Below are 72089 nucleotides of genomic sequence, written 5' to 3'. Positions count from 1 at the left end.
AGTAGAATGAAACCTGCCACACTATGTGCCTATCAAGCAGTTTAAGAACAATGTGAGGAACAATAAGCTGGATCCTTAAAGAAAGTTAAGATACGTTTGCCAATACATATAAGGTATCATGTTTTAATATATTATATATAAGTTGCTTATTTCATTATATAAAAACCATTATATTTTTACATATTCATTTTGTTAATTCCACTGTAAAATGTTGATGCTGGTGGAAACTGACAAATGTGCATAATTTCTTTAAAGCAGAATCATATGTATTTAATACTGGATGCTTTTTAACAATACATAAACTACACTGATTCATAAAAACTGCCCTATGCCATGAATCTTCCATAAGCATTAAAATGTGAAACCATATATACAGGACATTTTAGCAGTTGTCAGTTATGGTAATATAACTTAAAGGTAGATTTTCTGGCATTGATGATTTTACCCACATAATTGCCAGTAAATGTCTGGTTTAATTATGCATCCTTTAGAGTACTGGCTACACACCAAACTACAATAAGTGATTTCATAATAGCCTCTCAACATTACGCAATCCAAATTGTCTTAAATATGAATCCCATTTTATATTACAGAAGAATGGGCTCCATTGTGTTTGGTTTCATTTTTTCTCCAATAACACCAATACAATAATACTTCCAAATAAATACTATATTTATATGAAATTGTATGAAAATAGCATAGGTAGTGTAAAAAGATCTCATGTCACTTTTTTCATATACATACAATGGGGGCATCCAGTAATGCAATCTCTAGCATGTGAGAAGATGTTGGTAACAGAGGCAATTGGTCCTAATCACTCCCCTAGACTACTCAAAACAAAGCACAAATTCAGTGCATACCCAGTGTATAACATTCAAAAAAACAATCTAAGGCATAAGCATTGGAGATTCAATCACAATATACGGCCATACATTGCTTAGCCTGCCACTACATCAAACTACCACAAGTTTGGTGAGTCCTATATAATCTTTCACGGCTGTATTGCTTATCAAGGAGATGAATCAGTGGGAATGTTTGGCATTTTAACCCAAAGAAAACTCACAAGAAATTTAAAGCCTTCATACACCTGTGCGGCAAGAGGGGGTGCTTAACCAAAGGTTTGGTCAGGACCTGCAAATAATATACAAAATAGGGGAGACCATCTAGGGTCCCAGGGCCCCTTAGTCATGCCCTACCATGACCATACCTCTTCCTGTTAAACGCATCCTTTGTGGTTACACCCCATATATCTATATTTTGGTATAAAAATGCCTCACCGTTCTCTGAAGGGGTGGGGTTTACTGTTGAAGTGGTCTGGCCTTCATGCAACACTGCATATAGTAATGCAGAAAAATGTGTACTTGTAACCTATGATTCTGTGAATGTTTGGCATACTGGGCACTTGATAACCTTGTTAGGTATTTAAGTGTTGATATTTGTATACAAACAATTGCATATTGCAAATCTCAGGTGCTACATGATTAGAAGGTAGAGGCAAAAGGAATAATAGAAAAATGAGACTATATGCCAACAAACGTCTCCCACTCCACTACTTAAATTGCCCCCGTTTCCCTCCCTAGATGCAGACATATCCAGGGCTTCAGGGCAAACGCAAACAGGTCCAATGTATGCATATGAATGCATACATCAATAAAAGATCTTATTATTATGCATCAATTCCAAGAGTGTTATAGGGACCACAGTGTTTGCATACTAAATAACATCAATGTTTTAGATGTTTTATCTGTCATGTTGTAATTTATTTTCTCGACTCAGTAGTGTTCATTTCAGTTAATCCATGGGAAAAAAAGACTGAAATTTCTATGCAGATTACAGGTTTACCTTGTGTAATACAAAGAAGGTCTATGTTGCACGTTTACTTAGTTTGTAAGCCTAGGACCCATGATGTTTTGCTATTGTTTGAAATCGTTATGTATGTTGACGTAAATTACAATAAGCTTGTGTTTGCATTCTCTGATTTTTATTTCATCAATCAATTTTCATTTTCTGCTTATGACACTTGACTTACCGTCAATAATAACTAAATTAAGTTCTTTGTATACAGTTTTTAAATTGTTTTTATTATATTTTCTGTCGTGTGTGGGCACTTGTTTTTAGAACAATGTTTCCTAAATGGAACTGGCCCTGGTCTTTTTCTCAGTGGTTTGTTGCTTGTCAAACTGGCTCTTTTTAGTAAAATAAAAATAAATACAATAAAAGTAAATTACAAGCTATAGTCATGACCGTTTTTACATTTAGTACCAAATTTAGACATTGAGTTCACAGAACAAAATGTGAATGTGTGTATGAGCTCAATAAATTACCTGATTTACCATATATATATATATATATATATATATATATATATATATATATATATAAAAACAATAAAAAAATGTACATCTAAAACAATAACAAGATGAATAATTAAGAACAAATACACAGCTGGAGAATAGGTAATAATGATACCAAACATATATGATATGATACCTAGTATACATTTCTTTCCTCTTTAAAAATAGTTCCCTATCGATACCCTCAATACTACCCCAGTTGTGCTGCCCCATGTTGGTGTGTATGTTATCCTCTTATTTGTCAAGTCCTAAATGTTTGTATATGTTTATATTTTCATAAATTAAAGAAAAAAAAAAAAAAAAAAAAAAATGCTTAGCCACCAATGACTTACAATTATTAGTACAGATGGCACTCTCATGTTTCCTAATTCGTATAACATGAACCACAAGGGCATTTTAAAAGATAGATAACATAACTGCTGTGACAACTCAGGTATTTACTTATATGAAATGTTGTTCCTTTTCAAAGATGCATAAAAAAGAAGAAACTATAAGAGGAGGCGCTTACCATTGAGTTGCATTATTAATCACACTATCTTATATATTAGGTCTGTTATCAACTTATAAATACCTAAGATTGTTTGCTCTCTTATGTCATTAATGGTTATTGTTGAAACATCGCCCAACCTTCTTATCAGATTGTAATACAAACTAAAATTTTATCTAAATAGTATGCGCTTGTTGATTTTGGCATATTGTTTTCATGTTGTTTTTTTATTGTGTGTATTGTTGCATATACATTATTTAATGTGTTGGAGGTTTGCATATTTCAGTTTTTATGTTTTGTTTGCATTTCAATTCTGGTTTTGATGGGATACTTATTAAGTGCTGTTAGCTCTCTAATTCCTGTTTTGAGATGTTGCAAGCCACGTCGGTGGCTGCCATTTCCAGAATTAGAGTAACAACTGAGGTAATTGTTTGCTAATTTTTTAGGCTATACTAAGATAGATGAATAGATAACTTGGCTCACCCTTGAGAAAGGCATAGAGCAGAAAAGTTGGGGGATCTTCAGGGAACAGCTCTTCTATCACTGCTTATTTTTCAGATTTTTTGGTACTTGTTTATTTATAACTTTTGTAAGTATATGTTTTCTTTGGGCTTTTAATATAACTTTTTTATAAGTATATTTTATTTAAATAATATACAGTATATATTATAAATACACACACACATGAATACACAAAATATACAGTTATTTTGACTAAATACAAAGCTACAACTAATACAAATGATTCAAAATCCATAATTCATCATTATGACATTGAAAAGGCTACCTTCATAATGCACGATGAACATTTACATTATGTAGTCTTTTACGTACAGCTCTTTCTCCATTGAATCTTCTGTTGACCTGTGTTGTATAACTTAATTGCTTTATGGAGAGAACAGATGCGACCTTGTCAAAGATCTGTACACATTTCCCTTCCAGAAAGCTAATTTATCATTGTTCTATCATGTCACAAGTGTCAGAAATTGTCACTAACTTCTGTTTTGCACATTAGCTTCATCTATTTTTCCCCCAAATGTTAGCAAAGATTTACGTTTGCAACAAGACAGATTGTTCTTTGCAAGTAAAAATATGTTTGTTTTTCTGCATAATAATCTAATAACAGCCAAATCTATCATGGTAATATCAGGAACAGGAGACATTGTTCACCCAAAAGAGTCAAAACTTTGTTACAAAACTGAAAAAGGTACTTCCAGTTATTGCATGTTTTGTAAATGTTTATTTCCATACCAGGTGTACATATTCACTAAAATGATTAGGTTTTGTGTAGATATTGTAGATTGAATTAATCTAGAATGCTTTTGTGGTGTATTATTTGTTATATTAGCATAATTGAGCTACTTTCTTTTGATCAGATAAAATGTTAGATTTCCAACTAATGTAATAAAATTTTTTTTCACTAAGCATAGCATTTCACTGCAGTGTCTAGTAACCAAAGGTTGAGTTAAACAGAGTTGTCAGATGTATTTATTTACAGAAAGAAGAGTTGGGAGAAGGTGGAAGTCAAATTCCAACTTCATCCAACACTGCTGATCTCCAAAATCTGGTCAGCTATACAAAACTCAAGGGAGATGACTCCGAAGTGATGAAATCCTCAATAAAATGGATTGAGACACCTGACTGCCAGACCTCCTACTGTCTATTTCAATAATGCAGGACATCTGTTGAGTGCGGCGCAACATAATGCAATAAGATACTGTTCAAGTTTGAAGCATTATCAGGTTATGTAGGTTAAGTAGAGTTAGACCGGTAACTGAATACTTAGAATTAAGTGAGTAACCCAGTCAGAGATGTTTTACTCTAAGCAAGCCTACAGGAGTGTACTGTAATGTATTTTAAGTATATGACTCCTGTGCCTGGTCATGACAGGGTTAATTAACTAAGTTTATCTATATAACTTGTAACTTAGGCGTCAGATGTCAACAAGTAAATACCACTGTGCCGAATAGATAAGGAAACGCCCAAGAACATAAGAACAACATGGTGAAGGACCTCTGTTTAAAGTGCCTGGCTAGTACCATAAGATAGAGGGCCAGCCTGCAACACAGAACAGAAGCCACCTAGAGATAACACTATGACACCCCTGGAAGATTCTGGAAAGTCCCCACAATGGCTATAAAAACCCACTGCTGCGACCACAAACTTTGAAGCCTCACCTGCGGTGTTTGCAAGAACATGCACAGGCAGCCCAGGACGGATCCAGGCATCCTTGCGTCCGAGACAAGTGGCTCTTCAAAAAGACTGTTCTGAGGGGTTTACCAGTCCCTGCTTACGAGTTATGAGTTAATCAGCTAGAGGAGTGACTGTGGAGGCCATTGAAGTAAAGTGAACTCATCGTCATGTTCAAAAAACCAGTTTGAGATGTGACATGGTGCATTATCCTGCTGGAAGTAGCCATCAGAAGATGGGGACACTGTGGTCATAAAGGGACATGGTCAGCAACAATACTCAGGTAAGCTGTTGTCACGGACTGGGTCCAAACAGATGACTGAAAGGACCCAGGGCGCCCGAAGATGGAGTTCAGGAGTTCAGTATGCAGTACCGGAGTCTCAGGACAGGGCCTGGTGCGGGACAAACGGCACTCACCCAGGAGTTGAGCATCTAGGGTTGTGCAGCCAGATACCAGCGCCCTAATATAGCAGCGGATGTAGACCAGAATGAAGGTAATTCCTGCAGGCATCCTGGAACAGGCATGAGACATAGCACAAGACTCATGTGCGGGATGCTGCAGGCTGGGAGTGTGGAAGCTAAGCAGAGAATATGGCTGAAACATAACAAGCAAGGGATAGGGAGACCAGGCAAGAAACATAAGAGACAGACAAACATGAATACAGGAACTAGCCTAGAACTATGAGATAACAATTGGAGATTCAGTCACATCATATGGCCATAGTATGCTTAGCCCACCACTACGCCAAAGTACTCCAATGACGGTGGGTCCTAACGCTAATCCCTGCTGACAGTGGTACGAAACAAACCAAACATGTAACCCAAACACATAGCACTGAGACATACCTTTAGACTGTAGACTGAGACAAACAGAACACACGGGAGGGGCACACCTTATAAAGGATACAAAGCAAAAGCAAAGAGCTGAAGCAGAAGCAAGGAATGGGAGATCAGAACAGAGCAAAAGGATATCCAGGAATGGATTCAAGCAAAACGGGGAAACTGAAACAAGAGTGAGATATGCAGCTCCGCAGCCTGGGTAGGATCATGACAGTATCCCCCTCCGAATGAGCGGCCTCCGGACGCAAACAGGAACATCAACAGAAGGAAGGCCCGCTCTCTAATGGAAGAGTTGACAAGGCAGCCCAGGAACCTGCATACTCAGGAATCGGAAATCACGAAGAAGTCCTTTAATGACCAGCACTGCTGCTTAGCAGACCAACCTCCTCCAAAACAGGAATCAGCATATCTGATCAGGAATGAGGAAGCCGCTTCTTGCGCACTCTCCTCCGAAACAGGAATCAGCATATCTGAACAGGAATGAGGAAGTTGTCTCTAGCGGACTTTTAGGTTCAGACGAAGGCAAGGCAGATAAGCCCACTTGACAGGGCCAACACGACAGGTAACCCACTTGCTGGGCAGACACGACAGGTAACCCACTTGCTGGGCAGACACGACAGGTAACCCACTTGCTAGGCAGACGACAGGAAACCCCTTTGGTGGGGCGCACACGACAGGAAACCCCTTTGGTGGGGCGCACACAACAGGAAACCCCTTTAGTGGGGCGCAGATGACAGGAAACCCCTTTGGTGGGGCGCACACGACAGGAAATCCCTTTGGTGGGGCGCACACGACAGGAAACCCCTTTGGTGGGGCGCACATGGCAGGAAACCCCTTGCTGGGCACGAATGCTGCAGACTCCACTCCGCAAACTCCTGGCCTTTTGCCTGCGGCCATATGTCACGGACTGGGTCCAAACAGATGACTGAAAGGACCCAGGGCGCCCGAAGATGGAGTTCAGGAGTTCAGTATGCAGTACCGGAGTCTCAGGACAGGGCCTGGTGCGGGACAAACGGCACTCACCCAGGAGTTGAGCATCTAGGGTTGTGCAGCCAGATACCAGTGCCCTAATATAGCAGCGGATATAGACCAGAATGAAGGTAATTCCTGCAGGCACCCTGGAACAGGCATGAGACATAGCACAAGACTCATGTGCGGGATGCTGCAGGCTGGGAGTGTGGAAGCTAAGCAGAGAATATGGCTGAAACATAACAAGCAAGGGATAGGGAGACCAGGCAAGAAACATAAGAGACAGACAAACATGAATACAGGAACTAGCCTAGAACTATGAGATAACAATTGGAGATTCCGTCACATCATATGGCCATAGTATGCTTAGCCCACCACTACGCCAAAGTACTCCAATGACGGTGGGTCCTAACGCTAATCCCTGCTGACAGTGGTACGAAACAAACCAACCATGTAACCCAAACACATAGCACTGAGACATACCTTTAGACTGCAGACTGAGACAAACAGAACACACGGGAGGGGCACACCTTATAAAGGATACAAAGCAAAAGCAAAGAGCTGAAGCAGAAGCAAGGAATGGGAGATCAGAACAGAGCAAAAGGATATCCAGGAATGGATTCAAGCAAAATGGGGAAACTGAAAAAAGAGTGAGATATGCAGCTCCGCAGCCTGGGTAGGATCATGACAGCTGTCAAGTTTAAACTATGCTCAATTGGTACTCAGGGGCCCAAGGTGTGCCAAGAAAATGTCCCCCACACCATTACACCACCACCATCCTGAACCGTTGATACAAGGCAGGATGGATCAATGCTTTCATGTTGTTTAGGCCAAAAGTCTGACCCTGTCATCTGAATGTTTCAGCTAGAATCAAGACTCGTCAGACAAGGCTACATTCTTCCAGTCTTCCATTGTCCAATTTTGGTGAGCCTGTGTGAATTGTAGCCTCAGTTTCCTGTTCATGGCTGATAGGCATGGCACCCAGTGTGGTCTGCTGCTGTAGCCCACCTGCTTCAAGGTTTGATGTGTTGTGCGTTCAGAGATGGTATTCTGCATACCTTGGTTGTAACAAGTGGTTATTTGAATTACTGTTGCCTTTCTGTCTTGAACCAGTGTGCCCATTCTCCTCTGACCTCTGACATCAACAACGGCATTTTCGTCCATACAACTGCCACTCACTGGATATTTTCTCTTTTTGGACCATTCTCTGTAACCCTAGAGATGGTTGTGCATGAAAATCCTAGTAGATCTGAAATAATCAGACCAGCCTGTCTGGCACCAACAACCATGCCCTGTTCAAAGTCACTTAAATCCCTTTTCTTCCCCATTCTGATGCTTGGTTTAAACTTCAGCAAATTGTCTTGACCATGTCTACATGCCTAAATGCATTGAGTTGCTGCCATGTGATTGGCTGATTAGCTATTTGTGTTAACAAGCAATTGAACAGGTGTACCTAATAAAGTGACCAGTGAGTGTATATATACATACACATACTATATGGACAAAATTATTGGGACCCCGGACAATTACACCAACAGGGACTTTGATTAAATTGCATTCTAAATACATAGACATTGTTATATAGTCCCCCCCCCTTTGCAGCTATTACAGCTTCCACTCTGGGAAGGGTTTCCATGAGATTTTGGAGTGTCTCTGTTAGAATTTTGTCTGTTCATCCAGTAGAGCATGTGTAAGGTCAGGCACTGATGTTGGGCTAGAAGACCTGGCTCGCAATCTCCATTTCACTTTATCCCAGAAGTGTTCAGTTGGGTTCAGGTCAGGGATCTGTGTGGGCCTGTCAAACTGTTCAACACTAAACTCATCCAACCATGTCTTTATAGACCTTGCTTTGTGCACTGGGGCAGAGTATGCTGCAATATAAAAAGATCTTCCCCAAGTTGTTCCCCAAAGCTGGAAGCATAGCATTGTTCAAAATGTCTTGGTATGTTGAAGCATTAAGATTTCTCTTCACTGGAAGTAGGGCCCCTAGCCCAACCCCTGAAAAACAGCCACAAAAGTTTACAGTTGACTCAATACAGTCAGGTGGCCAAAGAAAAGTGTGATTCATCACTCCACAGGAGTTTCAACTGCTCCATAGTCTAGTGGAGTTGTGGTTTACACCACTTGACACTTGGCATTGTACTTGGTGATATGAGGCTTGCATGCAGCTGCTTGGCCATGGAAACCCAATCCACAAAGCTCCCGATGCACATTTTTGTGTTGATATTAATGTCAGTGGAAGTTTGGAACTTTTCAGCTATAGAATTAGCAGAGCGTTGGCTACTTTTATGCACCATGCAACTCTTTATGTGGTCTTCTGTTTCATGGATGAGTTGCTGCTGTTCCTACATGCTTCCACTTTCCAATAATACCACTTACAGTTGACAGTGGAATATCTAGCAGGGAGGAAATGTCATGAACAAACCTATGCCAAAGGTGGCATCCTAGCACAGTACCACACTTGAATTCACAGAGCAATGTTATATTGCCTGAAAAGCATACAACTGTTTTAATGTGGTCTGTTGTTATGTAAAAAATCATTTCTGCCATGGTCTGGAGGTGGATTCGCATTGAATAGCCTCTTCAAGAGCATTTCTTTTGATATTTCTCATTGTTTTGTTTGTTCCATTGCTATAATAATATTTTTGTATTTAGTGCACCATCATAAATTTTTAATCTATTTTCAAGAAAAGAAGGACATATTCGCACATATAACATTTATATAAAAAGTTAAAAACTTGGCAGAACTAAAAAAAACAGATCCACTTAACAAAAAACTATATCTGACACATGAACTTCCTGCATTCACAACATAGGCTGTCGGGCTGTTCTCTTACATAGTCCTCTAACTGTTGGGTGTTATGGATGGAGTATTGTTAGGCTATCACTGCTATCTACATACTTCTACCCACTCTCTGCCAAACATTTCCACTCAACTGAAGATAGCCACTGGCTTTGCCCTGCAACTTATAGTCGCTATTCCTGTGACATTCCAATATAGGCATACTGATATACTCATCTTAGAACTTTACAGGATAGAGTATCATGAGGTGTCATGGCTAGCGAAGTGTGGGGGCATGTATGGAATAATAAAGAAAAAAGCCTCCCTCTGCGACATAGCTGAGGAATACTTTCCCCCGGCATGCAGCACCAGAAGGTGGGGAACTACATCGCATCTGACATCACCCTAGCGACACTAGCTCTAGTAACCCTTTTCCCTTGCTCTGCCACCAGAGTATTGCAGACTGTTGCAGCTACATCTTTCAGTGATGCTGACAGCCTCTGAGGTTACTGGGAGATCAGGACACCACCTTTTTTGCACAATGTCTCTATTCAATACATTAAACAGGGGATTCTACCCACTGAGAAATAGCCCCTTGCACACAAAATAATAAAACACACAAAATGAAGATGGAAAAAGGATAAAAAGTGTATTAGAATAACCATGTAACACATAAACTTATATTATAAAGTAAGGACCCTGCTGTTGCAGCTATGCAGTACAGTTTAAGATGAAAATGCACAGTCCTGAGATTATATGAATGGAAAACAGTAATAACTAATAGACTTGTGCACATCAGCTAAAACCAGTTGAAACAAACTTTTAATTTTGCTTTAGGTCCATATGTTTTCGGACAATTAATTTTAAAAAAGTTCCCCAGTAAAGGGAGAATATTTATGAAAGTTTTATTTTAAATTCCATCTTTCTAATGCCATTAATTATTTTGAAGATCTGGCTTAAGTAGCATGTTAAAATAATATTAACATATTAACAATATATCATATTATGTTCCCCATATTTGAATGAAAGATGAAATAGCAATAAAGGAACTACTGCAATATTTCAGTGTAATGTTTCTTGCGCAACAAATCCAACACCAGTAGTTTGGTTTAAAAAAGCTGAATGCATTAATCTTCATGTTACTTGATATAGAGTAATGTACAAGAAATATACTTGTATATATGGAATTTTGATGACTTGAGAAAATGATCAATGTGGAAAAATACTGGAATAAACCCAAACAGAAATGGCATTGCATGATGTAGATACATTGTTCATTTAACTGGGGAAATTAGTGAGACTTCTGTTGTGCATGTGAATATATTATCTGACATAGAAAACCTGTTGATTGTTCTAATTTTATGTTTTCAGATACTGCCAGATTACTGTTTGATCAATATGTTGCCTTCCCAATTTCATCATGTCTGTCAACTTGAATACAGTCTTTCAGCTTCAACACATGGAGTGCTTATTAGGGACTTTGTCTAGAAAAAAAATGGATTATAATTTTGGCAAGCAACTGATATCGGTGGAAAACAGTTTTAGCAAAACAAGTTTGTGCTTTATGAAGAAAAGTGAGGCAGGTTCTTCCATATGGAATGTCTCATTTTCAGCCTTGATTTTAAGGAGAGATGCCCAGAAGAGAAATACTGTCCAGAGTGAACTTATAATGACTCTCCTTAGCAATTCCGCTGTACCAAATGTTATATTCTTTGTGAGTGTTCCATATGGTTTGTTCATAGACATCGGAAGCAGATGCAACAGTGATTGACGGTGACAAAAATACTTTGTAAGAGTTCCTGAGTATCCAGATGATATATATTCTGCCTGGAGATTATTTCAAATGCCGATTAAGTATTGATGTAATATAATACACAATAAGCAATACAAACAAATTCATCAGCTTTAGGTATAATTATTAAACTGCAACATGCAATCATGAACTAATAAATATTACATTTTGTCACAGAGCAGTGTTCATAGAGCCCAAAGAGGTGTACCCAACCATCCCATGGAGCAGAGGTATGCCGGGCAGTCAGCTACTTTTTCTGACAATACAAGTGCTGTCAGTGTCCATAATGTACTGTTGGATCATCATGTCGAAAGTGAGAATCTGACAGTGGACATGGACACTGGCTGTAACTGTATGTCACGGAAAGAAAACAGACAGGAGGAAGTGAGCAGCAGTATGACAAGTAATACAGTTTTTTTTATTATTTACTCAAATGCTTAAGAGAACAATTGTGGTAACCTTATCATACAAGTAATGTTTGCCTAATCATTTTCTAAAGTTTGAAAACTAAACTGTATTGCCACTTTAAGAGGACCTATTACATATCTAGCACATGAAGGGATTGGTTCCCTCTACTTCAGTTTATCATTGCAACCACTGTTCAGAACAATCATTTGTTAGATATTAAAACAAATTATTGGTTAGAGAAAAAAATAATAATATAATAATGACTTAATTAATAATGAATTTTAGGAAAATGGATCCCTCTGCCCCCCTCCCCTAAAATTAGCACATATATAACACAAATAAGAATAAGTCCCTAACTATCCAGGTTAATGGGGAATTCCATTGTTATTGTGATGTGAATATTATAGTGAACCTTTTATGTGTAGGGTAACAATATTTGGGTGAGGAGATGACCCCCTTATCAGTATTAATGCACAATAGGTCCCATTTTTATTGGGGATTTCACACAACACTATCAAACTATTCAGACCAATGACACAAACCTCTTGCAAATCAACTTTTTTTTTTTACAAAAAAATACATTCCGCATACACTTATCTGGGTGGTTTTCATAGGATTTCCCTATAACAAAGATGAGACTAGTTGATGAGTTATTTCTTTCAATATGAGATGCAGTACATGATCAAATTCAATATCACTGGTTTAACAAATACTGAAAATATGTGAATCAGACTTAATTGAATTGAAGTGCTGTATATTCTCTAAGTTTGACATTGCAAGTTAAATTTGATCTTGGGAAAGGTGAAGACACTGACACATTTTTAAAGTTGGAATTCACAATTGATGTTGACGAAGAGATATAGAGAAGTTGAACATAGATTATTTTTCATATGCAATATGGTTTGCAAAGAGATTCCTAAATGATCCAGTATGCTGTATGTGCATTTAGAACACTGGTAAGCAGCAATTAGCATATTCACTCAACTGCAAAGCTGTTCTGCAATATGTTGGTTAATCAATACTGACTTCTTTTGCCAGCATCAGCAAAAGACAACAGACTAGTGACTAATGTAATGTGACGCTTTGCCTCCAAGAGATTTACAGTTAATTGAGAATTGTTTTTATTACTGAAGTAAGAATTAGCAGTGATAGCCTTTCCCAGGAACGCTTTTTGTACATTGGGAAATATATTGAGAATGTGAAGAAAACATTTTTTTCATTGCATTTTCGTAAAATATGCCTTGCCACAAAAATTTAGGAACATTCTCCTACTTCTCTTCCTTTATAGAATTACTACCGTTCTCGTCTTACAAGTTGACCCATCAACTGTGCTTTTAGATTGACATGTAATGATGGCAATGATCGTCAGAGGCAAAGGAGGACACACTATTTCATTTCAGTAACATTGGTGTATCTGTGTATTAGGGTATTAATACAAATATGAATACGTTGTTATTTTGTTTCATAACAAAAATATTTTCCACACCTTCCCTGCTACATCAGTCTAATATGACAAGATGTCTTCTTGGTGGGGGAAATATTTACTAGTCGGTCTACACAACAATTGTAGCTTGTGGTTTTTGTTTTTCAGTGGAATTGCTTTGGAGATTTATTCAAAAAATAAGGGTTTATTTTCAGTAAGCCATATATGTGACAAAAGGTAGCAAAAGTATTTCTTATCCTGAAGTTTTTCTTCTCCCATGCTCATAGAGGTACCAGGTCATCAAAGAGGATCGGTTCCTAAAAACAGGAAATGAAGGTGTCCATTGTATGTGTGACACATACAATAACTTAAATTTCATATTATCACTGCATATTAAAATCCAAATACTTAAAAACATGGATTCTGCCATCAACATTAATATCATAACTGCAAAGTTTGATGATATCCATACAAATAGCTGAAACCTCTTAGTGACTATTAGTTATTTAATGAGGCATGCAAACAACATCTAACTGAGCTTCTAAAGTACATGTACTTACAAAAAGTAGTGTCAATAATTATCGTAAAACTATTAAACTCAATTACCTTAAGAATCAAGTTTTATTATAAGCTATGAAGTAATAATAATTATAAATTCAGCAAATATGCATAATAATATGCATAACAGCATAAAATAAAAATACAATGTGATGATACCACATCTTTTTTATTACAAATATAAGCTATTGACCTGGAAAATACCTAGAAAGATTAAGCACTATTTTTCTTTTTGTTACTGTAACATAAAAGAAGAAAACTACAATGCCAAAAATATATTAACAAGTCTAGTAAGCTTTTAATTAATTGACTGCCTTTATATCAACATATTTATAGTGGTTATTACTGGTAGTTAATGATCACATAAATAATACCATATTTGCTCGATTATAAGACGACCCTGATTATAAGACGACCCCCCAAAATCTGAATATTAATTTAGGAAAAAAACAAAAAGCCTGAATATAAGACTACGCTATAGGAAAAAAAGTTTTACTAGTAAATATTAATTCATGTAAACAATTTTTTCATATTTAATAAAAGCTGTGATTGAGAAAAATATATATTTTTTTATTTCCTTTTATTTGCCAACCTGCCCCCCCAGTTATGCACATCTGCCCCCAGGGTTGCCACTCTGCCCCAGAAATGCCTTATACCCCCTATTTGCCACTCTGCCCCATGATGTGCCTTTTAACCCTCTATATGCCACTCTGCCTCCAGAAATGTCTTATACCCTCCTGTATGCCACTCTGCCCCATGAGATGCCTTTTAATCCCCTATATGCCAGAGTGGCATATAGGGGGTTAAAAGGCATCTCATGGGGCAGAGTGGCATATAGGGGGTTAAAGGGCATTTCTGGAGGTATATATATATATATATATATATATAACTGCTAACAGCAATCACACTCCTATCAAGCCAAGGCAGCCAGTACATGCTGGAACCTGGGGATGATAGGAGTCTGAGTACAGCCTCCCTATGCCATGCTACCACCACCACCCCCCTTAAACATCCATACTAACACGCATTCATTCACAAACATTTAAATACTCATTCATTCCATTAATCACACATACTCAGAAACCCTCCCCCACACCCTTACCTGAACTGCAGATCTCTCACTGGAAGACTTCTGCAGGGGCCTGGCTGTGCGAGCAACTTCTCTGGCCCCGCCCCCAGAGGAAGGAGGGGGAGGCAGAGTTATGTGACACTCTTCTAGCTTCCTGCTGCTCGCGACCAAAGCCCGGTAAGCAGCATGGCCCCATCGGACATTTTGAGGTCTGATTAGAAGACGACCTCGATTATAAGACGAGGGGTATTTTTCAGAGCATTTGCTCTGAAAAAAACCTCGTTTTATAATCGAGCAAATACGGTAGTTTAAGATTATTTTATTTTTTGGTAGTTAGGGGCTGTTGGCAGTTAATACAGCTTAGACTCTGGATATCTATCGTAGGAAATAAGTCCCAATTTCCTTTGTATTCTATAGATAAGATTAGATTTTTTTCCACTCCAGATTGTCTTGCTGGTATCTATAAATTGAAACTGATCTTACTGGTACACCTTCAAAAGTATTCATGCCTAACAAGATTTGGGAATGAATGCCTCTACTTTCTACCTGAGAAAAGTATCAAGATAATTGTTTGCAATCACATAGGCTTGCTGTTGCAGAGTTCCAGTGCAAGTAACATTCTAATTTTGTAATTGTGAACTGTAATTAAATGGGTTTATTCTGTTATAACATGATACCGTTCTAGTTGTGGAGTAAAGTATTTTTGCTTGTGTGTATTCTCTAGTCTTCTTCTAAAAGGTTATTTGTGGATGATCCTACTTCATAGTCTTTGACATAATCTAAGCCTTAGAAGGTTATAGGTTTCAGTTTTGAGTTTAAAGAGTAGGGTGTATATTTAGCTATGAAATATTGGAAAGTAACAATGTGCATTTTCAGTTTCACAGAGGCCACCTTTCATATAGCTGATTCGTCTGGCCTATCCATCCATTTTTATATAGGGCAGCCATCACTGCAAACATTGCGATTCAGTACCATATTAATTAGTGTAGTATTAGTGTTATGGCTTGATTTCATACAGAATGTATTGGCGTTGAAATGGTTAAACCAATAGTTTGGTTGTTTGTCCATGCATATGTTTGGTGTGTTAAATTTCCTTAGATGTGTTATGGACTCTTGATGAAGACCAGTGGCGACTCTAGAAACAATATATAGGGGGGGGCACACAAGATACCACAGTCAAACTGGGGGGGCATTAATAATTTCCACCATTAAATCATACCACTGAAAAAACATATATATATATATATATATATATATATATATATATATATATATATATATATATATATATATATATACACACTGGTATATATATATATATATATATTGCCAAAAGTAATGTGCTATGGAATGATAATTTTGTTATTGGACAATATAATACTTGATCATTCAACATGGGAAGCCTGAAGCCACAATTTAGTACGACTAATCCTTGAAATCCTTTAAACAACACAATACCTTAACTTTTGCACTAAATGATTTCAGGGCCTAATATTAGATCCTGCTGCTGATATATATATTAGCCCCTGCTGCCCATATATATTAATATTAGTCCCTGCTGCCGATATATATATAAATATATATATATATATAAATATTATATCCTGCTGCTGATAGGAGGTATAGATCAACACATTAACACACAAACCCAGCTTTGCATGTATAGATCAATTGAAATTCACTTGTGATCTCAGCACTGAAGGTATGTATCAAATAAACAGAATCAGACATACAAATCCTGTATTTGCAGGTATACAATAATAATATATGAAATGTAGCATTGCAGGTATAGATCAAATAAATACATGGAAACAGCATTGCAGGTATTAATCAACTGAACAAGACATACAAACCCTGTATTTGCAGTTATACATAAATAATGTATGGAAACATAGCATAGCAGATATGGATCTACAGAATAACACAGAAATCCAGCTTTGCAGGTATAGGTCAATTGGAATTCACATAAAAACACAGTATTAAAGGTATATTTTAAACCCCCTAAATTACAGGCATAGATCACAGGTCAAACATCCTGCTAGTGCCATCTTTGCCCTTCCACAATTATACATTTATGATACACACAAACACATTAACTCATGCTCTCCCTCATTTAGACAATTCATCCACATATTAACTCATGCTCTCCCTCATTCAGACAACTCATCCACATATTAACTCATGCTCTCCCTCATTCGGACAATTCATCCATTTTAAGAAACTACGCTCCTTGGAGCTTCAAATTAGGGGCTACATGTATTTCTAGGACAAAAGTTGACTGCACAAATAATGATGGAATATGTCGCTTTGGCTAGAAAATATGTTTTTTCTAACCATAGTGACATGTTCATTTGTGTCTTGCGCACTCCAGGTTTGCACTAGAAACACATACAGCCCCTCATTTGATGCGCCAAGGGGTGTAGTTCTTGCAAATGTGTACTTTTTGTACCATAATTTAACTTCCTACGTGAGCAATAATGCCACGTCAAGGCTTCAACCCTAATTACTGATCATTCACACGCCTTTCATATCTCCATTCACTCGCAGAAGCACACACCATACTTTCCATACATTCACTCACAGAAGCACATACCATTCTTTCCCCTTACAATCCTAAAGAAATGATGGTAAAGGGAGAAAAAAAATCACTTTTACAGCAAAAATAAGTTTTTGCAGTAAAAATGCAAGGCACTCCAGGGATAAGATGGTTATTCACGTACCACACAGGCTAAATGGCTGATTTTATTAATATTTGCAGTTCATCAGGATTTCAAAAATTGCCTCCCGTTGGCTAAATTTAACCCCATGATCGGCCATTTTTAAAAAGGGAATGTGACTTTTTATAGCTATATGATCACTGTGGTAACATTGGCTACCACAGTGGATCATTTAGCTAGAATACTTAAATTTTTTTTTTTTTTTAAGTTAAACTACTTTATGTTTAAATACATTTTTAAACTTTTTTTAAATTTTAATTTTTTTAACTTATTTTTTATTCTTTTTACAAGCTATATACCGTTGGAAAGGTGAAGTAATTACCTTTCCAACGGTATATGTTGGGGGTCTGTAGCTGCTTAGATGCCTGGGATACAGGCATCTAAGCAGCATGCCCCCATACCTCTTTAACTGACAATTGTCAGTTGTTAATAAAGTTGCGCGGTGACGTCATTTCTTGTACCACCTTTTTAGCATCTGCAGTTTACTATATTAGTCAGGAACTGCAAACCACCATTTATTCCAACAGGGTAAATGAATCAACTCCTTATCTTTAATATAGGAGAGGAGAGCATAACCAATTAACCAATTGACACATGTGTGGTTGCTGAATGCATGGGCATTGAATAAAAACTTTATTCAATAAACAAAAAATAACTGTATACAATGGTTACCCAATGTCAGATTGTAGATGAATCTTACAAAAGAAAAAAATGGAGTTTGTGCAATGTCCAACAGCCAGAAAAAATGTATAGCTGTTAGGCTCAGTCCTTCTGTAATAATTTTATCATATAGTTTTTTTTATATATATTATTGTATGAAGGACCATTCGATCAATAAACTTCAAAGAAGGCAATATATATTTGGGTAGGTCTTCCTCAGCATTGTCTGTGTCAATTTTTTGGGCAACTGAGGAGCCAAGAAATAACCTATATTCCGAAACACATTTACTCTATTTTTTTCAAATATGTATAAGATATAATTCAATTTCCCTCATGACTACAGAAAGTCCAGTTGATGAAACCAATATTTAGTTAGAAACATAAAAAAGGACCATTCGGACCATCTAATCTGCCATTTTTTTTCTGCTGTAGACTCAAACTGTAATCAGTCCTTAATCCTATGTTAGAATCAGGATAGTCATGTGTGCTAACCTCTACCACTCTTGCTTTGAAACTGTTTCACTTATCTACCACCTTCTCAGTATAAGAATATTTGATTGTCAAGCTTTAAAAACCTCTGAATTTAGATAATAAAGTGGTGATCCAATGAATCAGTTTTCTTTTAAAAGGTAAAATTGAGAATGTTTAATGCCTTTGATTTGACATCATTAATATACAATGGGTTATTAATTCAACAGACAGTATTGTGGGAAACACATATTATAAGCATACTATTGCCATAAAATGTGGATGAATCTCCAATCTTGTTATCTTAGAAAGGGTTTATATTTCTGTCCTTTTCTAGTCTGTCCTGTTCAGTCCTGTTATATCTGTATAGCCTTTTTAGTCATGTCATGTTTAACCTGGTCAGTCTTGTTAGCCCTGCACTCTGTTGTCTTGGGCCCCGGTAGAGGGGTGTCCTGTCTTGAACCCCGGTAGAGGGGTATCCTGTCTTGAGCCCCGGGAGAGGGGTGTCCTGTCATATCCCTGTTTGATCTTGTGTTTAGCCTGTCCCTGTAACCTGTATTCTTGATTCTGTAACCTGTTTCTACTTCTCTGGCTCAGCTCTGCCTTTCCTGTCCTTGCCTGCAGGATATCTCTAGATCCTTCTACCTGTACTGGATACCTCACACTGCTATTTCAGGGTCCTGGATTGTGACCGCACAATCCTGATGGCTCAACACTCGGGGGGGGGTGTTTACCCTGCACCAGGCCCTGTGTCTCCGGTTCTGAACTGTGACTCCTGAATGCCATCATTGGGCTCTCTGGGACCCCGTCCATGACACTCTCTCTCACACTACCTCTCTTTCCCTACCTTCTCTGCCACCCACTTATCCTTCTGCTGACCACTTCATCTTCTGCTCTCTGCATAACCGACATAACCCGACAGGAACTCCCCAATCGGGTGAGAGGACATCACCTTCATTTTGCCATAAAACTTGACCTGAGGGCAACATGGGGGTGTTGGTTTCGGTGACATCATCTCCCCATCTCCACCACAAACTAGTATATTTATCTATAGCAACATATGAGATAATGGAATCCGTAACATGTGCTGTCTGCAATTGTGAGTCTTTTTAATTGTATGATTTATTTGTTGTATGTTTTATCTATTGTTTTGTGGTTCCTTTTTTGTACTTTGTATAAAAAAAAAAGAGTGTGAGAGAGTAAGTGACACTGTGAGAGAGTGTGAGTAAATGAGCCCAAGAATTTCAGATAAAAATTCAGAGCTTTTTGCAGTAAATATGCAATTCATATGAAACCTAATCCACAAGTCTAGTAGTTTATACATTTATTTTTGTAAACCATGCAAACTGGCACACATTTAGGAGGGGAGTAGTGTCACTTCCCTTTTCCATCGTATCATGGGATAGAAGATTCCACCCTTTGCATGGGTGAACTGAATGCAGATTGGTGCGTTGCTATCTAGTACTCTGTGAACTGCATGGGCATGGTGCTCCCCTGATTTGGGCACCTGTCTGATATTAAGACCAGCCCTGCTTTAATTATTTTTTTTATGCAGCACGACATAAGAGTCTCAAGACCATTTCTACTTTATAATTTCTACCAAATTTCATCTCTACAAAAAAAAATCAACCATAAATAAATGTTATTTTTTTCTAAAGCTGACTAATTAGTGTTCAGTATCTCAAATCTGTCTGCTTCCTGCTGCTCAAATCAATGTGATGCCACACATTTAACGTGTTACCCTGTTGCTTTTTGTCTTGTAAACAAGCTCAAGTGATTGACTTGAATAGTTTTCAGAATTGTGTTCAGATGAAATTACATAAAATTTACTTGGATTCTTTGGAGTATTCACTCCATCTGTTTAAGTAACTTCAAAGATTTGTATGCGTAGTTAAAGTGGAAATTAGAAATAAAAAGACACAATAAATACTGTTGTTCAGCATGCTATTTATCAAATTGTTGTTGAGAGCTGAGAAGAAGCCTCAGAATTTGTAAGTGATATAAATTTGTTTTGTTTCATGTTATTGTTATTGAAGTGTTGATGCTTAAAGTTGCATGATAGAATTTAGTTATGATAGTATGGAAAAAAATGAATATTTCATTAAGATATTGTTGCTGCTTATGTTAAGCTGGGTGTCAAGTACATTTTTGCACTTAACATTTTTTCCATTCTACTTATTAAGTACCTACATGGACATAACTCTTGGGTGTCTATTTACTGCTGAAAATAGACTTTTTGTTCAGTCACAGAAGCATGTTCTTCAACTTCAAATTTCTCATAGGTCTGCTGTTGGTTACTTCTATTAAATTTTCTGAGAAATCTAACTGAGAACCCTAGTGACTTTTCTGACTATCTTCCATTGACCTAGGCACATGCACATATCTATGTGAACAATGTATTGTGCATAAATTTAATATCTTTCAAACCCTATCTCACTCAAAATTGGTTTCCATGGAAAACAAATTAATATTTTGTTTTTCTTGTGGTATTTTTGTTTTCAATTCTCCGTTTATTGAAGAGCAACATTACAGTACACAGCATCACAGCAAAAGTAAGGCACAAATGAGGTAGGTAGAGAGCAACACGATGAGAGCGACAATTGCCCGCGTAGGTACAGTCTGAGAGCGTATCACAACAAGATGCCGAATAACAGATGGTTACAGTTACAGACAATAGCAGGTAAATTTGTGTAACAGACATGTGGCAACAATATGAGCATACGGAGCAGCAGGTAAATATAGTACCCAGAAAGAGCAACGAGCTCCGAAATATGGCAATACCAAACAGCAGTGGAATCGAGTCATAAAACCCAGGTAAGGCGGGTACTTAGTATAAGAAAGTAAACCAAACTATAACATAACAAAAACCTGTGTGGCGCGCAGGTAAAAAGGAATAGAAAGGAAAAAGTTGAACAAATCAATTCAGAGACCAGGTGTGTAGTGATTAAGTGGTGAAAAATTCAGGTCGGAGAGGGATCCGAACGACCATCCAGGGAGGATATGAACGAACGCCAATAGAACCACTTGAGCTCCACCGTATGGTCCTGGCCCTTGGAGGCACTCGAAAGGACCTCCATCTGGTAGATAAATTCCACCCGGCGGAACCAGGCAGATATAGAAGGAGGAACAACGGATTTCCGGGAACGGGGAAGGGTAGTGAGCGCAGCATTGATCAAATGGAACGTAATCGAGCCCTTATAGGCCTGACACGGGACCGAGTTATAGTGGAGGAGGATAGCGGCCGGAGTAACCGTAAACGTAGGGTCCGACACCTCCCGAATAACCTCAGCTACCTTGTCCCAAAAGGGCCTAATAGCAGGACAATCCCACCAGATGTGAAAGAGGGAACCCGGATGGGAATCACAACGCCAGCACGTCGGGGGGATTTGAGGCAGAAACCTATGTAAATCAAGGGGCACCTTATACCACCGGGTAACTATTTTGAAGAGGGTTTCCTGCACCCTGCTAGACACGGTCCCCTTGTGAACAATCAGAAGCATCTTCTCCCAATCCTCCAGTGAAAAGGAAAGGCCCAGGTCATTTTCCCAAAGGCTGAAATAGTAGGGTTTAGTAACAACCGCTGGGGAAAGCAGGATAGCGTATAAGGCAGAGAGCAGGTGTGGAGGTTCCTGCGCTTCAAGGCATAGTTGTTCAAAAACAGTGGGTGGACGAGTGCCCCCACCCAGGGCCCCGGTGGAGGAGAGGACGTGTTTGAGCTGAGAGACAATGCTGGCATCGAGCGCTCGGGGGTCAAAGGGCTCACCCCTGGCAATAGCGTTGAAGTGAGTAACCAAATGTGTGCCTAAAAGCGGGAGGAACTTTTTATAATAAACGGCCGTGAAGCCATCTGGGCCCAGGCTCTTGCCCGGAGGGGAATTTTTGACCGCGAATTCAATTTCGGACAAAGTTATCGGTTGCTCTAAAGCCGCACTATCCTCCGCAGCAAGAACCCGGGTAAGGTGGGCGTTCAAAAATTCGGTGGTGGCAGTATGGGTATCCAGGCCAGGGCGGGATTCCGGGGGAAGGTTATAAAGGGAGGAATATTATAGTTGGAAACACTCAGCAATTTTATGAGAATGGAAATGCAGTTTGTTATGGTGGTCCCGGATCCTAGTTAGGTAAGTTTGAGCCCTTTTCGCCCTCAAAGCCCTAGCCAGCAACTTGCCCGGCTTGTCCCCAAACTCATAAAAAAGATGCCGCGTCAGCAAAAAGTTACGTTTGATATGGGTGTCTAGCATAGTCGCCAGTCGAGTGCGAAGAGTGGTAAGCTGAAGCGTCGGTAGGAGAGTGGCCTTGTGCCGCAATTCAAGTGACTCAATTTGTTTAATCAGAGAAAGGACAGCATCCGAATGCTGCCTGGTTTATTCAAGCCCCTTATATTGAGCTTCACAAAGTTTAGGTGGTTAGAGGACATAGTTGGAGCTGGTAGAGCACAAGAGTAGGATATTAAGCCACCACAGGTCAAATAACCCAAAAACGAAAAACACTAAAATACAACAAAAAAAACGTATGTGTGAGATGTAATGTGTGGAGTGTAAGTAGGTCTTGGAAGCACCTACCATGACGACACAAAGTGTCGACAACTAATGAGCTGAGGGACTACGGAGAGTCCCGAAATCGCTGTCCACAGGAGGACAGGAGAGCACGGGGGGGGAAGGCCCACCAAAGCGGGTAGGTAGGAAAAGCAAACGGGGAAGGGGAGAGAACGGGAGAGTAGGAAAGAGCAAGAAAAAGGAAAGGGCCTCTGCTACCGCACCACCGTCTGAGAGGGCATAAAATAAGGAAGGGAAAACCCCCGCCGGACACAGGGGACTAGGGAGAGGGACAAGCAATCCCTCGCAACCCCAGAATAGGGGTGCGTAAGGCGCCGTGTGGGGAAGAGGAGACACACACATGGTAGAAAAAGGACAAGAAGGACAGAAAAGAAACACACAGGACTAGAGTAACGAAAATGAGCGAAAGGAAAAGAGAACAGGGGAAGGAAGGAGACAGGTGAGACAGGTCAGGAACAGAATAAATGGGGTGATCCCCAAAATGAGGGGCACCACAGGCCTGCTGTCTAGGACAGGCGAACAGGGCAAACTGTAGAAAGCAAGCAGGCCAATAAACGCATATATGTGCGGATATCGAAAGCTTAGATGGCAATTGATGTCAGGCATAAGCGGCACGCAGTGAGGGAGCCGCTGGCAAATGTGTAGTGTGTGTGAAACTTAAAACGGACGCCGGAAAACCGAGACGGATCGAAAAATAGCGGAAAAACATAAAGGCCGATAAACAAAATACCCGAACGAGTGTGATAGTCCAGTCCATGACGACAGCCGGAGAGGAGCAAAGTTCAGTGGGAGAAGATCGCAAACACTCACGCGCCGAAAAGTGCCACGATGGAGGTGAGTCCATCAAAATGCAGCGGAAAGAAGAGGCTCAGCCGGCGTCCTCCGGAGTCGCAGGGTTGCGGCGGGACCTCTTCCGTCGGTTGGAGTGCAGGGTCCAGGAGGCAGCCGGGTCCGACAAAGGTGGCAAGGGCTCGGGAGCTTCTTCCCAATCGGGAGCCTCCACCGCCGGAAGACGCAGATCCTCCAAGAAAAATTTCAGCTCGCCCGGGTACCGCAGGGTGAAGGTGGCGCCATTCCGTCTGGCGATCAGCATAAATGGAATGCCCCACTGGTAGGGCACGCCAGCCTCCGGAAGCGCAGCTGTTACAGGCCGCATTGCTCTGCGCTTCTGGAGAGTGAGCAGTGAGAGGTCTTGATAGATGGAGAGCTTTTCCCCGTCATATTCCACAGCGCCGGCGGTTCGGCAAGCCTTCAACACCGCCTCCTTGACCGAGTATTCGTGGAAACAACACACCACATCCCTCGGTGGCGATGATGGGGAACCCTTCGGCCGTAGGGCACGGTGGGCCCTGTCAAATTGGATTGATGCATCCTCGGGCACTCCGAGGAGAGAGTTGAACACCAGCTGCAGCACCTGGCGAATTTGCTCAGGAGGAACCGACTCAGGTAAGCCGCGGATGCGGAGGTTGTTCCGTCTCCCCCGGTTGTCGAGATCCTCCAGCTGCCGTCTGAGTTGGTGGATAGTGTCTGTGTGTGCTTGTAGAGTGGTAGAGTCGATGCGGGCACAGGCGGTCGTATATGTCTCCTCGAGTGAAAGCACGCGGTCGCCCAGTTGCTTCAGGTCATGTTTGATGACCACGAGGTCGGCCCACACGCCCCGAAGGGCCTGGTCCAGCGAGGAGTCGATCACGGCTACTAAGTCTGCTTTTGTTGGAAGCGCCTTCAGAGCTTCTTGCCAGGATGGTCCAGCCGCCAACAGAGGGGGAGAGCCCGCTGCTCGGTCACGAAAGCCCTCTTCTGAGCACTCGCTCAGTTGGCTGGCGGGAGACGGCACCATCTTGGGCTCCGAGTCTCGGGAGTCTTGATCGGGCGGACCGTTGAAGTAGGATCGGACAGAGGGGTTAGACGGTCTGTCTCGCGCCCCAGAAGATCGTGGGGTGCTCCCCACACGGTTAGTTTTCCCCATTGGCCGGGGTAAGCGGACAAAGTAAGCTTAAAAATTGAACGGTGAACGGAGCTAGAGGCTTAAGCGGCCATCTTCTTCGAGCGCTAACTCCGCCCGTTCTTGTGGTATTTTTGAATAAAATAAAATGCAGGGTCTATTTTAATCAGCACGTAGAAATGGGTCAAGGGGCTGCAAGTGAGCAAGTGTGACAAGGAGCTGCAGGTCAGCAGAAGGCAAGTGTGGCAAGGGGCTGCAGGTCAGCACGGGGGCAAGTGTGGCAGCAGGGGCATGTGTGGTGAGGGACAGCTGCTGCTCTTGAGCTGCCTAGAAGCAGGCTAGTAGGAGGCACCTAAGTGCAGCAATCAGGTTATTTGGGGCTAAAATGCCACATTTGGGACATGGGCAATTCAGGTTTTCAATTTAGAATTTTGACATCTAGTCCTTCTGCCCCATGTCCTCTTTGGGACATCTTTGAGGCCAGTCAATTCAATATACCCCATCAAACCATATATTTTAGAAAACTAGACACATTGAGGTATTCCAAATGCTGGTATTTTAACCCTTTCCATGCACAAATTCTACCACCAGCCTTTGCCGAATTTGTGGTAGTAAATTATTTTGTATTTTTTTACACAGAATGTACTTCAGGTATAAATTTATAGCTCCTGGTATACGTTACTGTCAAACAACACCCCAATATGTGTTCCACAGCATCTCTCAAGTACAGTGACACCACCCATGGTTTATCGGATTGCTATCAAGGCATTTCAGAAGCACCATTTAAGCTTAGGACGCGATCAAGCTCTTTTAAATTAGGCGTCCGCCGCCATACAGTCCATTGTAGAAGTTGCCTGTCTTGGTGCTGCTGAATACCTTGACATTGAGACATTACAGCAACACTTTTTAAGCGAAGAAAGCGATCTTAACTAAGCTTGTTTAATGCCATGCCAGACACATTATCGGTCGTTAACTGATGTGCCTCGCATGTTATTGGTCGTTAAGGGGTTAAATCTACTTTGTTTTGTAAATGTATGGTGTTAGAATGTGTATGTGTGTGTGCATGTATTATTGCATGGTGTTAAAGTGTGTATATGCATGTGTAGATGTAAGGTGTTGGAGTGGCTGTGTTTATGTATCTGTAAGCCTTTGTGTGCATGTATGTATGTATGAGTATATGTGTGTGTGTATATATGTGGCGGCAAAGAAATACTGCACCCAAGTGCCACTAGCCCTAGGCTAACCCCTGCCACAACCCTCTTGGTAAAGTAAAACATCCTTCATTTACTTTTAATGAATGTAAGACTTATTAACATCACGTGCATGTATGTACTGCAAAGCAATAGCACACAAACAGAACAAACAGAAATTTAAATATAGGTAAATTAATTCATAATTTTATTAAATACAACAATTCAACTGGGAACGGCATCTGTGCGAATCATCACAAAAATCAAACACACACCAATTAAAGCTATATAAATTGCCTCATAAACATAATGATGACGTTTCAATAAATAAATATAAGTAACATAATAAATATATTAAATATGAATATAAATATAGTACTATCCCTGTACAAAAATATATCTCTCAATTAATATCATAAGACAAAGTGTATGGTGTTAAAATGGCTATGTAGACATGTATACATGTGTAAGTATATATAATGTTGGGCTATGTGTGTATGTATGTGTAAGTAAAACGTGTTAGAGAGGGTGTCTATTTAGTTACAGAGGGGAAGGCACCAAAGAAATGGTGGACCCAGGTGCCATTAACTCTAGGCTCACCCCTGCTACAACCCTTTTGGTAAAGTAAAACCTCCTTACATCCCTTTTAATGACCTAGTAACCGCTAAGAGCCATGAACAAGCCAATAAAAAAATAATCTAAAATTATTTATTTTTATTTATTTAATGATTAACTACTATAAATAATTTGATTACAATATATGCTTCTAACTCTCTAGTTTTAAATTATGACATTCTATAATTTATTTTAATTTGAAATAGGAAAATTCAAGTTCTCTTACAATATGTAAAATACAAGTTAAAACACTGTTGTCAAAACATAAAATAGTAATGAATACATTATTTTGGAACAAATAGATTTTTATATGTATATCAAAATGCTTAAAATGATCCCATTAGTGCATAACTGGGCTGGCTCCAAAAATGAATAAAATATTGGCTTGAAGGCTTATAAAAGCCACTGACAGAAAACACAAATAGACATAAGGTAACACCAAAATACACTTCAGTTTCATATACATCAACTAATAGCAACTAATAAACATTTTAGGGTGACTTAACTTTAGTAACAAATTTTAGCAGATAACTTCACCCTCACTTTTATAGAATGTTTACTTGAAGCTACTGGTGTTCCATTACTGCCCTCTACAGTATAATTGGAAGAATTGTTCATGGTTAACATTAGCTAATTTAACTAGATTAGTATAATTAGTCCTCAACTCATAATTGTCTGAAATGTTAACTATACACTTATGTGAGTAACAATGTTTATTACTCTTTACAATGCTGCATTATATTCTAATGTTATGTATACTATAGCATATATTATTGCTATACTATAGATTATTATCTTTAAAATACTCCTTCTTGTAGATTATTCACCATGTGTCGTGTATTTTGTACACAAAGGTCCAGTTACCACTAAGGTTATTTTAGTATTGGTTCAATAGGAATCACTGTATTATAATATGTAAACCAGGTTGAGGTTTTCACTATCTGTACAGTAGGTACAAATGTTTACATTTTCCTTGACAACCTAGCAGTTGGAGCTGGTTTTGTTCCATTGGACAAAACAGTATAGGTGATCCTGAAAGAAAATAGGTGTTAGGCAATTAAAATACCCAAAACCCAACTCAGTTCTCTCAATCAAGGAACAAAGCTCTGAAAAGCCTGAACAAATCATATGCCTATTGTTTGAATGTGGATAATTAAAATACAAATGCTCAAATGATGATCAGTCAAGTATACAGGTGATAGTTATAATGATTGGATTAGAGTAAAGAGAAAATAAGATAAGAGATGAGATGAGAGATAGTGAGAGATAGTGGAGAGAATATAAGAGAGTTGAGAAAAATTACCACCACAAATAAGTATCTTATTTGTGAGTTTAAGATGTATAAATGTATTGTGGCCTAGGTCATGACAGCTCTTTCCAATTTTAATTGGCATATTACATGATATACCTGCACTCTTTACAGAAGATGTGGTAGCTCTAAGGGGGCCTCTAGAAGCGCTGCTCTGGGTCAAGCCTAGGGCAAAGTCCTCCAAAAAGAAAATGTAATAAACATACTGTAAAGCTTAGCATTTTGCAAATAGTTATTATATATTTATATATTGAAAGATAAGCAAAGAAAAAAAAAAGTGATTTACATGGAGTTGTTTTTATGAAACGGGCAGATATTTTATTAACTCCTTCAAGCCCCAAGACGTACAATAAAAAAGGTGGTCTTGATTTTTGGAGCCCAAGTCTATATAATACTTTACCTTAACACCACTCTCCCCCTAAAAGCAACAGCGGCCACTTGTACCTGTACCTCCCTCACTGGCATTGCAAGTCTGGGAATTACATCATACTCAGCATGTCAGTGAAGGAGGAGTGCCTTAAAGGAAAAGATGTTGAGGACAGGATCAGACTGCTGTTTTATGGCAATCTGCCTCAGTTCCGGAAACCAGAATTCTTTGTGACAGACACTTGTATAGACACCTTGCCGACCACTGGTGAGTCTGAATCTCTATATCGGGAAAAGCATAAAAAACCATATATTTTGATAAACATTTAGTGGATTTTTCCACGTAACAATAGATGAAGCCAGCAGAAAATGTAAAATGCTGTGTCTTAATATGAGGATAAATAGCTTAAAATATAATTTCTGCATTGTAATAAAATAGTTATATCAAGATTTGTTTAAATTATCTTGTTATGGCTCAGCAAACAAGGAAACAACCAAATTGAATATTACATCATACAGTTAATTAAATGTAGCTGAAACTAATTGTTCATAATGTATATACAGTTTACATATCAACTATAAATTAATAATAATATACAACTATAATTACAGTTTCACATTTCAAAGACTCAGTGCAATATTAATTAAAGTGTTGCGATTAAATGCTTCATTGATTAGCTAGCCATTGGAAAGTAATACTTGTGGAAAATGCACAAATCTAACATAATGGTTTAATAATAATAATAAGCAAAAATATATATATTATTGACAAATTACATAATTAGTAATGCCCACACAGGCAAACACTTAAAAATGACATTATTTTGAGCCAAGATTGGCCAAGACATTTTGCTGCCTGGGTCCAAGGATGCTGCCCCCTCTCACAACCACACCCACCAAAACCATACCCACATCAATGATGTTATATAATAGTTAATACATTCACTTGCACACTTTCACTTATGTGTGCCTCCTTTTTCACAGCTCAGCTCACTTCTCATGCCTTCTTCATGAACCGGGTCTCCCAGATCCTATATTTTGGCCCCCCCCGTAACTTACATACACACTGGCACACATTTTTACACACACTCTCACATTTACACACTTATGCCAACACACATGCTCGCTCATACACACTTACAATGTCACGGAACCGGGTCCATACAGATGACTGTAAAGACCCAGAGCGCCCAAAGATTGTGTTCAGGAGTTACGGTGCAGTAGCGGAGTTGGACAGGGCCTGGTGCAGGGCGACAGCACTCTCATGGTGGGCATCTAGGGTTGTGCAGCCACATACCAGCGCCCTGACATAGCAGCGGATGATGACACAACAGAACTTGGAGGAATCCTGCAGGCATCCTGGAGCAGGCATGAGACATAGCACTGGAATCATGTGTAGGATGCTGCAGGCTGAGAATAGGGAAGCTAAGCAGAGTACAGGAGAAACATAGCAAGCAAGGGTGACAGAGCAAGGAACATAACCAGACAAGATATACATGATATAGGGCACAACAGGGAACAAGACAAGGAATACTCAAGATCTAACATGAACAGGACAGGACACCCCTCTACCGGTGTTACAAGACAGGACACCCCTCCACCGGTGTTACAAGACAAGACACCCCTCTACCGGGGATACATGACAGGACAACAAGGCACAGAGCTGACAAGACTTACCAGGCAACACATGACAAGAATACACAGAAACCACAGGACCAAACAGGACTAGCCTAGGACTACAAGATAACAATTGGAGATTCCATCACATCTTATGGCCATAGTATGCTTAGCCCACCACTACGCCAAAGTACTCCAATGATGGTGGGTCCTAACGCTAAATTCCTGCCTACAGAGGTACTAAACAAACCAAACATGAAATCCAAATACATAGCACTGAGACATACCTTTAGACTGCTTACTGAAACAAACAGAACACATGGGTGGGGCACACCTTATAAAGGAAACAGAGCTGAAGCAAAGAGCAAGACTGGAATCCAAGAATCAGAGGTTCAGGACAGAACATACAGAAATCCAGAAATGGACCACAGCAAGACAGGGAAACAAAAGACATGCAGCTCCGCAGCCTGGGTAGAGCATGACAGTATCCCTCTCCGAGTGTGCGGCCTCAGGACGCGAACAGGAACATCAACAGAAGGAAGGCCCGCTCTCTGACGGGAGAACTGAGGAAACCAGTCAACCCAGGAACCAGCATACACAGGAGTCTGGAATCTCTTAGGAGTCCTTCGATGACCAGCACTACCGCTTAGCAAACCAACTACCTCCAAGACAGGAATCAGCATATCTGACAGGGAATGAGGAAGCCGTCTCTTGCAAACTCTCCTCCAAGACAGGAGTCAGCATATCTGACAGGGAATCCAAACACATAGCACTGAGACATACCTTTAGACTGCTGCACACCTTATAAAGGAAACAGAGCTGAAGCAAAGAGCAAGACTGGAATCCAAGAATCAGAGGTTCAGGACAGAACATACAGAAATCCAGAAATGGACCACAGCAAGACAGGGAAACAAAAGACATGCAGCTCTGCAGCCTGGGTAGAGCGTGACATACAAATACATGCTTAAACACACATCCGTGCTCATACACACATACAGATCCATGCCCACACATACACACTTACACATTCATGTACACACAAATACATCTATGCCCACGCACACATACACTCTATACTCACACAAACACAAGTACAAATACACATCCATGCTCACACACAGCAACATTTACACATACATGCTAATACACACTTACACATACACATCCATGTTGACACATTTTCCAAACACATTCATGCTCACACTGCTCGCACACACTTACACATGAACATTCGTGCTCATACACACTTACACATACATGATCATACATTTTCCCAAACACAGTCATCTTCACATACACTTACACATGAATATTCATTGTCACACACCAATATCTACACATACATGCTCATATACATACACATCCTTGCTAACACATTTACACATTCATGCTGACACACACTTACACATCTATGCTTACACCCATATACATCCATGCCAACACACATACACATCCATGTATATATACTCCCTCACTCACCCGCTTACCTCAACCACAGCTTTTTTTCCTCCTGGTGTGAGCAGCCTCGCATTTAACTGCAGGGTCATACTTTATGTGAGCCCACTACTTTCTTGCCTCCCTGATCCTCCCTTGCAGTATGCTACTGCGTACTTCAGTAACAAGGCGGAAATGCAGGGCACAACCTCTCACCTAATTGGAGTAACAAGGGAGAGGCTGTCTCTGCCTTTTTACAGAAGTGCACAAGAGGTCAGATAGAGTCACTGAGAAAGAGAGGTGTAGAAATGCTTTTCTTTCCTCACAAATCTATCAGCAATTTGCCACCTCTGCCGACCCACTGGGAACTATGTTTTGAGTCCAACAAATGTCTCAGCCTGGCTCATGAAAAGGGGAATAATGTGAGCCACAGATGATCCTAAACTCCTCTTTCCCTGCAGAATTTGGCCCTTGTACATGACTGTATGGATTTGTCCAAAGATATCTGATATTCCACTCATGCATGGCTTGACCTCAGTCCTGCTGATGAGATCAAGAGGTGATTACAGTTGAAGTCTTTAAAGCAGGAAAATAGGTAGACTAGATGGGCTGACTTGTTCTTATGCAACAAGAACTTATGCAAATTCTATGTATTTTTTTGTTTTTGTTTTTTTTTACGCATCCTAGAGTTGGCTCAACCAACCCTGTTTTTTAGTTGCACTTTGCCACAGATCTTTGCATCTACCCATCTACCTTGCTTAATTATCAATGTATCTAAAAATAGAATATACTTCTTGTTATTACTTGACTTATTATATTTGAACACAGAAGTAAGGAATTATAATAGGTTTTTAATTTATGGTACGGAAGATGTTTGAACATGGATAAGATAACATTCACTAAAAGGTAATCCAATTTATTTTTTTATGAAATTTATGTCCTTAATTATCTAGTAATTAAAACAGAGATCTAATACAAGACAATCGATTGTAGAAAGCAATTAACTAGATAGCAAGAACATACATGCAAATAGTTTGTACATTTAGGAGGAATGTTAGACATTCCTGAGAATTAAAAATACAGAAGTCAAGATTACCAAGATTAGAAGCATATGTTAATAATAATAATAATGATGATAATAATAATATGCAGACTGGCTTAACTCCAACTTGACTAATGGATCACTAGACCAGTTTGTAAGAAGCTTTAGGACTTAGTATTCATAAATTTTATTTCCTAAATACCTTTACATTACACTCCGTGACATATGAAAACTGCATAGAATGCCCCAAGCTGTTATAGGAAAACAAAATTTTCCAAAAATCATTGCACATTAGTGCATTATTTATAGATGATAAGGTTAATTAATTTCTCCTCTAGTTACTGCTCTTGGTAGTTTTAAGTGGTGCTGTTAGCCACACAATCAGTACTTATATGGTTTACGATCAATAAAAAGCAAGTATTGATTAGGTCATCCTTATAATTATATGTAATGGGTATTTTGCATAATTAATACAAGTTTCATACTGGAATGTCAATCCAATTGCTGATTTTGGAATTGTCTTCATAAAAACATGCCAAATCAGTAATGAAAAATGCAATAGAGAGGATGCTGTTTTATTAGTATATACAATTTATACATAACCTCAAAAAAACTTTAGTAAAGCAACATTTAAATAATTGTATAGTCTTATAACCTAATGGTCAGATTTTTATTATTATTATTTATTGTTTTATATTGCGCCATTAAACTCTGTAGCGCTGTACAATGGGTAGATTTCCATTAAGATATATTTAGGGACATTGTGGAAAATGTGGAATGGAAAACTGAAGTTAAAAAAAGATGTGGACATGAATAAAGAAGAGAAATGTTTAACTAGTATAGAAGGACGGAAGGATGGATTGTATCTGTCTTCTTTACTAATACGTTTTTGAGATTACAGCAGGCCCGGACTGGCCATCGGGCACACCGGCGTTTTGCCCGGTGGGCCGGGCGGCTCAGGGCCGGATTGACGTAGGGGCTGATGGAGCTGTAGCTCCAGGCCCCTACCTTAAAATAGGCCCAGTCAGGACCGGACTGACTGGGCTTATGCGGCCGCATTAACGCAGGGCATAAGGGGCACCTGCCCCTTAAGCCCGCAGCAACTGCGACCGGGACCGGGGCCGCACAGGGCTTAAATTTAAACATCGGGGGGGGGTTTGTTTAACTTTATTTAACATGGAGGATGTTAAATAAAGTTTAAAAAAAACAACAACAAAAAAACGATGTTTTAATTTAAGCCCTGTGCGGCCGCACACCCCTAAGGCTGGCCCTGGTGGGGGCTGGCCGGCCCCCTAAAGTGGCGGGCCCGGTCGCAGTTGCTGCTTACTCCGGCAACAAGGTAAGTAGGGTGAGGGAGGGGGGTGCAGTGAGAGGGGGGAGAGGGGTTAGATAGAAAGGGGGAGAAGGGATAGATAGTGAGAGGGGGTGCATATTGAGAAGGGGGTACATAGAAGGGGCAGATAAGAACGGGAGGGGTAGATGGGGAGAGGGGGTAGTGTGAATGCGTACGAGAATGAATGAATAAATGTGTGGATGAATTGTGTGAATGCGTATGAGAATTAATGAATTAATTGTGTGGATGAATTGCTTGAATGATTTGTGAGACTGCATTAATGAATATGTGCTAATGATTTGTGTGAATGAGTGAGTAAGTGTTTGTGTCTATCATGAATGTTTAAGTGATTTGGGGAAATGCAAAGATGGTACATGAAGGGTGGGCTTTAACAATAAATAAATAAAAATGGGCTGCTCAGTCTTAAATGCCCGGTCTATTTTTTGTCCCAGTCCGGGCCTGGATTACAGGGATGTGGTTTCTCAATGAAGGCAGTGCCTTACGTTACCATGTAAAACAGTGTACCAAGGAAAGGTATCCTAGCAAAGAAAGATTTTATCACTGTCTGAGACAAGAATTTGTTTATTTCATATATGGATATTTCTAGATTTTGTATTTAGATATGAGATGCTAAAGTGTAAGTAACATAATCAATGTAGCTAAATATGATCCTGTTTGATAGCTTTACAGAAGATTGTCTTATTGATCCGTTTGTGTTTATGCTCCATTTATTGAAGTATTGATTGAATATCCATAAAGAATAACAGAATTCTTATTGAACATGGTACTAATTACATAGAACAAACACAAAAACAACTAGTATTTATCAAAGCTATCCTTCTCTATATATCCTGTGCCAAAAATATAGAGAAAGGGTTTAATTTAGCAATCTAGGAAAAACAGTACGTGTAAACTGCATTTGTAGAAAATAAAATGCAAAAGGCATGCATGTATTCAAATAATCAATTTACATTTAGCTAAAGGACTTACAGGTGACAGAATTTGTCAGCAATAAATCCAGATTTGTGATGTGTGGAGAAGTACAGCCTTTAACAGACGAATGCTTGTGTGTAATGAGAAATAGCAGTTAATCAAAGATGTGTTTGTATGCCAAAACCAAAGCTGGCATCCTACATTTTCAGTGCAGAACAACAGAGGAGGAAATAAGATTTAGCAATATTTTATCAATACACCAAGAAATACTTTTTAAGGAATAGTTGCATATATACCAATGTCTACACTTCAAGTGCAATAAATAGCACTGTCAAACAGATATCTATATACTTTTTAGCAGTTTTTATTTTAAACAATTAGTATTTTATATATATCAGGAGCCTAAATAATAGGATTGTATTGCCACATCTAGTTATGGGCCAACCAATACAGAAAGCTTCAGATGAACCATCTGAAAATTATAAATCACCCAATGTTACACTTTCTGTGTGTTACCCATTGGCGACCCTCTGTTGGGGCAGTATGCTAATGTTTGGTGTTACCCCTCCTTGGGGGTATTTATTTTTACTCAAAGTGGATACCCCTCACAGAATGAAGTTAATGCCCACCCTCCTTTGTTTGGTTCTTGGTGTGGCAGGGGCTCCCTCGGGGCCTAGCGTCAGTGCAGGAGTTGGCCATCTAAGGTAATGCAACTTGGATGGTCTTAGCTGGATGGCTACATGCAGGACTCCCCATGGGATGGCCCTGGGGAGTTTTTATCGGCTTTGCTACTGTGCAGGGAGAACATCTTTGTTCACCTGTGTCAGCATTCCCGGGGGACCTCGTCCTACTAAGGTAGGATGTTCATTTGGTTATGCACTTAAGGATGTTGTTATTAGCTGAGGCTAATTGTAGGTTATGAGGATATGTTTACATATTTGAATTTTATGTATGTCGTATGTCTTAGGCGTTTAATAAAACCGCTGATCTTTAAAATACGGCAGGTCTCTTGTGTATTCATTGGGTGATTGATGATTGGCCATGCCCCTGTCATGTCAAAGTATGATAGGGCACATTTTATGAGTAGGCCGGCCACTTTTCTATGTTTGATTCAAGTAAAATTTGAACTTCTGGAAATCTGATCAATTTATAAATGCATTTGCTTGCAACAAGATGCAATCACTTTGATTTTGTTATATCTTCATGTGTAGTTCCTTTGTACTGATGTGTTGGGGTTAATCAGGAGGAGTCTGGAATACAGGAAGCCCCCAATCCAGGAAGCACAATACAGCAATGTCAAACAAGGATAGTCAGGGTCACGGAACGCAGCAAAACATATAAGGATAGCCAGGGTCAGGTTCACGGAGATCAGCAAAGTCCACTAAGAATAGCCAGGGTCGGGTTCACAGAGATCAGCAAAGTTCAGTAAGATTAGCCAGGGTCATGTTCACGGGGATCAAAATAGGAAAACACAACTGTAAGCAGTGAGGAGCTCAATATGGCACAATAACTGAGCACTAAGTAATACACATTGCCTGTTTTTAAACTTGCCACTTGTGGAAGCCCCGCCCCTTGCGCATGATATCATCCAAGCACGTTCCCCGTCGTCTCCACTCGGGGACAAATAAAGTTGAGTGAGAGCGTGCGCGGGCAAAGGACCAGCCATGCGGGAGGCAGCGGAGGAGGGAGCAGAGGAATTTGCACTGGACACGGCACCAGCGGTAAACGGCTACTCAGGTGAGTGGCTCGGGCAGGGATCCTGACATGATGTGTTGTATCATTCCAGCCGCCCCCCTCTGCACCATCATCCTTCTTCTATGATGTTATCTTGAGTCTAAACAACATCAGGAGGAAGTAAACTATGGAGGCTATGCTCACTCAAATCCCTGTTATGCACAAAGTCCCGTTGCCCCCTCCCCTGGATCTGACACCATAGACCAAAATACACCATTGCTTTTGGTAAGCTTGTTTCTTAACCACCTGGACTAACATATGTTAGAAGAGCAGTACTTTTCCCACAGAATATGGTCCTATTGAACAGAAACATGCAAATCAAAACAACATCACTATACTATTTATAGTAGTGTGCAAGAATGATGATGATGATGATGATGACAAATTGTAAAACAAATGCAATTACCCATTTTATAACAAAAAAAACATCAGTTAAGAAAATAGCTCTTTAGTTATGGAAAAATGCAGAATTCCTCCCGTTTGATCAAGTGCAAAGGGCTACCAAGTGCCAGCAGTCTTTAGAGGTCATTTGGAAGCAGTGAATATTTATATATATATATCTATATCTATCTATCTATGTATTTGATTAGGCATAAGTTAGTTAATGACCGCTTAGTCAAACAATAATAAGCTTTATATAAAACATGTTTTTCACAAATATTTTTCAATACTTTTCTCTACTGTTTCTTGGTTCTATACAAATTACTAACTTTTCTTTGACATTATTGTATATAAAATGCAATCATCAAAATGCACTCAACTTCATTAATAAGCGTTTTATATTTTGTAAATCCCTCAAATTCAAATTTTTCTAATAATATAGGTATGGAGTCATTATCAAAAGACATGATTTTGGAGGCACTGCAGTTAGGAAGTAGTTCAATCAGTGCTCCGTAGGAAATGCTTAATGAGATTTATAATTTTTTCTGAAATTTAAATGAGAAAACTTTGTTCCATGAAATACAAAATACATAAAGCTGTTCCAACAAAATTCAATTTAGCTTAAAAATGAAATATGGGAATGCTTTTTGTTGTATAGAAGATAGAAGTAATACTAAATTAATGTAGAGAGTAGTTTGTATATTCTCTAATTAAAGTAGTATAACTTCTATAATTATTTTTTTCTTTTATTTGGTTGGTATATTTTTATAGGTGTTTTACTTAATTTAGTAAATTTGCGTTTATTCAACAGTTGACATTCACATTTTTCCCATTAGGGCTAGATATAAGCAACAACTAAGCAACCATACATTAAATACATATTTAAAATGAAGTAAACAAAAGATAATACAATTATTCCAATATTGTTTTTAGGGCTGCAACTAACGATTATTTTAATAATCGATTAGTTGGCCGATTATTTTTTCGATTAATCGATTAATCGGATAAAAAAACAATATGCAAATTTTTCGTTTATTTAAAATAATTTTATGAACTGGATGTTAAAAAACAACTTAAAATTTACATTAACATTCTTATTTTGTTATGATGTAATAAAAAACAATATTTTCAAAGTACAAGAACCCAAACACAATATTTATGAAACAAAATAACCCCAAACATTCTGAAAAGAGGTGGACTATTACTGTTCAAGAAACTTTGCCCCAGCCCTGGCACTTTGCACCCAGCACTTTGCACCCAGCACCCAGCACTTTGCACCCAGCACTCAGCACTTTGCACCCAGCACTTTGCACCCAGCCCTGGCACTTTGCACTCAGCACTTTGCACCCAGCCCTGGCACTTTGCACCCAGCACTTTGCCCCAGCCCTGGCACTTTGCACCCAGCACTTTGCACCCAGCACTTTGCACCCAGCACTTTGCACTTTGCACCCAGCACTTTGCACCCAGCACTCAGCACTTTGCCCCAGCCCTGGCACTTTGCACCCAGCACTTTGCACCCAGCCCTGGCACTTTGCACCCAGCACTTTGCACTGTGCCCCTGCACCCAGTCTCCAACTCTGCCCTGCACCCAGCCCTGCCCCCACACTCACACCCTGCCCCCACACTCACACCCTGCCCCCACACTCACACCCTGCCCTGCATCCCCACCCCCACTCTGCCCTGCACCCAGTCTCCCACTCTGCCCTGCACCCACACTCACACCCTGCCCCCACTCTGCCCTGCACCCACACCCTGCCCTGCATCCGCACCCCCACTCTGCCCTGCACCCAGTCTCCCACTCTGCCCTGCACCCACACTCACACCCTGCATCCCCACCCCCACTCTGCCCTGCACCCAGTCTCCTGCCCTGCCCCCACACTCACACCCTGCCCTGCATCCCCACCCCCACTCTGCCCTGCACTCAGTCTCCTACCCTGGCCTGCCCCCCCACCCCCACTCTGCCCTGCATCCCCTGAAACCCCACCCCCACCCCCGCGAATCGCTCTGTGCGAATTGAGCCACTCGCACAGAGCGAACCGCTCTATGCGAATGGAGCCACTCGCACAGAGTGATTCGCACAGACATGAAGAATACTTACCTCCGGAACGCGTCACATCCGTCACGCAACTAAAAGAAGGCGGAGACTGCAGAGCATGTAGCAGAAGCGGGGAACGCTCGCGGAGGTAAGTAAAAGGAGCCGAGTGCTCCAACAACGAATCGATCACTCGATTAATCGATAACGGAAATCGTCGACAACGATTTCCGTTATCGATTATTATCGATTTTATCGATTCGTTGTTTCAGCCCTAATTGTTTTCAATAAATAGAAACATAATTAAATATGATTATCTTACAGAAGAAACCACATGATTACTGTATGTAGGTTTAGAAGACATAGAGATGTTAACAGGCACTGGCGTTACTACAGGGGTTCCAGCGATCACAGCTGTGACAGGGCCTGTGCCTCTAGGGGGCCCGGTGCGACCCCTGTGCACCCTTCTTTCTGTCTCCTCGTACTGGTTCAAAATTGCTTAGAAAGGGCCCTTCTGACCTGGACTTCAACGATCCAGTTCGGAAGGGCCCTTTCTAAACTATTTTGAACTGGCACAGGCAGACAGGAACTTATTGGGTCACATGACATCACGTGTATATATATGTACGTGTAAGCATGCATGTGTACCTGTGTGTGTGTGTGAGATCATGCATGTGTACCTGTGTGTGTATGAGCATGCATATGTACCTGTGTGTGTATGTGTGTGATCATGCTTGTGTACTTGTGTGTGTGAACGTGGATGTGTAATTGTGTAAATGGGGTGAGATGCAGTGGGTATTAGTGACCATGTGTAAGTGTGTTTACATATATTGGAAGGGGGGCAGGGGACAATAATGGCACAGACTAGCTGTTGAAGTTGTGGGGCCCGGGGCAATTTTTCACACCAGGGCCCTGTGATTTCTAGTTACTCCCCTGTTAACAGGCATATACAATCTGAACTTATCTGAACCCATTGGTTAAACGTGAAATAACAATAGCTGTCATGGACCGGGTACACAGGTAGGGCAGGAGCCCAGGTGCAGGGGATACTACAGACGGACGGAAAGAAATGAACAACAGACTGATTATGATAATATGGTTTGTATTGCCGAAGAGAGTATAAACATATTATTATGATGCGGTCAGGTGAGGAAACCAGTACGCAGGGATAGGGGTGATGTGTATAGCCTAATATAGGCAAACTCCAACAACATGTACCAGAACGAGAGCAGCCAGGTAGCAATTGAGGTTTGGCAACAGGTACCAACTCCAGAGTATCCAGGTATCAGGCAGGATACGGCAACAGATATCAAGTAAGCGTAGTCGGGTAGCAAGCAAGGTTCGGCAACAGGTATCAGGTAAGAGTAATCAGGTAACAAGCAGGGTCCGGCAACAGGTATCAGGTAAGCGTAATCAGGTAGCAAGCAAGGTTCGGCAACAGGTATCAGGTAAGAGTAATCAGGTAACAAGCAGGGTCCGGCAACAGGTATCAGGTAAGCGTAGTCAGATAGCAAGCAAGGTTCGGCAACAGGTATCAGGTAAGAGTAATCAGGTAACAAGCAGGGTCCGGCAACAGGTATCAGGTAAGCGTAGTCAGGTAGCAAGCAAGGTTCGGCAACAGGTATCAGGTAAGAGTAATCAGGTAACAAGCAGGGTCCGGCAACAGGTATCAGGTAAGCGTAGTCAGGTAGCAAGCAAGGTTCGGCAACAGGTATCAGGTAAGAGTAATCAGGTAACAAGCAGGGTCCGGCAACAGGTATCAGGTAGAAAGTAATCATCAAGGACAAGGTAACACAGGGAGCTCAACCGTTAAAACAACCAAGCACTGAATGAGTGTCAGTGCTCGGCTTTTAAATGTGCCGCTTCCCCAGACCCCGTCCCCTGCAGTGCCGGTGTCCAATGGACATTCCGGCGTCTCCATGGAGGAATGAGAGAGGAAGGGGGGCGTGACGTGCAGCACCATGGACGTCCTTCTTTCTGTGCCGGTTCGTTGTTACGAACCGCCGTGCTCGGACACCGTGAGGCATCGGTGCCGTAGCGATCCAGCTCGTCAGGGGGATCGAGGACGTAGGAGGACCGAGGAGGTGAGTGCTAGTCGCGGGTACTCTGGAGACATGCTGCGCACGGGGCAGTGACAGGCTGCCCCCCTAAGGAGAAGTCTCCGGCCTCTCAAGGGACCAGGCTTGCGAGGGTTGCGTGAATGGAACGAACGGATCAGGTCGTCAGCGTGTACCCCTCGGGCATCCTCCCATGAATTTTCGTCGTCATCGTAACCTTTCCATTGGATGAGGTACTGGAGACGTCCTCTGTGGCGTCTGGAGTCCAGGATCTGGGCTATTTCGTATTCTTCGGTATCGTCAATGTGAACAGGAGCAGGGGGATCGGGACGTCTCTCAGGAAAAGGATTGGCGTGCCACAGCTTTAATAACGAGACGTGGAAAACCGGGTGGATCCTCATTGTCGGAGGCAGACGTAGTTTGACTGTTACAGGAGAGATGACACGAGTCACAACAAAGGGGCCGATAAACCGAGGTCCCAGTTTCCTCGAGGGACAACATAACTTGAGATGGGCGGTGGAGAGCCATGCTTTGTCACCTGGTTTGTATATGGGAGCCTGGGTGCGATGCTTGTCCGCTTGGGACTTGGATCTCTCTTGTGCCTTGGTGAGGGTGCGGTGTAACGTTTTATGCATGTTGATCATTCGTGTGATTCGTTCTGTCACCGAAGGAACCATACCGGAGATCGGTGAACCGGGGAGCATGGACGGATGGAATCCATAATTGGAGAAGAAGGGAGACATTCGCGTTGAAGAATGAATATGGTTATTATATGCGAATTCCGCTATGGGTACCAGGTGGTACCAGTTGTCTTGCAGGTGGGTGGTGAAACAACGGAGGTACTGTTCGAGCGTCTGGTTGGTTCGCTCCGTTTGCCCGTTGCTTTGGGGATGGAACGAGGTGGACAATGATCGATGGATGTGGAGTTCTTCACAAAACGCCTTCCATACCCTGGACGTAAACTGTGTTCCCCTATCCGATACGATTGTTTCCGGTAAGCCATGTAGACGAAACACTTCCTGAAGAAAAAGAGAGGCCGTTTCGTCCGCTGTGGGTAGCGGTGTTGCAGGGAGGAAATGAGCCATTTTGGTGTACCTGTCAACCACCACCATGAGGGTGGTGTGGTGGTTTGAGGGTGGCAGGTCTGTGATGAAATCCATAGATAAGTCCTTCCATGACTTTGTGGGTATAGGAAGTGGGCACAGGAGACCAGCAGGTCTGGTACGCGTGCTCTTTGCCTTGGCGCAAACGGAACAGGAACGGATAAATGCAAGGACATCGTCATGGAGGGTAGGCCACCAGAAGGTTCTCTTTATCAAGTCCGTGGTTTGGGTGGTACCCCCATGTCCCGCTGCTGGTGTATCATGGTGATGTTTCAGGACCTGTAACCGTGCTGGAGGAGGGACGTAGATCTGGTCGTCATGGAAGTAGAACCCGTCATTCAGTCGTAGGTTCGGTGCATCAGTCGGTTTTGGATCGGAGGTATCAGGACGTAATGTGTTCCAAAAAGAAGGAGTGGTAGCCAGAAAATGTCCGGGTCTCAGCACTGTGTTGTCATCCTGCTGCTGGATTGTAGGGATGTCATGCATGCGGGAAAGCAAGTCAGCTTTGGTGTTACAAGAACCAGGCCTGTAGGTTATGTGCAGTCGAAACCGTGAGAACCATCTGGAGAGTCTAGGTTGTAACCGTTTGGCTGTTCTGTAGTATTCCATGTTTTTGTGATCCGTGTATACAGTTATGGGATGGAGCGTTCCTTCTGTTTTGGATGCTTTCCAATAAAGCCTTTCTTCAATTGTTGAACTGCTCCAAATTATATGAATATAGATGTACGTGCACGGAGAGAGAAATAAGACACACGACACAGCTCTGGGTCAGGTCCAAAATCACTCTGGTTTATTACGTTAATACCATAGGTTATATAGTGATCAAAAAGAAGGTCGTCTCAACACGTACATCACAACAATTGGTTAAATCCTTAAAACTATGCGGACATAAGCAGAAAACTGCTATAAACAGACATTACTTAATATTAGACAACTTCCCTATCACTAGAACATAAGGCTAGCCGGATATCTTTGCGGTTAGTAAAACGTAGAGTACTTATTTGTTTAACTGACACTAAATCTCCTTACGTCCTGCTACTTGCGTGAGGTTTAACCCTTTATACTGGTCAGAGCCAGCTTATATTCATTCTAAGCCATAAGCGTTTCTTGCTGATATATATATATTTATTCTGGTTCCATAACACTTCTAGGAGGTGTCTCCATTCTTCCAAGGCTGACTTCATGGCAAGCATTTCTTTTTCACCCACTCCATAATTCCTTTCAGCAGGGGTTAATGTTCGGGAATAAAAGGCGACGGGATGGAGCTGATTGTCTGTATCGTCTCTTTGGGATAGAACGGCACCAATTGCGGTCAGAGGCATCGACCTCAAGTGTGTATGGCTTTTGAGGGTTCGGATGGATCAATATGGGGGCCGTGGTGAATCTGTCCTTCAGGAACGTGAAGGCTCTCTGCGCAGCTTCGGACCAGCAGAACTTTCTTTTGACTGATGTCAATGCGGTGATCGGTTGTATGACCTTTGAAAAGTTCCTAATCAATCTGCGATAGAAATTTGCGAAACCGACGAATCTCTGGATGCCTTTTCTGTCTGTAGGGACAGGCCACTGTAGTATCGCGTTGACCTTTTTTGGATCCATCTCCACCTGGTTGGGGGTTAAGATGAAACCCAGAAATTCAACTGTTTGGGTTTCAAAAACACACTTTTCGGGTTTAGCATATAAATCATTGCTCCTTAAGCGTTCTAATACCTTGGACACGTGTTCCCTGTGTAAGGATAAAGAAGGTGAGTAGATCAGGATGTCGTCCAGGTATACTACAACGAAATGATCCAACATATCCCGGAATACGTCATTCATAAAATGTTGGAAGGTTGCTGGGGCGTTGCACGACCCATAAGGCATGACCAGGTATTCGAAGTGTCCGTACCTGGATCTGAAGGCAGTCTTCCATTCGTGGTCCTTCATTATCCTCACCAGGTTGTACGCTCCTCTGAGGTCTATATTGGTGAAGTAGGAGGCAGACCTGACACGTTCCATTAACTCAGGGATCAGAGGCAGAGGATAGCGATTCTTTATCGTCACGTTGTTCAACTCCCTGTAGTCTACGCAAGGACGTAAACCACCGTCTTTCTTGGATACGAAAAATATGCCTGCTCCAGCAGGGGAGGAGGACGGTCTTATGAAACCTTTGGCCAGATCGATGTAGTCCTTTAGCGTTACAAGTTCGGGATCGGACATGGGGTATAAGCGGCCAAACGGAATAGGAGCCCCTGGAAACAAGTCTACCGGGCAGTCGTATACCCTATGAGGTGGTAGCCGACTTGCTCCTTTCTTCTCGAATACGTCGGAGAAGCACTTATAATGGTCTGATATGGTAGGTATCGGTAGAGAGCTATAATCGTGGGCAACATTAACGGACATAGGCGGCTTGCAGTGAAGAACACATTTGTTAGACATGAAGCGCACAACACTCGTCTCCCAATCAATGACAGGATTATGTGTCCTCAGCCAGGGGAGTCCCAATAACACAGGAAAAATGGGAGAGGGCACCACATCAAATATTAAGTCCTCTACATGGTTAGGGATGATATGTACACGCAAGGGAACTGTCTCTGTAGTGATGGGACCGGATTTCAGTGGACTCCCGTCCACCAACCGTAACGAGAGGGGTGTTGTCTTGTTTCGTACGGATATACCGTACCGTTGGATGACGTCAGCATCCAGGATGTTGCTGCTGGCTCCGGAGTCAATCATCGCTGAGAGTACAATAGACTCTCCCTTCCACTGAAGCATAATGGAAAGGGACAGGTGAGAGGCGCAATAAGTAGACGTCACATGGTTATTTGAGGCTGATAGCGAGGGTTGCTTTTGTTTCGGCACTCGTTGGCATAATGTCCCTTGGTGCCGCAGTACAGACACAACTCCAGAGCCCTGCACCGTTCTTTTTCAGCTACGGACAGCTGGCCACTGATGAGTCCCAGTTGCATAGGATCCTCAGAGTTGTCTTTGGGTGTGGTTCTGTTTTGGGGTCGTACGCTAGGCCAAGAGGATGAAGGTGATGATTGGCGTTCCGCCTTTCTTTCCCGTAATCTCCTGTCTATTTGAATGGACAGTCTGGTGAATTCCTCCAGAGAGGATGGTATGGCGGTGCGGGCTAATTCATCCCTTATGGGGTCCGACAGCCCCTACTGGAATTGGTCGTGCAAGGCAGATTCGTTCCATGTAGTCTCCAGGGATACACGTCGGAATTCCGCTATGTATTCCTACAAGACGCCCTTATCGGTCTTGTAGCGGAGGTGGTGCGAAATGGCTCGTCGTATAAGGCGTCCATGGCCTGACAAAACGAAGCCCATGTCTCAAGAACTGGGCTGTTGTTGTGGAGCAGGTGTTGGGCCCAGAGCTGGGGTTGGTCCGACAGTAAAGAGATGACCGTTTGGATTTTGACATAGTCCGAAGGATAGGACCTGGGTTTCAGGTTGAATAATATCTGACATGAGGTTACGAAGGTCTTGTATTTTTTGCGGTCCCCGGAATATTTGTCAGGCATGGCTACCTGTGGTTCTGGAGCGGTTGCCCCCTGTAATACCAAGGGACTTGGTGGTATTTGTTGTTGCAAAAGGTTCTGACCGGTTTGGACCTCTTGTAACGATTGGGTGAGTGTTGCCATCTGCTGTGTGAGAGCAGCAACGGTCTCCGCTAACCCCGCGGTTTCCATAAAGGCTCGGTTGTTATATTATGATGGGGTCAGGTGAGGAAACCAGTATGCAGGGATAGGGGTGATGTGTATAGCCTAATATAGGCAAAGTCCAACAACATGTACCAGAACGAGAGCAGCCAGGTAGCAATCGAGGTCTGGCAACAGGTATCAAGTCCAGAGTATCCAGGTATCAGGCAGGATACGGCAACAGGTATCAAGTAAGAGTAATCAGGTAATAAGCAGGGTCCGGCAACAGGTATCAGGTAAGCGTAGTCAGGTAGCAAGCAAGGTTCGGCAACAGGTATCAGGTAAGAGTAATCAGGTAACAAGCAGGGTCCGGCAACAGGTATCAGGTAAGCGTAGTCAGATAGCAAGCAAGGTTCAGCAACAGGTATCAGGTAAGAGTAATCAGGTAACAAGCAGGGTCCGGCAACAGGTATCAGGTAAGCGTAGTCAGGTAGCAAGCAAGGTTCAGCAACAGGTATCAGGTAAGAGTAATCAGGTAACAAGCAGGGTCCGGCAACAGGTATCAGGTAGTAAGTAATCATCAAGGACAAGGTAACACAGGGAGCTCAACCGTTAAAACAACCGAGCACTGAATGAGTGTCAGTGCTCGGCTTTTAAATGTGCCGCTTCCCCAGACCCTGCCCCCTGCAGTGCCGGTGTCCAATGGACATTCCGGCGTCTCCATGAAGGAATGAGAGAGGAAGGGGGGCGTGACGTGCAGCACCATGCACGTCCTTCTTTCTGTGGCGGTTCATTGTTACGAACCGCCGTGCTCGCACACCGTGAGGCATCGGTGCCGTAGCGATCCGGCTCGTCAGGGGGATCGAGGACGTAGGAGGGCCGAGGAGGTAAGTGCCGGGTACCCGCTAGTCGCGGGTACTCGGGAGACATGCTGCGCACGGGGCCGTGACTCTAGGCTAGAAGCCCGCTGGATGGGGCACACGGATAGTAGCCCGCTGGATGGGACGCACACGACAGAGAGCCCTCTGGATGGGGCGCACACGACAGGGTGCCCTCTGGATGGGGCGCACACAGCAGGGAGCCCTCTGGATGGGGCGCACACGGCAGGGAGCCCTCTGGATGGGGCGCACACGGCAGGGAGCCCTCTGGATGGGGCGCACACGGCAGGGAGCCCTCTGGATGGGGCGCACACGGCAGGGAGCCCTCTGGATGGGGCGCACACGGCAGGGAGCCCTCTGGATGGGGCGCACACGGCAGGGAGCCCTCTGGATGGGGCGCACACGGCAGGGAGCCCTCTGGATGGGGCGGACACGGCAGGGAGCCCTCTGGATGGGGCGCACACAACAGGTAGCCCTCTGGATGAGGCGCACACGACAGGTAGCCCTCTGGATGGGGCGCACACGACAGGTACCCCTCAGGATGGGGTGCGCAAGACAGGTAGCCCACTTGCAGGGCACACAGCAGATTGCCCACTTACAGTGCACTCGGCTTGGGAGTCCGTTTGCAGGGCACTCAGCTTGAGAGTACACTTGTGGGGCACTGGCCACAACTCAGGAACAGATCAGGTACAGGATCAAAACAGGTCAGGTAGCCCTCTGGATAAGGGCGCACACGACAGGTTGCCCATTTGCAGGGCACTCGGCTTGGGAGTCCACTTGTGGGGCACTGGCCGCAACTCAGGAACAAATCAGGTACAGGATCAAAACAGGTAATCCAGATACATTAATGTCAAAGCCCAGACTGAAGGGCTGGGCATATTCATAAAGCCTGTGTAATCCAGGAAATAAGGTGCACCTGGACATGTCAATCAGGTCTGAGTGCTGCAGAGTGACAAGGGCAGCCACTAGTGGTTGGCAAAGAAAATGAGTAGCACAGAGTGTAAAGAATTCCAGACTGCAAAGGGTGAAATGTTACAATAGCACTCTATATTTCAGAGAGAGAGTGTGCTCTAATTGAGGACCTTCCATTTTTTTTTTAGCAAAAAGCAGTAACCTATAATATAGTTTGTTGTATGTACACTATTTTCTTACTGTACTGCTGAACAAGTCTCCTGATGTTGTTATTCTGTGGATTAAGGCTTGGTGACTTACTGTTACTGTTTTGTCACAGCTGGTGGGATGATTGGTGGCCTGAGGGATTTTAGGTCTAGTTATTGGTTTGCGTTGATGTTAATCCTTTTTTGAGTCTAACAGATCCTCTGAGCTGGTGGCATGCTGCTAGAAGGGTGAACTATTTCTGGACCAGCCTGGGTTTACAGTATAACATCTCGTACAATGCAAGGCTGTATTCCGTAGCCTGGAGCAGTTACAAGAATGTTATGGTAATTGACCAAACTGTGATTTACTCTTAATCCAAATACTTTTCTGGTGTGTGTTTATATCAATATGAGGTGTTGTCAGGAACCAATTTTTCGCTGCCTGAACCATGGCTTTTTTATACCTGTGGCGTTTACATCTGCGACCACTAGTGGCCGCCCTCCGCCCTCTGGAGCACTCAGAACTCAGGTGTGCCTTGTTACCTGGGTTGAGCCCTAGTCTACATCCAGCTGGGCCTTGTTACCTGGAGTACTCTGCCTTTATGAACCTGCCCTGCCCTTCAGTCAGGGCCTTTGTATTGAAGTCTATGGACCTTCCTGCTGTGGCTCTGCACCTGCACTGTTCCTGGTTCCTTGCTTTGTGTCCTGATCAAGTGGACTCCCTGCTTTGTGTCCTTCCAAGTGGACTCCCTGCTTTGTGTCCTTCCAAGTGGACTCCCTGCTTTGTGTCCTTCCAAGTGGACTCCCTGCTTTGTGTCCTTCCAAGTGGACTCCCTGCTTTGTGTCCTTCCAAGTGGACTCCCTGCTTTGTGTCCTTCCAAGTGGACTCCCTGCTTTGCGTCCTTCCAAGTGGACTCCCTGCTTTGCGTCCTTCCAAGTGGACTCCCTGCTTTGTGTCCTTCCAAGCGGGCTGTGTGCCTTTTGTACCCTTCCACGCGGGCTGTGTGCCTTTTGTACCCTTCCAAGCGGGCTGTGTGCCTTTCGTGCCCTTCCAAGCGGGCTCCCTGCCAAAAGACTTATTACCGGTATTTATTTTGCCATACGTCCGGTTTCTTGCGTTGACTGTATTACCCTTATTTGCTGGTCCTGTTATATACATAAAATACACTGCATTACCTGGAATTCTGCTTGTGGTGTCTTTGTTTGCATAATCATGCACCGTGGGTTACATACTGAACCCCAAGTATCCCCTGCGCATGGGCTCCTACCCGACCTGATCACCCGAGTCCTGACAGGTGTACAGCAAGAGAAAGAAAGGTAATCTAATGTTAATGTTAATACAATAAAGTAGTACATCTTAATCAGTTAAGTCAGTTAATTGTTCTTTAGTTCTCAACAACCCCAGCAGATTTGTGGCCTTTGTACAAAAGTTGCAGCCTCAGAATAATCACAGTTCTTGAAATTAATAAAATCAATTAAAGTAAATGTATAAACAGGGGATACAGCTGCCACCCCATGAGCAAGTAAGTAATTCCAAAACATATCTGGCAAACAGACTACATATAATCTTTACATAATCCAATCCTGTAAAATGCATGCCAAAACAAGGGGCTCCTAAGAAAACATATTACAGTGAGCACAGAAAGGATTTATGATTTCATGAATGCTGCCCAATGCCCTTTTGACCCTCGTAGCTATATGTCCAATTGAGTGCAAAACAAACATAAATAGTAAATAAGTTAATAGCACAAGATGAGTAGTAAGTGTACAGCCTGTATAACAGTGTAACTCAACACACAGCCATTGATGTCTAAACCTTGGCAAAAAAGGTGAGTACACCCCTAAGTGGAAATGTCCAAATTGGGCCCAATTAGCCATTTCCCCTACCCGGTATCATGTGACTAGTTGGTGTTACAAGGTCTCAGGTGTGAATAGGGAACAGGTGTGTTAATTTTGGTGTTATTGCTCTCACACACTCTCATATTGGTCACTGGAACTTCAACATGGCACCTCATGGCAAAAAACTCTCTGAGGATCTGAAAACAAGAATTGTTGCTCTACATAAAGATGGCCTAGGCTATAAGAAGATTGCCAATACCCTGAGACTGAGCTGTAGCACGGTGGGCAAGACCACAAAGCGGTTTCACAGGACAGGTTCCACTCAGAACAGGCCTCGCCATGGTCGCCAAAGAAGTTGAGTGCACATGCTCAGCGTCCTATCCAGAGGCTGTCTTTGGAAAATAGACATAGTGCTGCCAGCATTGCTGCAAAGGTTGAAGGGGTGGGGGGTCAGCCTGTCAGTGCTCAGACCATACGCCGCATACTGCATCAAATTGCTCTGCCTTTTCTAAAGATGATGCCCAAGAAAGCCCGCAAACAGTTTGCTGAAGACAAGCAGACTAAGGACATGAATTACTGAAACCATATCCTGTGGTTCGGATGAAACCAAGATAAACTTATTTGGTTCAGAGGGTGTCAAGCCTATGTGGCGGTGTCACGGATCCGGCTCCCGGCGTTGGCGGGTGGACTGGCGCTCGCAGATGTCGGATGCCCGATACTCCGGCTCCCGGCACTGGCGGGCGGATCACCACTTGCGGACGCCGGGTTCCCGACCCCTCGGTTTCCGACCACTTGGTTCCCGGCACCGGCGGGCGGATCACCGCTCGCGGATGCCAGGGTTCCCGATCCCTCGGTTCCCGGTACCGGTCGACGGACTGCTGTCCGCGGTAGCCGGAAACCCAAGACTCCTTCCCGGAGCTACGTTGCCGGCAGGCAAAGACTCTGCCGCCGGCGTGGGACTCAAGGGGTTGAATCTGGGGATTCCCCTGCCGGCATACTTACCTCCTCTTCTGGCGAGGACTGCAGGAACTCGGAGGGGCGTGGCTGTATCGGGGCGGTGATGGACGGCTGGAGGCGCGGTCGTGACGTCACCTTGGAGGTGGGGTTTCTGATTGGCGCCGGCTTTAAAAAGCCGGAAATCCGTTTCTCCTTCACCCTGTTGTGGTCCTTTACTTCATTTGCTGCTGTGTTCCTGGTGTTCTTAGTTACTATTGACCCTTTGCCTGCCTGAGTACTCTTTGGATTTTGATTCTGAACCTCTGCCCAGGGATTCGTGTACCAGTTTGGCTTGTCTGACTACCCGCTCCGTGTCTTGACCTCTGGCTTGTACGACTACCTGATCCGTGTACCAGTTTGGCTTGTCTGACTACCCGCTCCGTGTCTTGACCCTCAGGCTTGTACCACTACCCTCGGCTCCATTCTACCTGTGGGGTTCGTCTGGAGATTCCTTCACCTTATCTACTCAGTACCTATATCTACCTGCTCGCACTTGGCCTCCTTACTGTTGGGATCCTCTAAGTCCTGGTTCTCTGTTACTAAGGACCCCTTTCTTGGTATCAGGAGATTGGGCAGAATAACTCCTACAGTGAGTGCCATTGTGCGGGTAGTCCTGACATTACAACAGGGTCATGGATCCTTCTGAGTTGAACAAGGTGCTGACTTCCCATGATCAGCTTTTGGAATCTCATGAAGTACGCTTTCAGAACATTCATGATACCCTTGACCAACTGGGTCGGGCTATGCAGGTCTTGGTCACCAGGTCGGACTCTGGGCCGGGAAGTGCGGCTTCCATTCAGCCTCCCTCCTCCATATCTACTCCTACTCCTTCGTCTGCTACTCCTAGCCCAACCTCGGTTCCTGTGAAACTTCCTGCTCCTATGCGCTACAATGGAGAACCTGAATCCTGTTGTGGATTTCTTAATCAATGCTCGATCCAATTTGAGCTCGTTCCCCAGATGTTTTCTTCTGAAAGAGCCAAGGTCAGAAATTTGATTTCATTATTATTGTCTGGCAAGGACCTAGCCTGAGCTTCTCCAATGTGGGAAAAGTACTCACCTTTGATCTACAATTATGCCTCCATTGTTACTGCTTTTGGAAAGACCTTCAATGTTCCTGGTAAAGCTGCTACTGCTTCCCTAACCTTGTTACACAATACACAAGGATCTCGTTCTGTAGCCGACTACGCCATCGAATTTAAGACTATCGCTGCGAAGGTCATCTGGTCCAGTGAAGCTTTGATTGCTGCTTTCTATGATGGATTATCTGAACATTTAAAAGATAAGCTTTCTACTCGTGATCAGCCTCTGGATTTAGAAGAATTTATTTCTTTGGCCTTGAGACTCGATAACCGCATCCGTGAAAGACAGTTACAGAGGTCCAAAACATTTGACAGAATTTTTTTTTTCGATCCACCTCATCCTGTGCTCCCTCGGGAATCTCTGCTTCTCCGGTCGTTTCTACCGAAGAACCTATGCAGCTGGGGGTTGCCAAACTATCCCTTGTTGAGAGGAACCGCCGTAGGTCTGAAGGCCTATGCTTCTATTGTGGTCAGAATGGTCATTTTGTGCTCTCATGTCCTAAATGATCGGGAAACTACCGCGCCCAGTCCAAGTGAAGGAGCCTTGTCTGGGTGAAGATTCCACTGCTCCTAACTTCAAGAATTGTTTTCTCGTCCCCAATTCCTTGGAATGGTCGGGGGTGAAGATTTCTGCTTCCGCCATGTTAGACTTGGGAGCCGCTGGCACCTTCATTGACTGTACTTTTGCCGTCCAGCACCGGATTCCTCTTTCCAAGTTATTTCCTCCCATTGCTATTTCCGCTATTGATGGCCATCCGTTACATCCTTCCTACATCACTCAGCAGACTTCGCCTTTGTTGTTGTCAGTGGGACTCTTTCATCAAGAATCTATTTCCTTCCATGTGATATCTTCTTCTTCATGCCCCGTTGTCCTGGGGTTGAGTCTGGGGATTCCCCTGCCGGCATACTTACCTCCTGTTCTGGCCGCGACTGCAGGAACTCGGGGCGGTGATGGGACGGGGTTTCTGATTGGCGCCGGCTTTAAAAAGCCGGAAATCCGTTTCTCCTGCACCCTGTTGTGGTCCTTTACTTCATTTGCTGCTGTGTTCCTGAGCATGATCCCCTCTCTTTGGAGACTGGGCTGCAGGTCAGTATTCCAACATGATAATAACCCCAAACACACCTCCAAGACGACCACTGCCTTGCTAAAGAAGCTGAGGGTAAAGGTTATGGACTGGCCAAGCATGTCTCCAGACTTAAACCCTATTCAGCATCTGTGGGGCATCCTTAAATGGCAGGTGGGGGAGTACTAGGTCTCTAACATCCACCAGCTCCGTGATGTTGTCATAGAGGAGTGGAAGACTCCAGTGGCAACCTGTGAAGCTCTGGTGAACTCCATGCCCAAAAGGGTTAAGGCAGTGCTGGAAAATAATGGTGGCCACACAGAATTTTGAGACTTTGGGCCCAATTTAGACATTTCCACTTAGGGGTGTACTCACTTTTGTTGCCAAGGTTTAGACATTAATGGCTGTGTGTTGAGTTATTTTGATGGGAAAATCAAATTTACACTGTTATACAAGCTGTACACTCACTACATTGTAGCAGAGTTGTCACATGAAAAGATATAATACAATATTTACAAAAATGTGAGGGGTGTACTCACTTTTGTGAGATACTGTATATTTTTTATGTTATTTGTGATACCAGACACCAACACACACATTGTATTAAGTAATTACAAAATTCATTAGCACCAAAAACATTAGGGCCCCTTCACTACATGGAGATATTTTACTCCCCTGCATTATGGTACTAGGGTGCTAGGAAACACTTGAGGGATATAAAAATAGTATAGACGTAACAGTACCATAGGAAGTAAACAAATCTGGCATTTAGAACAAAAATGTATTACAAAAAGAACTGTATAGATGAGGGATCAACCATTTCTGGGAAATTATGCACAACTCAAGTCCTCAATGGTCACAAGCCAGGAACTCCATGTATCCACATTGTGCACCCAGTTTAAGAATAGCACAACACTAATAATAGTAGTAAGAACAATAATAATAGAAGTCTTGATATATAGAAGTGTTGGGGTTTTTTCAGGCCTTTTAAACTATATAAAAGAGTTGTTTCATTACAGTGATCAAACTGATAATTCCCACAGAAAGAATAAGATGGATTCATTTGGCAGAGGTAATTCTTTCACAAATAATTGAATAAGGGAAATGCATAAAACCATGAGGGGATAAAATCTTAAATCGAAGTTGATACCTTTGATTATGCCAAAATAGAATAGAAATGTAAAGTTGCATAAGGAACACTTAATTTTCATCTAACACAAAAGTAGGTACAGGTTATTGTCATAAAAACAGAAAAATCTTTGTAAAGCATTTTGTGTTATTTTTCAAAAATATGATTAAACCTTCAGAGGAAAAAATAAAAGTACAGATTTGTTAAGGTTTATTTGATTAGCATACTAGAGTGTATCTAAAGTTTAAAAATGTTTTTAGTTTAAAAAACATTGCAAAACCATGCATTTTACTAATTCACATTTACCCACAGAACCCAAGAATTTATTAAAATAATTATGCCAGATGTTTAATGACATTAGAGTTTAGATCATTTGAGATATGGCTGACTATTCAAACATCTGTATTTATGTATTCACACTTTGTTCTTTTATAAGTTATAACTGGTGCTAAATTTACTATAATACTGAACTAAGTGAAATACCTATTAACAAACCTTAAATGTATTTAGAAAATATTTTTATTAACCATGGACAGGAAAGATACAAAACGTATTGCATCATATCCAATTAATTATGGTTCATATTAATTTAACAATAGATTGTTAAAATTATTATTACAATCCATAAAGTTTACAATAAGAATCTTAAGAAAGGGTCAGTCAAACATTAAGGGATTGTAAAATGTAGAAAATCAGTTGGTGTGTAGTTAATCCTGAAAAATGTGTGTAGCCATTCATTTTAAACTAAGGTGGGTGCCTCTATGTCTGTCCTATACTGTCCTAAAACAGTTTATCATAGAAGATACTGAAGCAGAAGCATGAAGTGTAGCTAATAGTTACCAGTAGCATAGTTATACACCTAATAGATGTAAGCAGGTCATTTTAATTTTATGGAGATTCTACTGAGGTTATAAAGGATCTCATCCTGTCATTGGTGAAGGAGTTTGGCCTACAGCCCATATAAACCCATCAGGCAGCAGCCACAAAGTATATTAATTTCTCTCTCTTTCATTGTTTGTCTTATCCTCTTTTTATCTGTCGCTTCCTTTTGTGTAGCGTACAAGGCCCATTTGTGAGGAAGGTACCTCTAGATTGTAAATTCGTTTGAGCAGGGCCCTCCTCACTTGTTGTCTCTGTTAGTCAATTTGTTATGTTACATACTACTTGTTATGTCCTGTCTACCCATTGTACAGTGCTACAGAATTTGATGGCGCTATATATAAAAAAAAAAATAATAATAATAATAAAAGGTACAGGGACCATTGTAAGAATAACTGGTGCCCAGTATGGAGATGACAGGACACTTAGGGCCCACTATTTAGGCCTGTAAGTTAGTTTGGATTGGGCTCTCTGTGTCTGCTAGTGAGGATTGGGCCCATGGGGACTGGGGTGCAGATCAGACCCCTGGGAGCCTGCAGGTCAGGCCCTTGGGTCCCACTAGTGCAGATTGGGGCCCGCTAATGTCAATTGTGAGGAGTTGGGGCTCAGCACAGATTGTGAAGAGGCACTTAAATCATGTCAATGTCATAGATACTGACCTGCTTGACACTCTGAGTACACCCAGCCACAGTTATGCACACTCAAACATACAGCTATCAGCCAGAACTTACACACACAACTCTCAACCAGACAAAATTGGTACCTAAAATTGGTACCTAAATTTCAAGTACTGTGAACATTTCACTGTGGAATGTTCCTTTCCTTGTAGCACACTGCATCCTGAGTCTGCACGTGTCTTGACTCTGCATCCAGGCACCAGAGTTTTGTTGTCAGAGAGAGAGAGAGGTAGCAGACAGTGAACATGTTCTATCTAGGGCAAGTGGAAAGGATCAGCTCACTTGTAAGTGAAAGATTTGGCAGGATACACACCAGCTACTGCAGTACATTTTCGTATCCTGATGACTCATATCATTATATATTCAGACACAGACGGTGGTACAGCATGACTCCTTTCATTATTTAGTGATCCAGATACTGAAGGCAGTACAACATGACTTCTATCATTATATAGTAATCCAGACACATTTGGTGGTACGGCATGACTCCCATCACTATATACTAGGCCAGACATTGAGGGTGGTACACCATAACTCACATCACAATATACTGAGTCAAACACTGATGGTGGTACAGTATATCTCCTATCATGATGTAGGAAGAAAGATGCAGAAGGCACTGATGGTGGTACACCATAACACCCATCATAATATACTAGACCAGACATCGACGCTGGGACACTATAACTGTCCTTGTTTAGTGACTGTACAGATTGTCAAGAACTAGTTACTGGTTTTGCAGTTACTGCAGGGGAAACGTCTTAGAACATCAGTTGTCTGTGTTCCTGATAATATAGTGTTGAAGATTAACGGTAAGCTACAAAGAGCTTGAATTTGTCCACGTAGTTTGACAGACAAAAAAGGTCTAGGTCTTGCTTGTGACATTTTTTAATTTGGACCAATCCCGTGGACATGCTCAATTATTATAGAGTTAGCTGGATCATTGAGGTTCCGTGTATGAGGCAGCCACACACCATAAAAGTTGTTGAAGGTCCAGGCCAAAAAGCTTTGTCTATCTACACATGACCGGTAGAGCTTTTGCAAGATTCTAAATATAGAACAAGTAAAGCCAAAGGAGAGGGATAAGAATGTGTCACCAGTACTGGTTATTATTAAGTTAAAAACCCTGCTGCATTCCCTCCTCCCCAGGGTGGTCCAAAATGTTTCATAAAGAATTTGAAAAGAATTTCCAGGACTGCTCCCTTGGAGATTATCTTTCCATGCTCATTATAGGAGGCAAATGCAGCTGAGTTAAGGAGAAAATATTAGCTATTGATAGTGGTATGGCTATCCACCACAAAACTTAACAGCATTTTGGCTTTTGACTAAAACAGATAGGGTGCCAAAAAATCACTGTAACAAATAGCCATAAAATCAGAAATCATAATAGAAAACACAAGCAGATAAAAAGGGCTTTTAATTGCATATAACATAATATGACTGTAATATTTACAGAAAAAGTGGATCAGACCTTTTGTATTGTATACCCTCATAAATCATTTTGATCCCTAAAAGAAATAAATAAGTTTTCTTTATGAATGCAAGAAAATGTCACACTGTTGTTGATATGTTCATTGTTGGAAAGCTTTGTCTACAATAGGTGCTTAATTACTGAACCAACTTTATACCCATTTAGCCATATGCTTGTTTGCATTCATTGTGTTGCAATATCACATACATTTTCAACAAGAGACAGTTTGAGCAGGAAGTAGCAGATGCACTTTTTATGTTACCATTGAAGATTAACATAATTCATACCTTTCCCTAAATGAAGGCCATCTGTTATAAAATGATTTGCTTTTGCGTCTCATAATTATTAGTTTACAAGTATAAAAATTTAAACTTTCTAAACAAATGTTAGTTATCCAATACTCCTCATGTTTCCACACCGCTACAAGATCTATTTTTCACCGAAAATACCAGAATGTTTGTGCCACGTGCTTGTATAACATGATGTTGTCCATATATGTAATGTTTACTAATAAAACCAAATATAATATAATTAAATTAGTTTACATTTTTGAATTTATAAAAAATAAATAAATATATATATATATATATATATATGTGTGTGTTGTTTATATTTTATTTTAAATAAAAAAAAATATAACCATTCCTAAGAACAGTGTGTTTCTGGGTGTCATTGGTGTCCTGGAAACAGGCAGAAAATAGTTACCAGTTCCAGATGTTTTGTAGGAATCTAAAAAGCCTTAACCAGGGCATCACTCATACTTGACTCCGCTCTCTCTCCTTCACCATTCACCTTGCATAATATAAGATAAGATCCTTTGGGTCCATCTAGTCTGCCCATTTTTCCTGATGAAAAGACTCAGACCGCAATCAGTCTAAACTTTTTCTATTTTCTTATATTATTCACATAGTGCTCCTTGAATCTATCACAGACAAATTATTTTCCTTTTTCAGAAAATTAATTAACTCTGTAACATGAGTGCTAGATGTGTGAAAACAGTGTAGAAAACATCATGTCTTCCTCTCTTTCTGCAAAACATAATTTTCCATAGATATTTAGTGGAAATTATTCTATATGTGTATGTCATATTGGAAGAGACTGCTATGGAGGTGCCGTTTGAGCTTTTCATTTAATGTATACCTTTTGATTTAGAGTACTAGAAACATTGGTGAGAATGATTGTGGTTGTATGCATTTTCCTGCTAACTCTGTATCCTCTTCTAATTGATTCCACTATCACAGTCGATGAATTCAGCATGTGCCACACACAATAGCAAGAAGAGAAATCCTGTATTTGAAATTACCAGGGAGAATAAAATGTATTGTTATGTGGATTCTTAAATATCACCATTTTTGTAGATGTTTGAAACAAAGCTTTAGGCTCATGCAGTTATTTGGATTGAAACGTTTCAAGATTCAGATGGTGTGACCTATTACTAACATTATGAAATATAGGCCATAATTATAAACAGTCCATTAATCAAAAATTGTGCTAGCACTGCACAAGTTGTACTCAGTTTTCCATACAACCTAAAATATTTCTCATGTAGGGTACTGGCCTATTAAAAGAAAAATCTTCAATTGTTGCATGTAATGCTCTCTGGGTTGAGATGTCAGGCTGTAGTTACTATACTATGCAGCTATAGGTACAAAAAAGTTGGATATCTGCATAATATAATATAGAATGTAGTTTTTGCTGGCTATATGAACATAACATGATTGATGAGTTGATGATTGATATTTGTGGAAAGGGTAAGCCATGAAGCACACGGATCTCTGTTTTGATGTTGTTGATACATCTATAGAAGATGTATAGAGACTGGCATGCTGTTCATGTATCTTAAGGTATAATTCTGTTTTTATGTGTAGTTGTTCTATCCCCGGAAATATTATTTAACAGCGGGGAGAGTTCCCCGAGTTGTTGCATGTTTTTGCTATTATTATTTGTAGTTTGTGTGTCAATTAAAAAAAAATATATAATATATACCGAAATCATTTTAGAGAGTACATGGTGCAGACTGTATGTCGGAGATATGAAGCTGGCCTCTTGAGCCTAGTTTGCCTGCTTCATATCTCCTACTTGGCTTGCCCTCAAGGACTTAAAAGCATTTAGTGTATTGGCTATTTCGGCTCCACATCTCACTTTGTATTGAAAATTTATTTTTCTAATGTCAGTAAATTGCATTATACCTTGTATTGCAGCCTGATTAGTTTAATTGTGGCAATTAGACAGGATTTAACTTATGTAACGATTCCTAGAGATGTCATGATGAACTAACAATTCAGTACAGTTGTTTCCTTCCCAGGACCTGCTCATAATTTTTATGTTTCTGAATTGTAAAGAAAGAAATGTACAATATTTTGTTTTATGAGTAGACTGGTATTGACTCAAACTCCAAAAGCTGAAATTTATATCTCAGTTTTCAATTTTACTTTAAATCACAGGTTTCCATAATTTTTCGTGAGTTACTGAACATATGTTAAAGTGTATTCACATTTGCTTATTTACTGCAAATTTAATCTATACGAATGTCAACAAAATTAACAAGATCTTCAATCCTTGCATACGAAAGTACTTCATTAGGTAGATGCAATAAACTTACAGAGAAATGTTCCTGAAAGGTAGAAAATTGGAATTGATGTACTGTGCGTTATGTAACTGATATTAAAAACAAGAACTGAATCTATGCAGTTCCAAGACAATAAAAGGCAATTTGAGTTGTGTGTGGTTTGTTACATTTTAAACCTTGTAAATTCCAGTGTTTCCTAACACAATGTGTTGGCAATTATCATAACTTACTGGGTACTTACATCAAGCCTAATAATTTGATGAGTTGTACAAATGTCTCACCCACAAACGTTTTTTAAATATACTCAGAGAAATAATGTAAAAGCGGAATAGCCTGTGGTGGTTGTGCAGAACTGCATATTAGTGATGGGAAGTTCGGGTCAGTAAATTGAATCGGTGGTACATTTAGAGTGATTCATTGAAATGAAACGATTCATGAACTGATTCATTCCCAGTCACTCCCTGCAGTCACACTGATGATTGGCCCTGCCCCTTTCCTTATAGTCTATGAATCCTACTACTCAGCAACTAAAGTCCACACTACTCAGCAACTAAACTCACAGTAAGTATAATATTAATATTTGAGGTGCTGAAAGTTAGGGGAGGTGGGGGTTAATTTAGGCACAGTTATGGTTAATGGAGTCTTTAGGGTTAATTTTATGGTAAGGACTGAGGAGTTGATTAAATTAATTTAATAAGGTTAACTTAAGGTGCAGTTAGAGGTAAAGTGTAAACTAAGGGAAATCTAAATCCTGGGGGCAGTGAAGATTACAGATCCTGTATTTAGTTATAAAAGTATAATTGTGTTTGATTCAGAGTTCCTCTGAACGATTCAGTGAGTCAGTGAGCTGATGACTCATAGTTCCTCTGAATGATTTTCAATGAGCTGTAACCTGATCCCTGAGTCTATGTGCTGTGCAGATGACTCACTCTAGGATCATATTACAACTGCAGTTAATGATTCACAGACTAAACGGTTACAAATGAATCGTTCAGTCTATTGAACTGATTCATCCGGATAATTGAAAAGAATCACTGCTGCATATTATGTGTGTTTGAGTGGTTATGATTTGATTGAGAGTAGTGGGTGCGTAAATGTCACTGAGCATAATATCAGTGTTTGGGTGCAAGCCATTGATGCTGAGAGCAGTTAGTGTGGTTATCAGTGTATCTTTTGTATGATAGTGTCTTTGTGTGAATTGTGTCACTTTTGCACAGAGTCACTAGTATGAGTTTGTCTCAATGTGATGAAGACTAGACTTGGGCACCAGGGGGCTCTTCGTGTTCGTCTTCGTGCTCGTCTTCGGGGGGAAAAAAACCTTCGTATTCCGCGAATATTCGCCCGTTCCTGTCTTCTCTTCGGGCGAATATTCGCGGACATTCTTCGTGCTCGTTTAATCTTCGTTTCCTTCCCGGTTGCCTAGCAGGGGTTAATAACACATCGGAGCAGCAGCAGCTGCCGTGAAGGAACGTGTGTGCAACTCTATTGGTCGTTTCGGCAGGGGGCTGGTCTGGCATCAACGAGTGAATTGCAGAACGCACTTCATTCGTTGATGGCAGGCCAGCCCCCTGCCGAAACGACCAATAGAGTTGCACACACGTACTGAGGTGTACTGTACACAAAATGACCTAGAGACAAATGCTCCAAGGAACTTGGCCTCCGTTTATCATACACAAGATCATCATCCATAGATGTTTAATAAAAGAATAGGGATTATTTTACATTTTTAAATTGATTTTGGACCACTTGTAATACATGCCTAACATTTGCTACCTATTCACAATGGCATACTTTGCAACAACCCAACTTTTACTGGACAGGACTGGAAAAAAGCAGGACTGTCCACCAAAATCTTGGGTGTGTTGGCAGGTATGCGGATGGAAAAATGTTGGACAAGAACTAAAAAATAGCTTAGGGTTAATGTACGGTTATGTTTAAGATTAGTAGCAGTGCACTGGTTTGGTTAAAGATGTATTATGTCTAAATAATAATTTAATTTTAATTTTAATGGGTTTTAAAAAATTAAGGGGTTTATTTAAATGTATTTTAAAGTTAGAATTATTAGTTAGTACTTTATTATATTTATTTAATGTTTATACTAGTGCTACCTACCGAGCTATAACTACCAACGTGTATTTGCATACCTAGATAGCTAAATTAGATGGGACAGGACTGGAAAAAAGCAGGACTGTCCCTGAAAAAGTTGGGTCTGTTGGCAGGTATGTGGATGGAAAAATGTTATAGTATGAAGTGTGAGTTATAGCGTTAATGCTAGCGAGTGTAGAAGTGAAGGCCAGGACAAATAACAAGAGGAAAGGTCCTTGTGATTTGTGCATTGTACGTGTATGTGTTATGTGTGTTATGTGTGTTGTCACTGTGTGTTATATGTGTTATGTGTTATGTCACTGTGTTATTTGTGTTATTGTGTGTGTTATGTTTGGTTGGTTGGTTGTGTATCAGAAGGAAAATAATGAAATGGAAATGGAAAAGGAAATGGAAAAGGCGAATGAGTGGGCAATTGGCGACCCACTTACCTGTTTCACCCCAGAGCAAAGCATCCAAACACTGTCAGTCCTAGACGTTTGGCAGCGGACTTCCAGAGCTCAGACACAAGGCCCTAGCGTAAGCTGGCCACTCCGGCGGAGGTAGCAGGCGTTGCCACACCGCAGACAGAGGCAGCCAGGGGGGAGAAACTGCCCTTACCATTAGGGACATTTGAGGCATGACACTAGCCAGGAAGCGAACTGGCATTGAAGAGACGCTGGCACCACCAGCAGCAGCAGCAGAATTGGGAAAGGCGAATGAGTGGGCAATTGGCGACACACTCACCTGTTTCACCCCAGGGCAAAGCATCCAAACACTGTCAGTCCATGGCGTTTGGGAGCGAACTTCCAGAACTCAGACACTAGGCCCTAGCGTAAATTGGCTACACCGGCGGAGGTAGCAGACGTTGCCACACCACAAACACGTGCAACCAGGGGGAGAAACTACCTTAAACATTACAGAGAAAAAAAATTAACTTTCCAAGCTAAGAGCTGGGTAACCCAACTTGGGCAGATTGAATTTAAGAAAGGCAATCTGCTCCATCAGATGAGGTGCCATGCGTGAGCGCTGTGGACTCAGTATGTTTCCAGTCATAGAAAACACGCGCTCACTTTGAACAGTGGTTGGCGGACATGATAGTAGCTGCTGCGCAACCCATGAGAGTGCAGGCCACACACTCTTCTTTTCATCCCAGTAGCTAAGAGGATCAACATTAGGCGCAGAAGGAACTTCACAGAGGTAAAGTTTGACCATTTCAGCAGCACTACTCTCCTTTCTGCTGCTAGCTCTGTCAGATGGTCCAACTATACTCCCAAGTGCCTCTTCCCAAAACGCAGCTGCTCCACTCAGCTGTGTTGTGCTGCTTGTGGCACTGCTGCTGATGCTGCTGCTAGGAGTAGCAGACCACATCATCTCTTCCTCCTCCTGCACCTCTCCCTCCTCGGACAGCATTCCCATTTTACGCTGCCAGTCACGCACCTTGTTGACCAATTGCTCCCGGTAGCTACTGAGAACATTAAATTTCAAAGCTAGCTTTCCCTTAATTCTTGGATCGCAAAGGCACGCTAGCATCATTTCGGGACTCTCTTCCATTCGTTTGCGAAGGTGTACTTTTAGCAGATCCTTCAGCTTCCTGGCTATGGCTGCTACGTCAGGATGTAGAGTGCCACCTTGAACAGCCTCACGGTTTCCAAGGAACACATTCATCTTGCTGCCTAGATGGGAGAACACTGGGATTAGCTGGGCCAGACTGGCAGTGTTTGAGCTTAAATTTTCTGTGGCATCCCTGAATGGTTTAAGGACTGCCACTAGCTGGGCGATCACTGTCCAATCCTCCCTATTCAATGGAGAGGTAATCCCAATATTGTGCTCTGAGGCAAGATTATGGATTGCCCTCTGCTGCTCCAAAATCCTCTCCAGCATGTCTAACGTGGAGTTCCACCGTGTACTGACATCCTGGCATAGGCAGTGTACGGGAAGACCTGACCTCTCTTGCTCTTCCCTCAAAAGTTGGCTAGCCTTAACACTATGGTGAAAGTGCCCAGCGATCTTTCTGCAGCGGGACAGAACTACTGCTGCCACATTAGTTCCTTCTGACATTGCTGCCTTCACTACAAGATGGATGATGTGGGCTGCACAGCGCACACCAACAATATGACCATCTCGCAGCGCTTTCACCATATTGGCACCTTCGTCAGTTACCACAAAACCAACTTCAACATTGGTGCCCGCCTCTGCTCCCACCCAAAGGCTAAACATTTTCCTCATTGCATGCAGAATATTTTGGGAAGTGTGCTTTTCATCCATCACTTCTGCATGGAGAAGGAAAGATCGGTAGCCTGCTGCAGCAGCTTCCTTAGACACACCGGGCTGCCACCAGTGTGCTGTCAAAGAAAGAAAGGCATGCTGGCCGCTAGGTGCACTCCACAAATCTGTAGTGAAATGAACAGACTGACCAGCAGCCTTGGAAAGCTCCTCTTTCACTGCTGCAACACAGGACCGATACAATGAGGGGACAATGTTCCTGCTGAAAGTGGAACGTGACGGAACTGTATATTGTGGAGCCACAGCCGCCATCAATTGTTTGAAAGGCTCCCCTTCGATCATAGAGAAGGATGCCCCTCCAACAGCAATGAACTGACCAATCAGTCGCGTTACTTTATTGGCCTGCTGTTTGGGCATTGACCTTTTGGATTGGAATGCCACAAATTGTTCCAGGGTGGGCTGGACATGCAGTGCTCCAACCTGCCTTGGTCTCTGGCTGCCAGCACTAGCTGCTGCTGCTGCTGCTGCTATTGGCTCAGAAGAAGAAGCTGTTGGGGTTTTTCCACGGCCACCAGCTATGCTGCCTGCACTAAGTTTTACTTCTGCATCTTTCCCCAATAGCACAGCGTTGTGTTGAGTGCTGAGGTGATGCTTCATGCTAGCACTGGTAAAATGGCCAGACACTTTCCCTCTGCTTATTAGCTTCCCACAATGTTTGCACTTTCCATAGCGCCCTTCTTCAACATTTTCAAAGTGCTCCCAAATTGGGGCGCGCATAGCCTTGGAGTGTGCCTTGGGTGCTGCTCCTACTGCTCGGGGTGGATGAACAGAGGCAGAACTAGTGGTGGTGGGACTGGTGGTAACAGTACTGGCCATAGTGGGACTGCTAAATGCTTTAGATTTGCTAGGTTTTGCTGCTGCTGCTGCTGGTGGTGGTGGTGATGGTGATGATCGTAGCGGAGAAGGTGGAGGCTCAGGGGAAAATTGTGCACTAGTCATTTGGACACTGCTCCCTGAGGAATCTGATTCCTGACCACTCATCTCGTCTACTTCCTCTGGCTCATAGTCTAGCTCTTCATTAGCCAGATCGAATGGAATTCCTGCTAGGCTGGAGCTAAGACTGATATCGTCGTGAGACTCGTGACTAGTAGTAGTGCGAGCAGGAAGAATAGACTCTGCACTTGGCCTCTCAGTCTCAGGCTCCTCTGCTACCTCGCTAGGTGGAGTTCCACTATGTGTAGCCCTCTCTCTAACTGTCTTTACAAAAATTTTGTAAGGACTTGGTGGCTTGGCCTACTTGGCCGACTAGACTGACGCAAAGGCTGCATCTTAGAACTGATGGTGGTGCTGGTGGTGGTAGATGGAGCTTGTCCCTCCTTAGTCCCAAAAGGAGGATCCATTTCAAATTTTGTGTTGTGTGTGTAGTGTAGTGTAGTGTTTAAAAAACTATAAAAAAATAAAAAATAAAAAAAAGGAAAAACGAATTAAAGACAAAAAAATTAGAGGAAGTTCTCTTCAGTGCTACTGCTTAAAAAGTAAAACTATGCACTACTGCACTGTGCTATTGTGTGCAATCTGGCAAAGTGCTAAAGTTATTTAACTTATTAACTCAAGATTAACTATTTAATAACTAGCAGTATTTTATTTTTAATTTGAATTTACACGGGCCTAAGAGCTTAGCCTACTACTATGCTAGCCTAAAGCTATATTTCCTTACTATAAATCTACCTCTAGGCAGACGCTCTCAAACCCACTAAGCTAAAGTGAGGTTAAATCAGATTCAGTATGATTTATTAATTAATATTAAGTTATATAATATTAATAGATTAGAAATAATTTACTTATATATTATGTATTATAGATAGAAGAATATAGATTATGAATTAGAATTTAGAATTATAATTACTTATATTATAGATTATGAATTAGAATTTATATTGTTATATATTATTTATAATATATTATAGATTAAGATTAAAGAAGATTAGAATTATTTTAGTACTACAGCTAGTAGCTTGAAGCTTTGCTTAGTACAGCTCGTCACAGTCAATTTTTCTTGAAAAGAATTAGAAATAAAATAAAATGTCACAGCAAAACAGTTAACTTCACTGCTTGCTGAACAAAAACACACAGCACTTATGCGGCTGCACTCACTAGCCCAACAAGTTCACTTCACTGATGGACTGAGGTGAGCAAAACACTAAGGGTACTTTTAATAAAATTGAAATAAAATGTAAAATAAATGAGAAAATCTTTGTAAAACAGTTAACGTCACTGCTTGCTGATAAAAAAAACCCACAGCATTTATGAAGCTGCACTCACTAGCCCAACAAGTTCACTTCACTGATGGACTGAGGTGAGCAAAACAAATGAAATAAAATGAAAGATTATTAATTAAGAAAAATTGACTTGGTCTCTTGCTGTTGCTAAAACAAAGCACAAACTATGGAGCTGCAGCACCAGTACTAATAAGATTAGCTGAACTATACGCTAGTAGTAATTAATTAATATTATTACTTTTATTTATAGCTAATTTAATTAACTATTAAGATAAGAAAGAATTATAGAATTATTGATATTACTGATTTTAGATTAGACACTAGTAGATGTCTTGAATGTCTACAGTACACTCTACACTAGTATACTATTACTAACTATAACTGACAAATATATATATAATTTTATAATGAATTCAATTATTAATTATATTAATTAATATTACTGATTTTAAATTAGACACTAGTAGATGAATGTCTACAGTACACTCTACACTAGTATACTATAGTATATATATATATGACTGACAAATCTATATATATATATATATATAATATTATATTGAACTATTAAATTATAGACTCTATTAAATTATTATTTATAAATTCTATTTAATTTATTTAAGCAGGACAGGCAGTAGGCACTAGTGCCAGCCCAGGGCAAGGGCACCCCAGTGCCACTGAGACACTGGGTGCACTGTCAACTCAACAGCACTTACACTACAGTTGATGACAAATTAAATAAAAAAAAATTAAATTAATCAAATTATTATTATTAATTATATTAAGTAGCACTGAAGTGAGGATGAAGTACACTGTGAGAAATGGCAGGCTAAGGCTTACCAGTCTCACACAGAACAGAACAATCTCTCTGTAACGCTCGGATGCAGCACAGCAGTGTTGCCAAAGCAGTCACAGCGAAAAATGAATGGATCTCTCAGGCAAGCTCTGGTCTTATAAAGGCGCCTTCAGAATTCAAAAAACAGCAGCACAGGCATTGGACGAGACCCTTAGCGTGACGTCACAAGAGTGAGCTGATTGGACAGACGAGATCAGCTCACTCCTGTTTGAAATTTTGGCGGCTGCGCGGCAAAAACGAAGACGATCACGAAGAATCTTCGATTCTTCGTGGTTGTGAGTCTTCGTCTTCTCCTACGTTTTGCCGGCACTGTATTCTCTTCGGCGTGTCTTCGGAACGAACAAAAAAACGGCCTCTTCGTGCTCGTTTTCATGTTCGCCCGAAGACGAATGCGCAAGTCTAATGAAGACTGATTAGTGTGGGGGAGACAGTTCATTGTAATTAATAGTAATTAAGGTGTTTGAGTTGGTATCAGATGGCTGATTGTGGTCAGTCATTAATAGTGGCCAGTGTGTTTTGAGTCTGCATCTGTGTGGCTGAGTGATCAGCATGGTAAAGGTTAGTCAGTATGAGTGGGTGTCAGTGGGGCTGCATTGCGGTCAGTGTGTTTCAGAGTCATTATGAATGCACATCTTATGGGTTTATCGATAAAAATGTAATTTATTGAGAATTGACTTGTTCAAATGGACCAAAAACAATTTGGATGAATTGTTAATTTAGTTTTTGGTGCATTTATTTTTGCCCAAGTGAATTTTGATTCCCGCCCTTTCAGTTTGAACAAAATTTAGAGGGTTTTTTCAACTCGTAAACCAAATTTATTGTCGCTCACCACTTACGCTCTCTCACTCTTTTTCACACTACCTCTCAATGTCTCCCTACCTTATTCGCCAACTGCTTCTATGACCCTGTCCTTTTCCGCATCTCTGATTCTTCTCTGGCCTCTTGTTTTTTTCATCTTGTTTCTTCGGTATTCGTTATTCTTTTTTTATCCACTTCACCCCATTATCCAGGCTTCCCAGTGCGATTCTGCAAAACGGAGGAGCCTCTGTGCACACCCTCTTTATCGATTGGAGAAATGAGGGAGAGAGAAGTACTCCAAGAGATCAGAACAATGCAAATACTTTTCCTCTGCAGATTTGTCTGCATTGGTCTTGCTTGGTGTAATAATTCCGCCCTGTTGCGGAAGTTCTCTGGGAGGCAAGGGTAACTGAGCTGATAGTGGGGAGAAGCCAATCAAAAAAGAAGACAGAACAACCAGAAGAGGCAAGACAAGAAATGTAACTGCTGGAAAGGAGAAGGGGACATGGAAGCTGCAAATTGTAGATTTCACTCTTAATGGGCCACTACCCCATATGGGAAAAAATGTGCACAGTATGGAGAACTGGATACAAACTATGCAGTGTTAGTACAATTTTTGATTAATGGACTGCCTATAATAATGCAAATGCATATAGGAAATGTTGCAGAATCCAACCATGCCTTCCCAAGCGGGACACTTTGTAACTTTAAAGGGACCTACCAGCTATCATGTGCCTTAAAGTGCATATTATGTCCAAAGTGTCTCTTAAAGTAGCATTCCGCCAATTTTGGATTACAAATGGGTTTCCATTTTGTTTTTGCATATATAATCATATATTCTGTAACAATATCAAAATGCAGATAATGTTTATTTGGCATAGTATTTGTTCTTGCTGTACCATGTACACGTTTACTAGCTATGAACAATGATGCTAAAGCACAACAAGTACTATAGGTACTGTAATTTCACATGACTCAGAGCAGTAGCACCTTAGGCCAATAGCCTTGTAAAACCTACCACCCAAACCCACCAGTAGGCAAATTAAAAACAAATCAGTGTGGCTAGAACTTTTGGCAACAGGTTTATTCATAAACCCCCATGACCATTGGGACAGAAGATAACATGACCTTAAATTACCCTACAACTAATGAACCTTCTGCACACCAGCAGCTGATCAGATGTTGCAGCTGGTGGGCAGTGGCTGATATGCCTGGCCATATGATATGTGACTATAAAAACATAGTATAAATCCCACATATCCAGCTGTCAGCTGAACCTACATCAGTAGGCGATCGCTAGACTTGTGCCAGGGCCATCTCGTGATCACCAGTCCAGCTCTGGGGACCTGTGACTAGGAATGAACTTTGATCCAGATTTTGCAAAGAAAACTTGGGATTGAGACTGAAAACATGATGTCAAACAAGGTAGTTATACACTACAATATGACTAACTATAACAAGCCAAATGACATTCAGTGACAACTGATTCTGACATCAGCAAAAATATGATTTATTTTCAGAACTATGCAGGTTAATAAGCTATGCTTCATCATTTGTATTATTCTGCACTCCTGTAATTTATGTTTGCTTTCTATTTTTCTTCATCAGGTTTTCACTGAAAAATCAGCTGGGAATGCAGAGAAAAGGAATCAAAGCAAATTAATTTATGTTCCTTAATTCTTTTTTTATTGTGTATCATTTGAATCCATGGCATTGTATATTTTTTATCTATTTACTGATAATAAGTGTATTTTATTGCTTACATTGGGGCATCAGGAATTAGAATGAGATATTAAACATGTATATTTCTATTATTAATGTTAGATTTCCCCTGAGACATTCTGGTTTCAGACAAAAAATGCCCTTTAAACTTTTTCAATTCTACAAAATTCGTATAATGTGAATATTAAAAAGCTTGGACAAATAACACTTAAAAATGACTCTGAATTAAGAACTTTTTAACACAGAAACAGAGAATTTGATGACTGAATTTCCCAGTTAAATTATTAATGGTTTATTTAGGCAGGCCAAAACTTGAAGGCTGTACACGTGTTGTATGTCCAAGCAGTCCTTCAGCACTTAGCAGTAATGTGGTTTCCAAAGAAGTTTTATATTGTTTTATATTTTTCTTTTCGTTTGTACTGGCGAGTACTATCAATTTGGAAACGTATGTGTGACAAAAACTCTTCAGAAAAAAGATGTTGTATATTTTATACATAAACATGCATATTTTAAATAAAAATGCATTTAGAAAAGTTACTGTTCTCTTGATGTGTTCATAGTGCTTCTGGCTAAACCTAATGATTTTTTTTGTTATTTAATTGCTAACATTTTATAAATCATTTTTAAAATATGAAAGAAAGGAAGCTCATTTAGTGCAATTTTCAAAAGAGTTTTTTATAACATGAATTGTATGCATATAATTACATTTGTCTTCCATTTATCATGTTCTACACATGTTTTATTAATTAAGGTCTTATTATTTCATACTAGATTAAAAATGAAACTAGTAATTGTCAAATCGCCCTTAGTAATTATTATGGTTGTTTCACAATGCTAGTGTTATTCATTTTATGAAAACTTTTTATGTTGATAAATCATTATTTTTAATAGTAAGTAAGTAATTAAAATTATGTAAAAGACCATGTTTTGTAAGAGGAACTAGTTTATAAAATCTATGTAAAGAAATTGTTTAAGGTTAGAAACTAGTCTATTTAATACATATAAAATATGTATTATATAAAATCTTATATTAGAATGCAATTAATCAAGAAAGGTAATGTTTTATTATTTGACATATACGTATCTGAAGTGATCATGGGGATAATCAACCCTCTACATCTATGAATCCTGTATCTTCTGAAGCCATGTAAGATGATCAACAGACTGCTTTTAATTGAAATGGATGGTCTGATATGGAGGGTGTCTCTTCAGACCTCTGTCCATATAAGACACAGCTGTAATTGGAAACCATAAGGTCGTTTGTGTGTTGAGGACTACCACACCCATCACTCTGAGGAAGCAAAAGAGTGAAAACAGTAGACCTCCTGTTGCAGGTCGTGTCCTGGCATCCAATGGGACAGTCATTGACAGAAAAGAGCTTAAACAATATGAGCAACATCTGTGTGATCAGATGTCTGCTCTGCCTTCTTCCACTCCAGACTGGACCCATTCCAGTTCCTGAAACACCACTCAACCCTCTGTTGTACCCTGTGCAGCTACTGGATAGGGTTTTGTGTTGTGGTAGCAGCTGCATTGTGTGCAGTTAGGAGAGAGGCAGTCTGGCAGTACTGTGAGTGGGGATTGCTAGATTGTGGTATGTGTGTTGGAAGAGGGATGGTTGGATAGCTTTGTGGAGGAGCGGTTGGATAGTGTTGTGTGGGTGCTGCTGCTTAGTGTTGTGTGCAGAGGAGATAATACAAACAAGAGAGATAGAAGTCAGCAAGTAGGGCTCTAGCACTACTTTTTCTTGTTTGTCAGTTTTCACTAGGGTTCATATATCAGCAAAAGCAAACAGACCATTATCACGGGTAAAAAAAACCCTAAAATCAGGAACCACTTTTGACATTGATGTTCAACAATAAAACTTTCAAAACTACTTACTGCTTAATCTAGTGTGCAGGTAATAGACTTGGGCACCAGGGGGCTCTTGTGTTCGTCTTCGTGCTCGTCTTCGTAAAAAAAATAAATCTTCGTATTCCGCGAATATTCGCCCGTTCCTGTCTTCTCTTCGGGCGAATATTCGTTTTTTCTTCGTTTTTTCCGGTTAAGGGGTTAATACGGAGTTAACGCGTACCGCAGCAGCTCTGCTGCAACTCTATTGGTCGCCAGCAGGGGGCCTCCTGCTGGGGACCAATGAGCTCACTACCATATATAGCTAATATATTCTCGGGCAGAATATTATGCTACTCAGAGTAAAACCAACAGAGGGCAGCATTCTGTCCGAAGATATATTAGCCATATGTGGCAGTGTGTTCATTTTCATCTATTAATTATTTAAATAAAATATATCCCCATGATCCGCTGGTCTCACCGCTGCAACAGTTAAATGTCCGCACTCGCAGACATTAATTCTGTCGAACTTGCAAACTCTTTTTTTCTATTTATTTTGGGGTTTTTTTTGTATTAAACCATTACACGAAAGGATCATGGGAATATATTTTATTTGAATAAATGCAAATGAGCACA

Source organism: Sceloporus occidentalis, unplaced genomic scaffold, assembly GCF_023333645.1.
Source record: "Sceloporus occidentalis isolate IW3139 unplaced genomic scaffold, rSceOcc1.0.p SCAF_77, whole genome shotgun sequence".
NCBI lineage: Eukaryota > Metazoa > Chordata > Lepidosauria > Squamata > Phrynosomatidae > Sceloporus > Sceloporus occidentalis.
Note: the sequence above shows the minus strand (reverse complement) of the source record.